This window comes from Aplidium turbinatum, chromosome 4 (assembly GCF_918807975.1).
Source record: "Aplidium turbinatum chromosome 4, kaAplTurb1.1, whole genome shotgun sequence".
Taxonomy (NCBI): Eukaryota; Metazoa; Chordata; class Ascidiacea; order Aplousobranchia; family Polyclinidae; genus Aplidium; species Aplidium turbinatum.
Genome location: NC_137475.1, coordinates 22,558,228 through 22,630,316, shown reverse-complemented (window position 1 = coordinate 22,630,316; position 72,089 = coordinate 22,558,228). Strand labels below are relative to the sequence as shown.

At 40.4% G+C, this 72,089-nt stretch overlaps 3 protein-coding genes across 3 annotated transcripts; all 3 read left to right on the top strand.

Annotated features, from left to right (window-relative positions):
- Window positions 1–8,306: 8,306 nt before the first annotated feature.
- On the top strand, window positions 8,307–11,066 carry LOC145768987 (uncharacterized). The gene is made up of 4 exons (XM_082580588.1): window positions 8,307–8,310; window positions 8,386–8,494; window positions 10,673–10,774; window positions 10,976–11,066. The coding sequence occupies exons 1-4, from the start codon at window positions 8,307–8,309 to the stop codon at window positions 11,064–11,066; spliced, it is 306 nt and encodes a 101-aa protein (XP_082436714.1).
- A 43,164-nt stretch (window positions 11,067–54,230) lies between these two features.
- On the top strand, window positions 54,231–58,814 carry LOC145768986 (uncharacterized). Its single transcript, XM_082580587.1, has one exon. The coding sequence runs from the start codon at window positions 54,231–54,233 to the stop codon at window positions 58,812–58,814; it is 4,584 nt and encodes a 1,527-aa protein (XP_082436713.1).
- A 2,242-nt stretch (window positions 58,815–61,056) lies between these two features.
- Window positions 61,057–62,756, top strand: LOC145769676 (uncharacterized). Its single transcript, XM_082581351.1, has 3 exons — window positions 61,057–61,372; window positions 61,499–61,646; window positions 61,882–62,756. Exons 1-3 carry the CDS (start codon window positions 61,260–61,262, stop codon window positions 62,194–62,196), a joined length of 576 nt encoding a protein of 191 aa, XP_082437477.1. The 5' UTR covers window positions 61,057–61,259; the 3' UTR covers window positions 62,197–62,756.
- The last annotated feature ends 9,333 nt before the right edge of the window (window positions 62,757–72,089 follow it).

The window sequence follows — 72,089 nt, the reverse complement described above, 5'->3', positions numbered from 1 at the left end:
TTTTCTTGAGTACATTTGTACCGTTTCATTTAACACCTTTTATTCCACTATGTGCTTTATTTAAATGTGTCATTCATTGTAAATCAAACGTAGAATGCATATAACTTATCAATTTAATGAAAAAAAAATTAATTATTATTTACTGATATGGTATCAATCGAGCAGGATTTAACAAAATGGGTAAACAAGCCTTGAAAAGTGTGTTTAGCAAGTTATAGACATGAGTTTTTGTTCGCCTCCAGCTTGGACTCCAGCTCGCACGATGGCAAGGCCTGTATTAAGTAAGCCATGCTACAGGCCTATGTATATTGTATGATCACATCCCACTAAGGTCAGTCGATCAGCATAGTAACTGTTGTTTTGCCGTATTTTTTTTTACTTGGCCTATCTAAATTGTTAAAATAAAAAAAATTTACTAGCTTTTTTTCCCTCTCTTTTTCTTTTAAATTTACAAGAAATTCTGTTAAGGTGTTGCGACCGTGTGGTCACAACGGAAACCTTAATATCTTCGTGGGAAAGTTGCAACATAAAATTTCCGGATCCTTTCGTCTGTATGCGATGACACCGAAAAAATACTCTTCTGAAAACGTCTTTTCACGAATTGTATTTCAATAAAAAATAGCTGCAGGCTGTCGAAAAGGGAGACGCAACGCAATACGCCACTAAAACTTGTCACCACAATACAAATTACTAGGATAAAAGACGGAAATTTCGTCTAGTTGGTAAGCACAAGCAAAACAGTTTTAATATTCGACCAACCTTTAAAACGACAATATTCTAAAATGACAAAACTGACTTGGGATATTTCAAACACACGTAACCAGCTTCTGTGACGTAACAGTGATAAACATTGTAAAGCAATTCCCACAGGTGTTGAAACGGTTTGTGCAATGTTTTACAGGTCTTACAAAAACTTGTGCAATCTCTCCTCGTTTTTTAGTAATATTCCATTACGTAAGAGACCTTAACGGTTTTATGCGACGTTTCACTTGGGGAACGATTGTCCGTAACATAACCCATAGTTATGCCAGTTTGACATGGCATAACCAACGAGATATAACACAATGAGTGGAAACTCCTCTTTTTGCTCCGTTTTACGTGTCGGCCGTCACGCTTCACTACAGACACTTGCGCAGTAGATTAAACGAACATCACAAGAGTTTTAGATGGGATGTTCCTTCGATTTTATGTGCGTTGAGCTCTATCACTGAGCTATCTCACCGCCTAAGGTGCTTGGCTAATTAGTAATATAGTTTTGTACTATGGGTAAGGTGCTATTCACATGTTAGGCTATTTTCAACCTATTATTTAACATTATGTTATTGTCAGAAGCCTAAAATTAAACTCTAGTGCAGCCCTAAAGTTAACCCAGCCAGGCTACTGTTAGCCTGTCAGCAACTTAATCAATTTTGAAGGACCTGAATTTCTAATAAGCCGTCTAGACTAGCGTCGTAAGTCTTACAATGTTTTTAAAACCTTAGGCTATAGTCTTGCACTGTTGCTAGTTGAATCGTGAAATTATAATAATAATAATAATGATAGCATTTATATCCCGCTCAGATTAATGAATGATTGATATCAGAGCGGCTCTCAATTTAATGTTTAGGTATAGAATAGTAGGTAACAAATAAAACAGTGAAAAGGCAATATTTGATAGGTAGAATCACAAGCTCAGAGATATAATGCCGATAATATGCTGTATGCCTCAATGTAGTAGCCTAATGGCACACCACGCCATCACTTGTTTAGTGTGCCTAGCAAGAATTATTGTAAAGAAAACAAGAAAGAATGGGCTGATAATCTGGAAAAGATAGTGTTGTCATATAGACAAGATGACAACATCAAGAGTTTGTTTAAAAAAGACAAAGCGAAAATCTGTGAAGAGCACTTCGAAGAAAAGTACATTTTAAACAGTAAGGATGCATTTAAATACTAGTAGGCCTAAATGTGCCACATATTACAGTTATGTAGAAGTAGGGTTGCCAAAATGTTTTCATGTGAAAAGTGAACATTGTATGATAGTATTATAATGTATATATATTTCTAATAAGTGGACATTGTGATGCGGCGACACAAGTTAACAAGAGGCAAAACTTCTCCTGTAAATTTGTCTGACACTGGTATATGAGATAAGCACATAAACAGCTATCGAGCTACAGTAACAAACTAAGCAGAAATTTTGTGAACTTGACTGCTCTTGTTTCAAATATAAGTTTTTGAAATGTTGGTCATTTCAATTGTCGGTCGGTAAAGACCAGTCTCTACATTTTACATTGGAACTTGTAAGTGAATGCATTCACTTTATGTTATGTTCTTTCAGAGGGAACTCGTAAAGAGCTAGTGATTGGTGCCCTGCCAACTTAAAGGTGCCACAGAAGTCAATTCCTAAAGCTGTAGCCAAAGTCAGACCTTCACCTAAGAAACGGCCTCTCTTAGAAAGAACTTATGCAACAAATTTGAAAGACTTAATGAAACAAGCAAACCAACACTTGCGGCAACCATGGCAGTTTGTCGCCGATGATGATGAGAAATACATTATTTTTACTTACAAGGAAGCACCCTGTGACCAAACGAAGTACACCGTTACTGTAAATGAAAATTTGGAAATAGGTGTTACATTTTTTGGGTGGGCTGTCCCCCTCACTGCCACTTCTGCACTAAGTGCCAGAAACTGTACTATTTCTCAGTTATTAAGTGCAATAGAAGCATACAAGGTATGCATTGGACGTCAAAATGCTCAGCCCAATGATAACATATTCACGCACATTATCACAAAATCTGCTGAAGCATTTACCACAGGCAAAGAAGCTGTCCCAAAAACAACCAGACTGGCACTAAGGTATTTTTAAACTAGAACCGCATCAGGATCCCCTCTACAAAATGGTGGCTGAGAAAATGCCCTAAATTTTTAACCTAAACATGCCCAGCATTGTATGGCTTCTCACTTTATATTGAGCAGTGCGAAAATGCCCAAACAATTTTGCATTTCTCTCGCCTCAGAGGGAACACTGAACCGGATGAGTTTGTAGCGGACGCTGCTTTCAGCATATCCACCCATACACAGCCATCAGTGGGATGGCAACATTCCTGGGCAAAGTCGGCAAGGAATAATAGGACACGAGGTCGATTACGCTGCTATATTGTTTACTAACTCAACTCAAAAGATCAATGCTTGCTCACAACGTAATTGTTTATAGTTTTTAATCTTCGATCCAGCAGCACAGAAAGTAAAGGAAAACACCGGAATATTAAAGCTCCACCACCAACAACCGGATACGAAATGTCGTCGCTGCTACATTAACAATAAACTGATCCAAACGTCATCCTGGCAGTGCCAAAAATAGAAAACGGTAGCAACAACGAAACTGATATATTGCTTTAGAATTACCAAGACTGATTTCTTGATACCGGTTTTAAGTTCTGACTTTTGATATTGCATTCAACTGATTTCCATATTGAAAGAACCGACTTTTCATATTGAACAAAAACTCAACAAACTATTGATTTTCACATAGCAAAAACTTAACACACTCTGATTTTTACATGTTGTAGAACTCTACAAAAGACTAAATTTTCACATAGCAAACGACTGATTGATTTAAAACCATGAGCTTAACTTCTTTAAGAAGGTACTAGTGTGAGATTGCGAGTTTTACATATGATCACACAACGCAACACGACTGCAATTCTACATAACGATGAACCAAGGTAGGAATTCGGCATAGTGACGTTGATTACAGAAGTTGAATTCCCGATTGCTGAATTGAATTCCCGAGACGTGCAGTTATGCGCTCAAGGCGGAGTCTTCTGGAAGATTCTAGTGACGTGTACGTGTGACGTCAGAGACGACAGAGCTCTCTGGCGCTACAAGTTTAAAAGAATGTTTTGTTGTTGATATAAATTTTTCTATGTTTATTGTTCATGTTTGATGTTTATTTGAGTATTCCAACAAGTTAATTTACAACGAAAACAAGCTATGTAAAATATTTAGCTAAAAGACAGTTTTCAAAATTCTTACTGCCTTAAAAGGACACCTAACTAAACATATTTTTTTTACAATATCCAATAGACAAGTTTTAAACAAATTCAACTCGTTTGAGTGAATATTACGTTCATTCTATGTACATTATACTCTGCATAGGTTTGTTGCCTGCTGTATTTTTACATGCGATCATGTAAAATGCTTAAATTGCGAGCGGGAAGATTCCAAACAAGCAGCAAAGAGCAAGAAAAAAGAGAAATACGAAGAAAACGTCAGTGCGATTCCTCTAAAACGTTTGCGAGTAGGAACAGCAGTGCCTTCGAGAATTAAAGCTACTATACAAGTTAAAGATAAACGGTAATATATGTTTACTATGGCATAATAAATAAAGAAAGAGTTATGAGCTCTAGGTGAAATCTGCCCTCAGTGGAAAGTAATTAACGTCAATAGCCATAAAAATGGCTTCCGGTGGGTTTAGCTTATATGGCCATGTGCTTACTTCTGATTATTTACTATGGTATGATGGCATAGCATGGTGCTACACCATAGTTACGGCGCCTACCTATAAGAATTATGTAGTGATACACTAGTGGTACGTGCACTAAAACACTTTCACTGTTAAGGCATTAAGTATTTTAGTGCATTTGTACTTAGTGGTGTACCTGTTAGTGTTGCATATTTCTAAGAATTTATCTGCTTCTAATCATGTAATACTTACCTGGTAATGGTATAGAATATCAGAGCTTGAAGAACAAGTGCAGGATATGTTGAGTAACACACGTAATCATGTGCATGTTGATGAAGAACTGTCCTCATATTTCACCAGTGTTATGACTAAAGGTTTGTTCATTGCTAATTGTTTTGTTATTGCTAATAATATTGATATTATTTAAACCATACCATTGCTGTGGCCTAGTGATGGAAGCTGTAGAGGTTTACAGTAATGGCTAATAAATTGAAATGTATGAAGCAGGTAATTTTAATATAATCATTTTAAAATGTGGTAATTTGAAAAGATAATCAATATTCTGAATAAAATTATTGATTATCTTTTTATTTTTGTATAGTCATTATTATTCCATAACGATTTTGTTTCATTGATGTAATAGAACCCCAGAGGTTGACATTGTATAGCTACGTATAAGTTCTACAACTGGGGATAATGTCGTTGTTAAGGTTGAAACTATTGCTATATGCTTGCTCTCTTGCGTTTGAGGCCGCCACAGATCACGTTGTTACATCCAGGCACAGCAGCCAATGGATTGTGTATTCATCGAGCATTGTTAGGTCCACATGTCTATCTTGTGGTCGGTATACAGGACATTGATAGATAATGTGGTGTGCAGTTTGAAAATCTGAGCCACATGCACAAGATGGTGAATCGGCGAGGCCCCACTGGAACATGTTGCTGCTGAAACGGCCCACTCCAGTCCGCAGGCGATTGAGCTTCACCCATTCCTTCTGGGGTAGTTCTGCTCCAGGTGGGGTGTTGGTATTGGGAAGGACTGTGAATTGGGTTGGTCTCGCAACTTCTCTCCATTCACGGTTCCAAACTTCGGAAATGTGGAAGTTCGATTTGCAGATAGCTGCAGCATGTCGGGAGAACGGGCGTCAAGATTTCAAGCGCTGGGGCTTTTGGGAGTGCGAGTTTAGGACAATCTGGTTGAGGAGGTGGTCATCCCTTGACATAGCTTGTAGGACCAGGCTATGTACGTGGTTTTCCCTACGAAGTCTACCTGGGGCGATGCCTGATAGCACCGGCAGAAAGTCAGTGGGAGTTGGAAGCAGGCAACCGGTGATTATTCTCATGGTGGTGTTGAGGGCAGTGTCAATTTTGGAAGTGTGTACGCTGCGGCACCAAATGGGGGAAGCATATTCGGAGGTGCTGTAAACAAGTGCAAGAGCACTTGTACGGAGTGTGGATGTACTAGCACCCCAGGATGTTCCAGCTAGGCATCTCAGCAAGTTGTTGCGTGCTGATAGCTTAGCATGAAGGGCTTCAGCATGGTGTTTGTAGGTTAATTATCGGTCGAGCTTCACTCCTAGGTAGGTGGGACACGGGTTGTGTGGGAGTGGGTTTTCGTTGAGAGAGACTGACAATTGGCGCGTTGATTCCATGTTGCAAAGGTGAAAAGGTGTGACGGTGGTCTTTGCCAGGCTCAGTTTCAGCATCCACAGCTTCAGGTAGTCTGCGATTTGGGCCATGTCATCTGTAAGTGCTTCCTCTACCACATGCCAGGACTTATCAGAATTGAGTAGTGCCAGATCATCAGCATAGCCGTACTGGCGTGACGTGGTCTCTGGCATGTCACTAATGTAGATGTTAAATAGTAGGGGTGATAAGCATGATCCTTGCGGAACACCGTTTTTTAAGCGACGAGGCCGGCTGCACTGCCCGTCACTCGTCTTAAGCAGAAAGGTCCGATTTGCCAGAATATTTGCGAGAAATCGCACTACCTTTTTGTCTGGGATCATGCGGAGGAGCTTTAGGGTTAGCCCTTGGTGCCACACAGCAGCAGTGAGGTCTACCAAGATTACTCCTGCTTTGTTGCCCTTCTCGAAACTTTCCTCAATATCCTCGGTCAGCTTGACTGCTTGATGAGTCGTACAGCGTCCGTGCCGAAATCCAGCTTGTTCTTTTGGTAGCTGGAGATCAACAACTGGCTCGAGTCTAGTTAGCAGGAGCCGTTCCAGGATCTTGTATGGGACGCAGAGTAGTGATATTGGGCGATAGCTCTTGGGATCATCAGCTGGCTTGTTTGGTTTAGGTACTGCCACTACAGTTGCTTTTCGCCAGATTTTAGGTATGGCCTGGAGGGTCAGGCAAGCACAGTAGAACCTTTTCAACCATGCCAGACATTTGGAGCCACAGTGCCTCAAGAATTCTGGAGGGATGTTATCGGGCCCTTGTGCTTTCCCGCTTTTAACTTGTTTGATGGCAGACGCAAGTTCTCCGGTGCTGAAGGGGGCTGACAGATGGCCATCTGCGCTTGGGGCGTTCCAGAGCCTGCTGCATTCCTGCTTCACTGCAAGGGCGTGCTTCTTGTTTGCCACTTTACATTTGCCATTGGCTAGGAGCTGTTGTGCTATGGCGTTAGCGGTTACAGGGCATCGTTTAGGATTGGAGGTACGGCCTGTAAGACGATTGAAGGTTTTCCATGTAGCTCTGCTTGAGTGGGTGAAGTCGATTCCTTGCACTGTATCTTCCCAACGCTGCTTGCGTTTTACGTTGAGGTGTTCCAACAGATCAGTGGCAGTCATGGATGTCTCTTCACTGGTTTTTGAGGCCAGGAACGCATCATAGCGTTTGTTGCATTCTTCGTCCCATGATGGTATAAATTGACGACGGAATCCACGGGGGATGGACTTCTTTGCTGCCACGAGCAAGGTTTTGCAGAAGGCTTTATAAGACTTCTCCAGTCCGTCAGAAGTTGGTTCTGGGAGGTGCCGGTTTTCTTTTCAACCAGGAGTGTGAACTTGGTCCAGTTTGCCTTGCGAAAATTCCACCTCTTCACAGGTTTGCTTGGGACTGGGTTGAATGGGTTTTCAGGGGTGATGAGCGATGGTCTATGTTGGGACTTAGGAAAGGGGCTAAGGATGGTACGGTTTGGTAAAGGTCCTTTTAGGTTGGCAATGGCCAGATCTGGATTGGTTGTTGTTTTCCATCTTCCTGATAAAAAACTGTCTGGTTGTTTTGGGTTGAACATTAATTGGATACCAGTGACAGCTGCCCATGATTCAAGCGCTATGCCGTCTGCATTTGAGTGGCGGTAGCCCCAGGTTGTGCTGTGGGAATTGAAGTCTACGGCATATATGCATGGTGGAGCAAAGGCGGGAATGGAGTTAGCTTGCAGACGTGTATTTGGTGGTTTATACACGTTGACCACAGCTGTGCCTTCGATTTCAGTGGCTGTCCATTCAACTTCACAGTCAGGGTTGGATGAAGCAATCGGTATCCACTTAGCGGAGTTCTTTACATATGTGGCTATTCCATAAATATTGCTATTGGTGCATGCTGCCAGGGTATATCCACTGATCTTTGACTTCGATACTTTGGTGGTGTGGGTTTCTTGCAGGAGTAATGCTGTCACGTTATGCTTTTGTGTGAGATGTTCCAACATGTCGCATTTGGCTTTGGTAAGGCCTTCAACGTTTAGCTGCAAGATAGTTACTCCGACTGTTGGATGAATTTCTCTCATTGGACACCGGGGCCGAGGGTTTATCCTTTTACCACCCCAGGTGCCCTGTGAGTTGCGGTCTCTGATTGTTGCCATTCGCTTCATTAATTTGAATTACCAGGACTCACCACGAGGAGGTTGGCAACATGAGTCCCCCCCCCCCAAACATATGCTTGCTTATTGCTTAAGTGTCTGTTTAATTTCCTTCTACATTATTTATATTAGCAACAAATGAAGAAAATGTGGATGATTTCCATTCAATTTTGTGGAGAGAACAATGCAAATTGCAAAAAACTCAAAAGTGTGGAGAACGTTACCATCCAGAAATTATAAGGTGATAGTTTTTATGGTTAAGGCACCGTACCAAGCCTAACATGGTTCACACAGGATGCCCTGTTCTATTCAACATTTGCTAACCTGAAATTTCAGCATGCTAAATTTGATCGACGTTTTTCACAAATTCCGAAAACTGTACAATTCCCATCTGATACATCTTAAAAAGTATGGCTTACAATTGAGAAAAAAGAATTTCAGTTCTTGTCGACTGATCCAACCCTTCCCCGTTCCCCATCGTTACGTCTCTGATTGTTGTTATGCATTACACTCGCATGACCAGTGATGGGCATTATCGGCGATAATTTATCGGCGATAATTATCGGCGATAAATTTTTATCGTTTATCGTTATCGCTTAATTATTTTTTCAGTTATCGTTTATCGTTATCGCCAAAGGCAATATTTGATCATCGCCGATAATTAATCGCCGATAAATTTTATTTCGGATCAACACACAAGTGGAAAGACAATGAAAAGTAATATTTTTACTAGCCACCTAGTTCATGAAACTAAAATTAAAACCAGTTCATCTTCAGTGCGTGAAGTGTGTGTGCACAGGTCGTTGTCATGGGAGGGGCACGCCCCCTGCAGCGACGGCCCTGACAACACAATAATTTTTAGAGTTGCAAATTGCAATGCAATGAAATGCATGCAACAAGTCTCTTGTTGTTTTGCTGCAATCGGCAATCGCGAGTGAATTTTACAATTAAAATGTAAGCTCACAGGCGGTACAGATTCCTTTGAAGCGAAGCGAAAAAAAATTGGCAAGTGGTTTATGAAAGTGTCGCAATACGAGGCCGCTTTTACATCGGAAACATGGTCTTTCGCGCCACCATCACTGAAACAAGTCATTGCAGAATATGATATTGCTTGAAGCATTTGACATGCAGACCGACATCACACTTTTTGCATCTTGTAGTAGTTTTTGCATGACAATAGGCGCATCGAGTTCGAGTTGCGTGGTAAAATTATGCTAAATACAGTATAACCTTTCTCATTTACCTATGCTGCATAGACGAGTGGTGACAGCGCTGGAACGGCAATCGAAAGGGCGCCGGTTCGACACCGCTCATGAGCATACAGTTGCGTATCGAGTTGAGTGGTAAAATTATGCTAAATACAGTATAACCTTTCTCATTTACTTATGCTGCATAGCCGAGTGGTGAGAGCGCTGGAACGGCAATCGAAAGGGCAGGACACTTAAAGGCATGCCTGAAGGTGGACATGAAGATTGGCTTCCTTGCCTTCCCGTCCACTTAATCTAAATCTTCAACCACCGGGCGTAAGCCTGAATACGACGATGATTTACCTGTGCGACATAGCCAACGCTCAATCAAATATTTTTATTCCCACCAATAATACAGTGCCTATATTGTAATTCTTATTTCAACAACTCAGCGTTCTGCCATTGCTTGATGGTGTTCACAAAGAAAACAGAAAAATTTATCTGAAATTATCAGTAAATTACGATAATTATGTTATTGTTCTTGAACAAACACGACTAATTTGACAAGTTTGATGGATTTCACAGTATGCATATTTTTACTACCAATAACGCTTAAGATTACTGATAAATTTTCAAGCATTTTGCGTTTTTTGGAATTTTTTTAATTATTGCTGACTTTGCTGTAAACAGCCCTGCAGAAAGCAAAATACAAAGTTTGAAATTTTTTATGGTAATTTCATTTGATTTAATTATTTTGCCTACTGCACGTAAGCGGCAGTGTAACCCAATTGATAAAAGCATCCAACTGGTATCTGAAGGTATAATTATAAGCACGGCGGTTACCTCAGTGGTTTGATTCTGGATCAAGAGTTTGAAGATTGATACCTACTGCCGCTTTTGCGATTCTATTCATGCATAACTTACAAAAAGTTTTGTCCCTTTACAGTATATTATGTTCGATTTTTCGTCATGTTGATGAAAACAGTTCGTGCTGCATGGGATGGGGCAGCGCCAATCGAGAAAAAAAAAATTATCGTTATCGGACATTATCGGCGATAATTTATCGTTTATCGTTATCGCTTAACTTTTTTTTGATTTATCGTTTATCGTTATCGCTTTAGGCATTTTTCGTTTATCGATTATCGTTATCGCTTAACTGAAAAATGAGTTATCGCGCCCAACACTGCGCATGACTGTGTTGCCTTGTGGTTGAACTTTCTGTTGCGTTTTAGATTTTGCCTTAGCATTGCTTGCAAAAGCAAGGCAGCATATGAAGAATTAAGGGAAAGTCGATTTTTACGCTTGCCAAGCTCAAGGACGCTGCATGATTACAGGTAATGCATACAAGATATAATTTTGTTTTTCTTTGCTGCAACAGTTAAATCACGTCTGTTTTTATTAATCATCGCAGTTAAATAGAACGTCTTGTAAGTTAATTTAGTGTCCAACAACTTCGAAGTATTGCAATAAGTTAGCAACATTTCATAGGTTTAGTCACCCAATACCAACCTGGTTAATTTGTTTTAACATGACAGGAGTGTCTACAAAACCACCCCGGGTCTTTCAAAGGAAGTGTTAACAGAAATTGCGGAGAGAGGTCTCAAGATGAAAGAGCACAAGCTTTAAAATCTTCGTTTTTTGATAGGTACGAATTTTAAAATATAGCTTGCAAATGTGGTTTACAATATATGACACAATGTCCCAGTCGTTGGTTAATAAATACAAACTGTTTATATCAATCTCCTTAAACACAGTCTGCATTGTATTACAAAAGCTGAAATGTTTTCGAAAATCCACTTCCAGCCTCAGCAAAATTTTCATCAGAGTAGGACTTGGCTTCAGTAATGTTCCGTATTCGTCGTTTTGTAGTGTGTCAATCATAGATGAACCCGCTGTGCAACTGGTGTCACTTTCTAGTTTAGACAAAATGCCTTGTTATTCATCTGTGGCACTGCGCTTCAATTTTCGTAACACGTATCCCCCAATATATTCTATTATGTGTATTTCATCAGTTGTAAGCACCGTATTAGTCGTTTGTTGTTGTTGTGAAACTTTGCTATTTTCATCTCTGAAATGTAAATTTCAAAACGTTAATGTTTGTGTATTGAACATAGATGCTGGCAAGAGTATTTAATGGTATACAAATCGTAAATTCGTGCTATTTTTTACGGTAATGTAGGCAAAGTTAAAATATGCATCTTGCCCCGTTTTATGCATCTTGAGTATGTCTCATTTACTGGCTGGTATAGACAATTGCGTTATCTATTTGGCGACTTTATATGAAGTTTTTGGATATCGACCAATAAATACAGACTGAATTAAGACAAGTTTCGTACTTGAAGATAAGACAGAGAGATTGGGATTGGCTCAGTCAACAGCAATCCCACGAGATCACTGGATAAGCATATTAATCATTGAAGGCAGTTTCTGAAATCTGGCAGAACTGTCGTTCGTCGTACCAGACATTATTGAAATAAATGTAAATCACTGTTGATAAGCTACATTGGTTAAACAAGCTATAGCATCGGTATAGAATGAAAATGCCACTATATGTTTGGTTTTTACCTCAGAAACACATCAAACAATTTTCTTGTTTGCTCCACTGCTTCCATACGTTGAAATTTTCCGTGAAATAAACCTGGGATCACTTCAATTGCATCACAGCTAAACTTGTGAAAAAGTTCGCTCCCATTTGTGGTGGATTCGAATGCACGAATGTAATATTGAAGAGCTGCATCAGTGAAGTTATCAAGTGAACCACCAATTTGTAACCACATCTTCTGTACTGTTGATTCAGACACTAAAAAAATACAAAGTGTGTAATGAATACTACATGTAGTGGCGGATGTCCCGGTAGCACCTTTTGAAAGTGTACCACAATACTTTCCTAAAAGGAAACTTGTCTACAAATTCCCAAATCAAAGACATCTTAACCAAAATAGAGGATTCAAACCAACGACCTCCAGTCTTCTGGCCCATAGCATACTCTCTACGCCATGTTGGTTGGTCGAAAACTCGATCTTAGCAACTATATTATTACTATCCTTTTCCCTAACCTTCTGATTGGTCCATTCCCTCTATACACCTATGTAATGGTACATTTTCAAAAGATGCGTCCCGGTAGCTTATGTTTCCATTATATATTGGTGTAATGACGCTATTCAGTAGAATCAGGGCTCCCGAGAGGGGGGTCAGGGGGACCAATGCCCCCTCTACAAACGAAAACGCGATGTATGATGTCTTAGTTGCAACCTGAAGGGGGTGTGGGCCTCCGTTTCAAGAAATTAGGGGCCTCGTTTTGCTATTTTGACGTCTGGAATGTGGTCTAACAATTTCCCCTTTTTACGTCGATTCGACGTAGGCAGGTGTTGAATAGATGCAATATTTGCGATATGTTTTAATTTGGCAGACTGGATATGCCTACCACAGCAATTGTTACACACAAGTGGCTGACTGCAGTCAGATTTTAACGTTGATCCGTCGTCGCCAGACGTAGAAACAATGTGTAAATGGACGATTCAGGCTATAAAGTTGTCTTGCCGGTCTACAGGCAGGTAATATGCGGAACTGTAGTACCATACCTTTTCTGGTGTTATTACATGTGTTTCCAGCGTGCTTTGACTTGACATGAAAACGCAATCCCCCGTTGGTTTTGTAAGTTTTCGGACATAAGTGACATCTGCAAAAATACCGGATAATATATCCAAACAATTTTATTCAGCTTTCAACACACAACTGCACAATTTAATTAGAGGTGCGAGGTCCTTTGAAACGCTTTCTTACCCAAATTCACGTTGCACTGTAGACGCGCTCGTTGAAATGGGAATACTTTGAAATTCTTAATCTTCGATTATTTCCACAAGATAGGCTACTCGACGGTTAAATTATCAGAACTGTTTTCCATTGTACTGTTATAAAAAGCCAAACTTCTTCTAGCCCTGTTGGTTGTTTATAGCTGGATAAGATAAACTTTGATAACCATATAGCCTACAGTCAGTCGTTTTGTATCGTATTTCGTAGACCTTTGCTACCCTATACTAATTTAATATTGTTGTTAGGAAGAGCCTATGTATTTACCCTGCTTATTGACCTGTAACATCCTAATTAACCTACTTCAAAATTTCACACAATAATCTGAAAAGACAAGCGGTAACGAAAATAAACTTTTAAACCACCTAACAATAATACTATGGTCGGAACAGTCCAATTGCTTCGTGGTATTCGCCGTCACTTTAGCCTTGCTTTAGTGCATTCTTAGCACGCCGTACACCCGTACGGTCGCAGTCTGTAGCCTTTCATGTGCAAACAGTGAACCATGAAACGAACGACGTAGAGAAACGAGAGAGATAAAAGAGAAACACTAAGAGAAGAGTGAGTTTCCACTCATTGTGTTATATCTCGTTGGCATAACTAAAAAGAATTGACGACAATCGTGAGACAATAAATGAAAGACACGCGATACACAAATTGTTTGAATTATTCACGATGTTACGGACAATTTTCACCAAATCAAACGTCATATAAAAACCGTTATGGTCTACTTAACCTAGCTGGCATCTTACGTCATGGAAATTGCTAGAAAATGAGCCAATATTATTGCACCATCGTTCGTAAGACCTGATGAAACATTGCATCACCACCTTTGAACACCTGTTTGAATTGCGTGACAATGTCTTTCATTATTGCGTCACAGTTAGGCCTGTAGAAACCCTGTCTACAGAGACTATTTGAAATGAGCACTAGCAGACTTGTATGAAAATGCAGTTTATGAATGGGAGCTAGCAAATATGTGCAACAAAGGCAAAAACTTGGTCACCCAGGTCGTACATGGCCGAGAGGCATAAAGGAAAAAAAGTACACAAACAAAGATGAAAAACAAAAGGTTCAAACCTAAGCAAATACCAAATCACCAGGTAACACCAAACAGGAATCAGAGAACAATAGCCAACAATGGCGTTTATGACAAATTAATTGTGTCTTTCAGCAGGTGATCAAAAACTGATTTAAATTTAACAATGTTCCAGTGCTGAAACCTAAAAACAATATTAAAAGATTAAAATACACATTTACTTACAGTACTCTTTCCATGGCGGACAAAAACCCAAAAACTAAATTTATTGAAATCTACAAGGCGTCAGGCGTGCCTTGCGGAAGGCGGTAGAGAGCACCAACAAAACAAAAAAGGGAGCAAAGGAAACTGGCCGCTACAAGGCCTACTGCTTACGTGAGTTTGAGATATTGAAATTTATTCTCTCATTCTTAAAATTGTTGCTTAAAAGTTAGTCGCAAATTTAACTGTTTCGCTTAGTGCTGCTAGCTGGATAAAATTTCCGTCTTTTATCTAAGTAGTTTGGATTGTAGTGAAAAGTTTTTAGTGGTGTATCGCGTTGCACCCCATTTTCGATAGCCGCGGGCTAATTTTACAGAAATACACTTTTTGAATAGACGTTTCAAAAGAGTGTTTTCTTTCGGTCATTACATACAGACGAACGGATCCGGGAATCTTATGTTACAATTTTCCCACGAAGAGATTATGGTTTACCGCTGTGACCATAAATAATAAAAGACGGTTCTCTGGCTAATGTTTGTACGGAAGCACAGGCAAGACATAAATAATAAAAGACGTTACTCTGTCTAGTGTTTGGTACTGAAGCAAATTAATAAAAGACGAAGTTGTCAGTTGGTAGGCTACAGAAGCAAAGAAATAATAAAAGAAGATCTTGTTGGTTGGTAGTCCACAGAAGCAAATGAAAATTAAAGACATTTCTTCTCAGTTGGTACTGAAGAACCAAGCTAAAAATTAAAGGCGTTGTAAGAAACGATTTTTGCGATCTCTTTCTAATTTTAATGTTTTGGTTTAATTGTCACGCTTCATTGACCTCCAGCCGCACGAGTTTTAATCTCTTTTGGTCATTTATCGGAATCGTCCTTTTGCGTTTTGACTCGAGCGGTGGACGGTCACATTTTCTAAAATTTCATACTGATGACGGTTGACTATTTGTTCGTCGATTGCAAGTAAGTGTCTTCGTGTGTAGGCTACTTGAATAAACTTTTAGTCAGCTTTAATCAGTTTGTGATAATTAGAGGCCTAACCTTGGAGCCGTTCTTGTCAGGCGAGAAGCACAGTTGTTGGATGCAAGGTCAGATATGATACCTGTTGCCATTATTGGTCAGGCTTTGTATTTAAGTTAGGCCTTACTCTGTGTGAGTAAGTTTAATCTGTAAATTTACTTGTGTCCTGGAGTAGTCTTCCTAGGTCTACCAAGGATTGTTTTGCTAGGTCTGTGCTTGCGAGCCAGCTAGCTTTGTTTCAACCGTAAATTGAGTTGTGTCCTGGGGTAGCCTTTCTAGGTCTACCAAGGATTGCTTTGCTAGGTCTGTGCTTGTTTGCCAGCTAGTTGAAAGCTTTGTTGTAATTTAAATTTACTTGTGTGCTTTGGTACGCCGCCTTACTAGGTCTGTGCTTGTATGCCGGCTAGTTGAAAGCTTTGTTTTAATTTAAATTTACTTGTGTGCTTTGGTACGCCGCCTTAGGCTACTATGTCTGCGGTTATACGCCAGCTAGCTTGTTAACTTATTTTAATTGCTTAATTAATTGTAATTAAAGTTGTGTCTTGAGATATTCCTTGCAGGTCTGTCAAGGATTTAGTTTAACTGGTAAAACTCTTTTGTCTTTTGGGTTAATACCTTGGTGCAAGGTACCATTGTTGTAGACAATCAACCAGAGGTGGGCAGTAACTAGTTACAAAAGTAACTAGTTACTGTAACTAGTTACTTTTCGAGTAACTGTAACGGTAACTTCGTTACTATTTTTCAGAAGTAACGAAACGCGGTAACTAGTTACTATTTTAGCACTTTTTCAACAGTTACAGTTACAAGTTACTTTTGTATTGAAATTTCAGTTTTTAATGCCGTTTATTTCTTTGCACGTGTTTGTGTCTTGCTTAGTGCGTGTTTGCTGCGTTTTGCGCAACAATGCATTTTTCTCGCAGATGTATCGGCGCAGCACTGCGCATGCGCGGTTCTACTTTTGTTTTGTGGTCTGGTTGAGATGGGTTGCCATATTGGCGAATTTATCGCCAAAGTCCAGAAATCTGGCGATTTTTTAATACGTTTAGCTTTATATTTATGATTTGGCTCTTTTTTGGCGATTTTTGATAACTGATTTGCCTAAATTAATTGTTTTTGACGATTAATCAATATGTACCAAAGACAGGCAAGACACAACAATACAACAGGGTTGAGCATTATAATAATATATTTTACATATTTACAAATGAGTTTAACAGTCAAACGTTTTCGGTTTAACTTAAGCCTTCATCAGGAACCTGAAAATATTTATAAGAATGCAGTAAATTTCAACTTCTTGAAGGTAATTAACTAACTGACTATAAGCATCAAGAAACACGCAGCAATTAAAAGCAATTTGTTGATGCTTATAGTCAGTTAGTTAGTTACCTTAAAGAAGTTGAAATTTATTGCATTTAGTGTAAGCTTGCAATGCCTCTAAAAAGATTGTCTGACATTAAAACCAGCAACAGCATTGCTGTTTGCTTGCCGATGGTGGACGTTCTTGTGGAAGCAATACAAACCAGATTTGGTCATTGGTTCGAGGACAGCGACTTTCAGCTTGCGACTGCATTCCACCCACAATTTAGACTTATCTGTGTTTAATGCATGACAATTAAGCGACACTGCTGAAGACCAAAATAAAACAGAACATGCTTCAAGCAATTGAAGAAGCAAACTGCTCTGCTGATGAGGGGAGTAGCAACGACACTGAAGTGGATGGTGGTAGGTAGAGCCACAGAGGAATTTTTGCACCACTTTACGCAAAAACCAAGAAAAGAAAGCAATGCGCGTTGAATCTGTTACAGGACTATTTGGAAGCGGGCCCTGAGGACAAGTTAAGCGGATCCAGATTCACAATTGGACCGATGAAAAAACTGTTTTAAAAACATAACACTCCCTTTCCGTCAAGTGCTGCAGTAGAAATATTGTTTTCATTGCAGCACTTGTTCATCACCAGACTTTATTTGTTTATCCCCGACGCCGACACACGTTCCATCGACTTGACACTACCAAGACAGGCATGGGTGCGCCTCAACCGTCTCCGTGCGGCGTAGGGCTTTTCCGCTCAACCATGCACCAATGGGAAATGGGCTCTTCCTCCTCCTGTGAATGTGGTGCCGAGGAACAGCTCGCAGACCACATCATTGATTGATTAATTAAATCTTTATCCTCGGACTGGCAAAGCTTCTTCAGAACTTAATCCTGGCAGTTTTGCATACTTGTAGACTAAAGGCTTTAAATCACTGACCAGGCCCGGTCACCGATATTGACAGAGTGAAGTTTCCGATTGTTGAAGTCTTGTTGCCGGGAAATTATTCCATCTATTAGATGCCGCTAAATGGAGAGCAGTCCTTAACGTGCGTTGTTTAAGAGCATGCCCTGAGGTTCGAACCAGTGCAGCTTGATATTGAAGCTTCTTCGTTCAAGAAGTGACGCGCTAACCAATTGAACTATCGGTACGGACATCATCAATGACTGTAACATCTTCAAGCCACCTAACGGAGTGGAAGGTCTGCGTGTCATGAATAATGTAATCAAAGACTGGCTGCTCTGTAGTAGCCTTCCAGTGTAGTCCGGGAACATTGTGAATCTGGGGCGGTAAAAGAATAGACTCTCGGCCCCAGAAGCTCACACGACGACGACGATTGGGCAAGGACATTTTAAAGCCCAAAAGGGCAGGCCTGAGTGACGAGCACTTTGAAATGCTCGTATTTCTCAAAGGAAATAAACATAAATATAAGCCACTGAATATTTTTTTTAAATAAAACCTTGTTGGTTTTGTAGGCCTACTTGTGCTGTTATGTTATAACATGGATGGCTCTAACACTATATATCACACATTGCGGTTAAACTGGACTTGCATGCAGAGTTGGCCAGGTGCAGAATTTTATGTTCAGATTTGTGATCAACTGAAAGTAACTAGTAACTGTAACTAGTAACGGTAACTAGTTACTTTTTAAAATCGGTAACTGTAACGGTAACTCAGTTACTATTTTGGCCAAGTAACTGTAACTGTAACTCAGTTACTTTTGAAAGTAACTTTGCCCACCTATGCAATCAACCATTGTGATTTTTGTCACCTTTGTTTTAAAGTTTAAGGATTAGTTTTGTTTAATCTTTGCTTCGAGGTGATTGGTTAATTTTTTGTACTGTCTTGGTTTGCGTGAGCAGCCACATAGGGTTGCATTTATCTTGTTGCAGGTTTGAAGAGCCAATATATTAAGGTCGTCTTTATTAAACCTCAACTCAAAAGAACCAAGGTAAGTAAAATTATTATTAATATTGAGTTTTTGTTGCTTTGTTAATTGAAAGCGTGTCACTCTCGAGGAGCTTATCTCTTTCTGATAAAATCATTTCCTCTGTTGAACTCCATACTTTTTCTGACGCCTCACTGAGTGGATATGATGCATGCTGTTATGTTTTGATTCGTTACTCGGATAATTGTGTCACTTGTAATTTTGCTATGGGGAAATCACGAGTAGTCCCTTTAAAACCCACTAGTGTACCAAGACTAGAACTTGTAGCTGCTGTAACAGCAGTCAAAATGAGCGCGTTTGTGGCACGCGAATTGGAGTGGGAAATTTCGAGATCTTTGTTGTGGACTGATGCTACCGTCGTTTTGCGTTATATCCACAACAGATTGTTTAGATTTCACACTTTTGTAGCCAATCGTTTGCATGTCATTCATTGTTTGTCGTCTACTGAGCAGTGGCGTTTTGTTTCCACGTCTTTAAATCTGGCCGACCTCAGTTCTCGAGGTGTGTGGCCTGAACAAATCGATGCGGCCAAGTTGTGGCTACATGGTCCAGACTTTCTCTGTGAGCACGAGACTAATTGGCCTAAGCAACCCGATTTCTTACGATGTTTGCCGGAAGACGACTCTGAAGTGAAAGACGTCAAACTTTGCAACACCCACTTAGCAACCGTCGCAGAAGACCCGTTGCAACATTTGTTTCGCCGTTTTTCAAACTTTTATGACTTGCAGCGCACCGTAGCGTGGCTACTTCGTTTTTGGCGGATTTTGAAATGCCGCGTGCGGAAAGAGTCGATTCTGAATGGGCTGTTGACTCGTGAAGACATGGATGCTGCCCGTTTTGCCATCATCAAAGCAGTACAGTGGCAAGTGTTTCCCGAAGTACTGTCGACCCTCATCAACCACAAAGATTTTGAAGAGGATGTGAACCTTCTTACTCAGCAGCAGTTGTCCAAGAATCCGATGCTTAAATGTGTCCAAGCGCTGAATCCTTACCTACTTGAGGGCTTGTTACCCAGACAGAAATGGTTTGCGACATCTCCAAGCCTAAAACCAGGAGATTTAGTACTAATCGTGGACGAGTCTGCGAAACGTAGACACTGGCCCAAAGCGATTGTGAAAGAGGTCATGCCGGACGCGAACAATCTTGTGAGACGGGTGCGAGTGGCGGTTGCTAACGGAACTGAATATATACGCGACATTAGGAAAATCTGTCTGCTAGATGGCAGCATGGACTCTTGAACAGTGACATTACGCGACGCGCGTCGACGAGACTCAAATCAGGGTTGCGGGTCATTTCGTGCTGTGCATCATTAATGTTTGTGTCTAATAAGCTAATGCTTACCTACGATTCGGTTTGTAAGTTTTGCTGTAGTTTTTATCTTTTATTTGTGTGTGGTTAATTTCTTGTGGTGACGTAATTTAAGCCACCCAGTTAGTATTCAACATTGCTGCAATTCGCATCATTGTCTCCAGTTGCTTCGATTCTTTACTGTTCCGTTTGAACAGTTTCAAGTTGTGTGATCATGGCCGTTATGTAAGTAAGTTTGCAATCAGTGTGGCTTGCCCCTGTTGGTGTTTGGGCCTGGTGCAATGTCTTTAGCTAGTGTTATTGTGTCTTTTCCATATCCACTCGAGGCTCCCCTTTTAGATTGTGTGTTTGCTACTGCGCCTGCCTTTTAGATAATGTAATATTCAGTCATCTTCGACACTGTTTGGTCATGCATGCTTTGTGATTTATTGGCATAGCCTTTCGGGCAGTTATTATTATACACTTGTCAGTGTGCTGTTTGGCAATTCTGCCTTTCTATATTTCACCAGTTACGAGCTGCTTAGCTAAGCCGTCTCGTTAGATTTCATGTGTTTCTTCTTTTTATTGTGTTTGTGTAGGGCTAAAGTTAAACATTACCGTTTTCAACTGCCTTGATTCATTTTGGGCAGACGTTTTCAGTGCCTTTGTTTTCAGTGCCTTTCATTTTATGTAGGCCCAATTAGAGTGTACTTTAGATGCTACTTGCTTCGTCAATGTGTCTTTTCATACGGCATCTTTCAGCGCATCATTGTGATAGCAGCTACTTTAGGTTTCGTTTGCCAGCGTCAGCCAGGCGTTGCTCAACGCCTCACACTTAATTTTTAGTTTATAATCTGAGGTAGCATTGCTAGGGTACTTTGCGTTCTTATTCTTGCTGTCCAGTCACTATAGTACTCTGCGTCCGTTGTGTAGTAGTCTATGCGTTGCGTACTGAGTATATGTACTAAATCGTTTCCCTTGTAGTTAGAAACCTTCGTGGGCTTGCTCCGGTTTCGGGGGCGGGCATGTAAGAAACGATTTTTGCGATCCCTTTCTAATTTTAATGTTTTGGTTTAATTGTCACGCTTCATTGACCTCCAGCCGCACGAGTTTTAATCTCTTTTGGTCATTTATCGGAATCGTCCTTTTGCGTTTTGACTCGAGCGGTGGACGGTCACATTTTCTAAAATTTCATACTGATGACGGTTGACTATTTGTTCGTCGATTGCAAGTAAGTGTCTTCGTGTGTAGGCTACTTGAATAAACTTTTAGTCAGCTTTAATCAGTTTGTGATAATTAGAGGCCTAACCTTGGAGCCGTTCTTGTCAGGCGAGAAGCACAGTTGTTGGATGCAAGGTCAGTTTATGATCTTGCAGAATTCGACTGTTACAGGCGTTTCTTTGTTGGTTCCAGTGGCTCCGAGAGGGGGGGGGGGAAGTCGGGCCAGTTTCCCCCCTAGAAAACATTGTAAAGGAAAAACGAGTAGTTTTTTGTTTTTGCACTTTTGAGGGGGGCCCAATTTTAGTACTAAAGTAAAAATGTACCAACCAAATAATCAACAAATTCTTAAATGAAGTGCGTAGTTCCAAGTATTTCTCAATCATTGTAAATGTCACTCTCGATGCTTCTCATCAAGAACAAATCATTTTCTTGTTAAGGTAGGCGATGTTGAACAGCTTCAAGACGTAAAATCTGAAGCTGAAATGATTTCTGTATCACTGAACGGTTTCGATTGTACTGATAGTTTCAATTTGAAAACTGGTGCTGTTTTAGCTAAGCGGGAACTATTTTTGCTTGACAACTGAACCTTAACTTCAAAATCTGCGTTGGCCAGGCATAGGATGTTGTATCCAACATAAGTTATCTGGAAAAGTTAAAGGTATCAGTCCAAGCACGATGAAAGAAAGTAAATCCTGTATATTTTTTGTTTATGGATCATCAGTCATCATCTCCGCCTGCAGCAGATTGCGCATCAGCATGAGTTATTTGCTTCCAAGAGTGGCGATTTTGAGCCAGCTCGGCTAGTGTCGCCAAGTTGAGTCCGGTCCATGATTGGATGTTGTCTTGCCATCGTTTTAGTTGTCTGCCACGTTTTCTTTTTCCTTCTACTTTTCCTTCTGTGCAAACTTTGCTGATTCCGAATTGTGATCTTCTATTTTAGTGTGGCCGAACAGTTTTAAAACTTTTGATTTTATTATTGCTGCAATTGGATGTAATTTTGTCATAGTTAAAAGATCTTCTGTTTTCGTGTGGTCAAGTAGCCTTTTGTTAGTCATGCTTCTCATGATGTGATTTTGGAAGGTAGTGAGTTTTTTCTTTATTTGAGTTTTTGTTTATGGATGTTGTTGCTTAGGCTAAATCTAGTTGGAATGCATAATGTTGCCTACAGACAGCGTTGTTCAAATGTTTTATCATTTTTGGAGTAATTAATTATTATCTGTAAGCTTGTGGCATCTTTAAAGTTATAGCCCAGTCAGAGGAAAAATTCTGAAAAATCTAAAGTAAGCTGTCCTATCATCTTGCAAAGAAAATTGACTTCGAGAAGGTAATCAAGGCGTGGTGCAGTCAAACCCAATGCTTTACATTACCCTTTTACAATTGAAGTTCTAAAGATCAAGTTGGAACCAACAAGAGCTTGATCGGAAGCTGAGTCAATGCTAAAGTAGCCTACAACTAGCAGTTTTAAATTTGTGACTGCTTTGCATTATGTGGATTACGGTCCTAAACAAGATTCACTGATGAATTTAATGAAATTAAAGGAAGATGTAATCTAAGTAAGAGAAAGCTGAGAAAAATAGGCTACTACTCGCAAGCTAAAGTTGCAGTGGCAATTATAAATTTCAAAGAAAATGATTTTCTTTTCCTGAGGACAGAACGCTTTTATAACTCCACTTAACTAGCTGAATCATTCGAAGCAAATGTATTCTACCGTACATTGCAAAGGATTCGATAGTTGTTGGAATTGATAAATGTATTGTCGCCTTTCCGTGTATGGATGGGTTGGGGTCACCAGCTTAGCCCTTTGCTAAGCGCCACACGGTCTACGAAGCAACTGTGATGGAAGTCGCTTCGGCGACGCGACCGTGTACCTGTATAACAATAACTGTGTAGCCTACTTATTACCGTATTCACTGTTCACTGCGTCCAGTAGTTTATTCCACGTTACTGTACATCCAAAGGTTGAGGGTTGTATCTCCAATATATAATCATTACTTTGATACAAGATCCGAAATAAATCGATTATGCATTTAAACATATATCCAGTGCTTGACTGTAATAAGCGACCGTTAAGCAGACGTCCAAAACGAACTAACTTTCTTTTTCAAGTTTCAGAAATAAAAATGGCTTCTTACAAGAGAGGAGCGCATCTCTCATAACGAAGAAACAAACACTGCGCTCTCACTAAATCTAACGTCACATTCCAGAACTGTGGAAGAGAGGACCAATTACGTGCTACTACGAGCTTGTCTCCCCAGTGATGCACAAAACACATTATTATTTGGGTTCCATGGAGGGGAGTACCGCGACATAGCTCCCCCTCTAAGTGGGTACGAAGTTATGCGAACACACGACAAGAATACAAAACGAAATGACAAAAATATTGGTAGTTCTGGGTGAATCGGCTGATGGTCGTTGTTACGGCATGAAGCAGGCGGAGAAGAATGATCGTTGTTCTTCTAGCATGACGGTCATTCCGAGTAGCAATCCGGATGTGATAAAAATCCCGCGGAACGGCCGCAGTATCGCGTGAGCGATCGACATGCAGAGTATCCCTGCTCGCGATGACATAATGTCCGTAATTGTCCAATCAGTCCTTAGATTTCTTCTGATCTTTCAAAGTTGTGTCACCCAGTCTACAGCAGTGTTGGAGGTGAATATCTACAAAGTATATACAAGGCAGTAAGAGTCCTTCATAAGGAAGGTGTCTAAAGTAAGTCAAAAATTTTGAATCACACTCATACTCAAAAGTGTTCAAGACTCACCAGAGAAACGAAGGGACACGAACACAGAATCCCTAGACTCAAGGTAAGGTAAAAAAAAAAGGAACTGTGTACAGCAGAAAGGTACGGTAAAGGCAAGGGTTCATCACTTCCGGAAACGAGTAGGTAACCTGACTTCTCTGCCGGTACGTGTCACGTAGTGTGAAGCGGTCGATGAGACTGGGAGCTCATCGGAAACCCTAGGATCATCCTGGGAACGAACGTACTGCATAGAAGAAGTCGAAGAAGTTAAGAACGTATCGTCTCGAAACGGCAGTGACGTTTCGGCATGACTTGAAAAATCCTCATCAGGGGAAGTGTCCATATAAGCAGGTTTTAATCTGTCAATGGTAACTGTATCAGTGCGACCAGCGATGTCAACGATAAAGTATTTCTCACAACGATCGATTACACGGTAAGGCCCGTCGTAAGGTGGACGTAACGGTCCCTTCACTGCATCATGTCGTATAAAAACGTGTGAGCATGTGTCAAGGTCAGCGTCCATATAAACAGAGCGTTTGCCATGACGCGGGCGTATGTAAGGAAAATTGTTGACAAAATCACGTAACTGACGCACGTAGTGGGAATTGACAGGACCTACAACGGGGTCTGCAAAAAAATCACCTGGTAAACGAAGGGTGGTGCCAAGTGTGGCTTCAGCAGAAGAAAAACCAAGATCTTCCTTTATCACTGCACGAGTGCCCAGGAGTGCCAATCCGAGGTGGGAGAACCAGTTGTTTGGGTTGGATTGAGCTCTGATGGCAGTTTTGAGTGTGCGATGCACCCTTTCAACTAATCCGTTGCAAGCAGGGTGGTAAGCAGTAGTTGTACGATGATCACACCCAAGGTATTGGCATAGCTCTTTCCACAGGAGAGAGGTGAATTGTCGACCACGGTCAGTGACCATGGTGACAGGGGCGCCAAAGCGTGATACCCAACCCCAGAGAAAGGCATCAGCACATGCACGTGCAGTAATGCTGGTCAACGGTAGGGCTTCGACCCAACGCGTGTGGCGGTCAATAACGGTGAGGAGATACGAACATCCGCTGGACTCAGGTAGTTCTCCAACGATATCAACATGGACATTCGCAAAACGTTTGTCAGGAGTAGGAAAATGAGTTAGAGGCGCCGAGACATGCCGTTGAATTTTGGCGCGTTGACAAGAGACACATGTCTTAACCCAAGCTTTAATGTCAGCCTTCATGTCAGGCCAAACGTAGCGTTGAGCAATAAGGCGTTGTGTTGATTTGATTCCTCCGTGGTTGAGGTTGTGCAGTTTGTCAAAAACTGTTTTGCGATACGTCGTCGGCAACAGGACTCTAAAGCGTCCAGTTGAGGTATCCCCCTCGATGGAGATGCCGTGTTCAGGTAGGAGTCGTTTTTCCAACGTAAGAGAGGTAGGACTCATACGAAAGTCAGCTAAGGAGGTGTCATCGTGTTGAGCAATGGCCAGGTCACAAAAGTCGAAGTTGATACCATCTTCATAAATGGCATTGACTGCAGCGCGACTGAGACAGTCTGCGACCAAGTTTTCACTACCCTTTAAGTAGCGAACATCAGTGGAGAACTCACTGACGTAGGCCAAGTAACGTAACTGTCGTGCTGTGGCTTTCGCCATCGTTGCGCTGAAAGCTGCAGCTAGCGGACGGTGATCTGTAAAGATTGTGAAATCACGTGGCTCAAGGAAGTAGGAGAAATGTCGGACGGCGAGGTACATGGCTGTAAGCTCCCTGTCAAAGACACTATACTTCTGTTGAGCTGTATTAAAGAAACGAGAAAAAAACATGAGCGGCTTGGCTTCGCCATCGATGAGTTGCTGAACAACAGCGCCAGCGGCAGTATCTGACGCGTCTGTGACTAGTTGGATGGGAGCACCATGAACGGGGTGAGAGAGTAACGTGACTTTCGCGAGGCTCTGTTTCGCAGTCTCAAAAGCATGCTTCATGATGTCAGTCCAGATCAGAGGTTTCTTTGACGACTTACCAGGCAGTAAGGAAGTGTACAGAGGTTGAAGGATTTCCGCACAGTGTGGTATGAACATGCGGTAGAAGTTGAGCATACCCAGGAAACATCGTAATTGTCTTACGGTGGTGGGTAGAGGAAAGTTCAGGATAGCTGAGACTTTGCCAGGAAGCGGCCGTATGCCGCTCGAGTCGAGCTGGTGTCCTAGGAACTTCAGTTCGGGTACCGCAAAGGAACATTTTTCCTTGTTGAGGATGAGACCGTAGTGGTCAAGACGTTTGAACACCTGAGATAGGTGGCGTTTGTGCTCCTCTAAGTCTCGAGAATGGACAAGGACGTCGTCAATGTAACAATAGACATAGGGAAGACCCCGCAGCACTTCATCCATGAAGCGCTGAAACGTCTGTGCGGCACCCGAGAGCCCCATAGCTGTACGTTTGAAGTTGTAACTCCCCATTGGAGTCACAAGGGTCGTCTTGTGACGATCCTGTTTTGCTATGGGTATCTGGTGGTAGCTCTTCACGAGATCCAGGCTGGAGAAGATAGTGGATCCAGAGAGGTGGTCTACAAAGTCGTGAAGATAGGGTATGCGGTAGGAGTCTTTCGTGGTTTGTTTGTTGAGCAAGCGAAAATCACCCGTGATTCTGTACCGCCCATTTGGCTTGGGTACAAGGTGTACTGGTATACCGTATGGAGAGTTCGCCGGTTCTATGATGTCCAAGTCAAGGAGCGTCTGCAGTTCCTTGCGGAGACCCTCCAGCTTTTCTGGAGATAGTCGTCGTGCCCGTTGGCACACAGGTGGACCATTGGTAGGAATATAGTGTTCCGTTGTGTGGCGAACTGGACGGTTAAAGTTCTCCAGCTCAAAAACAGAAGGAAACTCTTCCTCTAGGAAAGCTAGTTCAGCAGGAATCTGTGCCGTGCTCGCAGAAGGTGAACAGGCATCAGAATAGAGTTGAACTTCAGAAGCATCAGTAGGTGAAGTAGACAAATCCGTATCAGGAGCAAAGTCAGTACTCGATACACAGGGATCGGCTGGGGTCGTCTGTAGGAGACGGCCGTTAACAACGTCAGGTGTTAAACAAAAATGGCGTAAGAAATCCAGTCCAAGAATGGGAAAATCTACGTCTGCAACGCGGAACGTCCACTCAAATGTGCGGTCAAAACCAAGCGACAAAGTCAATGGTCTTTTGCCAAAAATGTTAACCGCAGTGTGATTAGCTGCGCGTAGACTGGATTGCGGTTCGGAAACGTCGGTATAACAACGCGGCAACAACGAAAAGGTCGATCCTGTATCAACACAAAAGTTAATGTCAGTAAGAGTGTCAAGAATCATGAAAAGAGCGGAATGTGTCGTAGGTCCTGCGGAGCCGAGGCTGCCCACTCGTCCATCCCTCGGCGTTATTCGTTTTTTGGCTTGCCTCTTGGGACCCAAGAGCAAGGTTTTTCACAGCGATGTGCCTTATTACCATATGTGAGGTGGTAATAGCATAAAACACGCCTTGAGTCATTGGACCTCGGTTTGGGTTTGAAGTCGGTGGAGTCCGTAATTTTCGGAGTAGAGGTACTCGGCTCCGAGCGCCTAAAATTCGCAGGCGAGCTCAGTGTAGACATCGAGGTTGTACATGAACGAGAGTCAGAAGAAGCAGTAATGGAGGTCCGCGAGTGAAGAAATGCGGTTCTCCAAGTGGAAGTTAATTTCTGGCTGTTTATTGGTATCTTGCGTGGGAGCAGAATTAGATGGCTCTCCCGCAGCAATGATGTCATCTGCTCGTTCGGCGAGCGTTTGAAGATCGTCACCCTTACAGATGGTTAAAAGTTGTCGCACTCCAGGGGGAAGACGGTCAAGAAAAACTATGCGAAGGAGAGGAAAAAAATTCTCAGGAACACGACCGTTTATAGCAACTAACTGACGTAAACGCTTTAAGAGCTCGGTCGGCTTAAGGCCTCGATCTTTGTTACCATGTAAGAACTCGTGAAGTCTCTCCGTAGAGGACTTCATATTCTCGGCAGTGATCAAAGTTTTAAAATTTTCATACGGTAAATCACAATGTACACAATTATCCAAAATTTCTGTCATATCAGCCAATTGCTTAGGATCAAATTTTTGTACGATGCAATCGAACTTATCACGTGAGCTCATGTCAGGGTGCTGCATGAACGCAGATTCACACAATGATAACCATAATTGCACATTGCTATGAGTAAACACAGGTAATTTAAGTTTTTTTGATACTGGTACGTTTGCCGACAAGTTCATAATATTTTGTGCAGCAGTGTGAAAAGCCTCTGTGGCGTTATTATTTGCCTTAATATTAATGCTACGCACTACGAAATACAGTAAGGTAGTTAAAAATGACGTCACAATAGCCAAAAGTGACACTACAATAACAATAAACTCCATGTTGGTTGAATTAGGCCAAGTTAAGTTACATAAAAAAAATGTTGCAACGTTCCAAATCCAATCACGTCGGGGTCACCAATGTCGCCTTTCCGCGTATGGATGGGTTGGGGTCACCAGCTTAGCCCTTTGCTAAGCGCCACACGGTCTACGAAGCAACTGTGATGGAAGTCGCTTCGGCGACGCGACCGTGTAACTGTATAACAATAACTGTGTAGCCTACTTATTACCGTATTCACTGTTCACTGCGTTCACTGTTCACTCAGCTTATCTCCAGAACTGGCGACTGAAACTCAGCGAAACCAAAACTGTGGCGGCAGCTTTCCACCTACACAATCGGGAAGCTGATCGTGAGCTACATGTCCACAACAACGGAAAACCTCTGTCCTTCTGCCCCGAGCCAAGGTACCTTGGGGTGACACTAGACAGATCGCTCACATACCGCCATCATTTGGTGTCACTGCGCAGGAAACTGACATCCCGCGCTGCATTACTGAAGCGCCTGGCAGGCTCTAGCTGGGGGGCGAGGGCTGACACTTTGCGAATAGCAGCCTTAGCCCTTGTCTACTCTTCAGCAGAGTACTGTGCACCTGTCTGGTGCCGCAGTGCTTACTGCCACAACATCGACACTGCCATAAACAGCGCCCTGTGCACAGTGACCGGATGCCTGCGTCCCACACCATTGGACAATCTCCCCATTCTCGCTGGCATCCAACCTGCTGAGCTTCGTCGCGAAGAAGCCACTCTGTCCCTCGGTCGACGGGCACTGAAGCCTAATCATCTTCTCCACCACAAGATCTCTGCCTTCCCAAACGGGCACCCCAGCCGACTGAAATCAAGACACCCATTCGTGCCAGCCGCTCGGCTTCTGATCAACGAAGCTGATGAACAAGACATCTCTGCGGCTACTTGGGCGGACCATAAATGGAATTCTGAATGGAGGTCAAGCACCACCAGACTCCATTCATTCATCCCCGACGCCGACACACGCCCAATCGGCCTGACACTACAGAGACAGGCGTGGGTGCGCCTCAACCGTCTCCGTATGGGCGTCGGCCTTTTCCGCTCAACCATGCACCAATGGGGAATGGCTTCTTCCTCCTCCTGTGAATGTGGTGCCGAGGAACAGACCGCAGACCACATCATCAATGACTGTACCATCTTCAAGCCCCCTAACGGAGTGGAAGGTCTGCGCATCATGGATGATGAAACTAAAGACTGGCTGCTCTCTAGCAGCCTTCCAGTGTAGTCCGGGAACATCGTGAATCTGGGGTGGTAAAAGGATAGACCCTTGGCCCCAGAAGCTCAGACGACGACGACGACTGCGTCCAGTAGTTTATTCCACGTTACTGTACATCCAAAGGTTGAGGGTTGTATCTCCAATATATAATCATTACTTTGATACAAGATCCGAAATAAATCGATTATGCATTTAAACATATATCCAGTGCTTGACTGTAATAAGCGACCGTTAAGCAGACGTCCAAAACGAACTAACTTTCTTTTTCAAGTTTCAGAAATAAAAATGGCTTCTTACAAGAGAGGAGCGCATCTCTCATAACGAAGAAACAAACACTGCGCTCTCACTAAATCTAACGTCACATTCCAGAACTGTGGAAGAGAGGACCAATTACGTGCTACTACGAGCTTGTCTCCCCAGTGATGCACAAAACACATTATTATTTGGGTTCCATGGAGGGGAGTACCGCGACAGTATCAACAAACTCAAACATATCGTCGATGAGTTTGAAGTTCCATGAAAATTTCATCGTATGTCTGTTGTGCAGTTGCGGGCATGTGGGACAAATTTAAACTATTTGTAGGCTACAACAATGACATTTTTCAAGACATGTTGGATGAGTTGGTACTTTTGACAGAAAACCACACAGCAAACTTCAGCTGCAAACCAGAACGAACCGGTAGGCAATTTTACATTACCCACTGGTCGAAGAGGTACGCAATCATGCGTGACATGTTCAATCAATATTTGTGTTTTAGTCACAATTTCGACTTGTTAAAGTGGCTACCATTAAGATCCTTCTTGCACTCAGTTCAGTTGCAGAAGAAAAAATAGTATTAGCAGAGGGTGGGAATCGAACCCACGAAATCGAAATCACTATACTCCTCTGCCCTAACCATTAGGCAACGGTGGCTGTGGTGAAGCATTCAGTTAAATTTCTTTGTATCAAAATTTTTCGATCAGAATATCACGTGTTGAGTCACATGACTGAAATCAGCTGAATCGCGAGTGAACATGTCACGCATGATTGCGTAGCTCTTCGACAGTGGGTAATGTTAAAGTGCCTACCGAACGAACCACGCCATAATCTCTACACAAGGAATCATTGATTGCAACTTTCGAAAGGTTTTTCCAAATAATTTTGTTATGATTTGTTTTTTGTGTTCCGGTAGCTACCTCCAACGGTTGCGCTTTGAGAACGTGGTTTTAGCAATTACTGAAATTTGTAAAGAATTGTTTGCGCTCCAGTAGGCCTATGACTCAAAACCGATTGAAAAGCCTAACTATACATGTTGTGCATCAATTCAGACGTCGCAAAATTTTATCATTTGATGCTGTGATCCGTAACTTTGCATTGCAAAAAGTCCAAAAAGGGTTGAATTAAATCAGGGATGTCCAAAGTCCGGCCCGCGGGCCAACTCCGGCCCACGAGACGTTTTTGTATGGCCCGCGCCTGTTGTTGTACAATGTGTTATTTTTGGCCTGCAGACACACAAAAATCATATAAATTCAACTTGCAGTTTTCAGAAAAATTATTGTGGCTGTTGGCTCGCGAACTCTTATTATCAAATCTGGCTCGCGTGGGAAAGAGTTTGGACACTCCTGAATTAAATGCTTGGTTGAACTATTTTCGTTGCCTGTAGGCCTATAGTGTGTTTACAAAGCTTTCTAGACAAAATAGTTTGCCTCAATGGCATTTTTGCTGCAAGTGTAATCCAGTTTGATGATTTTTACATTGAACGAAGGTCTTTTCATGCTGAGGAAAGTAGGCTAATTTCAGCTTAACACGAACATGCAACGCAAGATACAAATTAGTTGTACATTTGCTAAAAAATATTATGGGGCCCATTTTTCGTATTGTTTCCCGACCAGTGCTGATTTCTCTCGGAGGCCCTGGTTGGTTCTGAAGGAAAACAACTTTGATATTCATTGGCAGGAAAGAAGATTAAAGACAATCCATCTGTGCTTGAAGATTCAAGTGGACGAATCCAAGCAAGTTTTGTGGAACTTTAGGACTTCATATACCCGTACAACCAGAGTCACTATTATACATAGTCTGGAAAGTCAATGGCAAATCTGCCTGAGCTTGTTGTTTACAGCGCCACCTAGGAAAGCCATGGTTAAATCACAGAATCTGCTTGGAAGGTATGCAAATACAGGCATATTGTCTACTATCAACGGTGAAACTGTGCATGATATTGTGGTTGCAGACTTGTTTTTAACTAATGTAGAATGTTTAGGATGTTAGTTACAGTTATTATCTAGAAAAATTTGTTTGATCTACTTTTCTGAGGCTTAGGTTAGCATGACTACAAGTAGTTAAAAGATGATGTGAGTTTTCAAATTACTAAGGAATTGATTAGTTTATAGTTTGAAGTAGTGGTCTTTAAAGTTCATAAGTTTCAATGTGCCAAGTTTATACATCAGCTTACTAATTGAAGGGATTAATTAATAAATATTTGTGGAAGCTTTAAGCTGAAGTAGGCTTGAAATTAGTACCGTAATTGGCAGATGCTACTTAGCCAGCATCATTTCCAAAAACATTAATTGATCGATTAATTCAGTTGACAGTTATTTTAAAAAGGTCTATAAAGTTGTTTTATTTAGTGGTACAACAAAACGGTGATAGGTTTCAATCTGTAATACTCAAAATAGCCGCTCCCAAAAATAATTCATAAACAAAGAGCATTAGCAAGACAAATTTGAGTGTAAGTATGTTGTACGGTATGTACCGGTAGGTTCAGTAACTTAAAGCAACAATGTCACAAAGTCCTGAGATTTAACTTAAAACTAGTTAGGCTGAAGGAAGATACAGCAGAATCAGATACCTACCGTAACTTGTTCCATATTTGGGGAACCTGGTTTGCGACATAGCATCTTAATTGGTTATGTACAGACTGAAAATTTGATTGAATGGACCAGTTAAGGCACTTATGCTGACAAAGGTTATGTTTTGTTTATTTCCTTTGTGTTGCAATTTCCTATATTTTATTAGCATGCCGTTTTTTTTTTAGGTCTATCAGTCTACTTTGAGACTACTAGCAAACACTGGTTTAATGCAGTAACCGGTTAACTACTAGCCTACTTTGCTTTGTATCATCTTCTTTTTCACATCACAGAAAACATAAGCTTATGACTGCTTGAGGTTTCAGTGGCATGGCTGAAGTTTTTCTTGAAGTGGCTACCATTACTAATTGCTTGTGATCTGCTTGACATATGTTACAAACTACGTATAAGCTATCATAACTTGTCAAAATCAACAACTTGACAGTTCATTTTAAATATGTGAATTAGTTAAGAAATTGGGATGCAACCTAATTCGTACCATGAACAATTCGTACCATCAATTCATACCTTGAAAAGAACGAGAGAAAAATTTAAAAAGCCGAAGTTGCTGATCGGAGTTTCCGCAAACAAACAAAAACTCTTAGGATCATTACCAGAAATTTTACAATGTTTGCGGAAACTCCGATCAACCCTAATCCTTTTAAAATGTTTGCGGAAACTGCTATCAGCAACTTCGGCAAATTCTTAGGATCATTACAGGAAATTTTAAAATGTTTGCGGAAACTGCATTTAGCGACTTCGGCTTTGTTCTATGTTTTTCTCTCGGTCTTTTCAGTTTGTTTGTTTGCAGAAACTCTGATCAGAACCTAACCCTAAACTCGAACTAACCATAACCCTTTTAAATTTTTTGCAAAAACTGCGATCAGCAAGTTCGGCAAACTCATTAGGGTACCGGTAACTTTTGAAATTTTGAAATTTGAATGCAAACAACTAGCTTCATAGAAAAGGAAATACAGCAGTTCTATATTTCGGATATGTTACATTTTAGCATGTTACTTGTGACCCTGTCACTCCTGATATAGAAAACAATTTATATAGGCTATATGCTTAATATAAATAGAGAATGTTCATAAATACAGTATATATTATATATATAAAACAATGAAAACTATTAATACTACAAAAAGTGCTCAATGCTAAGCAAAAAGGCAAAGCAGAGCAAATTAAATCAAATATAGTTATTACTATCTGAAGCCTTCTATTACTATTTACTTATTATTATATTAGTATTTACTATATTGTATTCTTATTACTATCTGAAGCCTTCAGATAGTAATAACTATATTTGATGTATTATATATATATTTATTACAATGCAGCAATAAGTGTACAAAAAGGTTTACAATTATACAATTTTTAAAAGTCATTAAAATGTTGTCACAATGCTTGGAAGCTCTTCAAGACATGAGTGAAGAAGATCTTATACTTTTCGATGAGGTATGTTGAGCTTGACTTGTTTACATGCAAAATACTATTCAATCAAATATAATTATTACTATCTAAACCTAAAGCTTACTTTTTAACAATTCTCCGCAACAGCATTATCTGTTAACCGGGTTATTGTGATTTTTCTTGTATTTTTTTTTTGTCTTTTTGCATGTGTGGTAATTAATATGGACTTATTGGTGTGATGCAAATACATAAATTGTAATAATAATATTATCAATATGAAATTTGGAAATCTAGCCAATGAAATACTTAACTGCTTCAGTACTTAGTTGCTTCAGGGCCTTCAGGTTGAAAAAGTTAGCTTTCAAAAGCATAATTTACACGATTATGATGGTGCTACTTTAGAAGTGCATTAATTCAATAATTCAGTAGCTAGATTTACATTTTGAGGTACCAGTAATGAACGTTCTTTTTTGGATGCCATTTTTTGCATACTATATATAGCAATTGAATGTGACTTATTTTACACATTTACATTACTGGTATGCTAAAGAACAATGGTATCACGTGGTCACCTTAATTCGTAGAGATTAATGGCACTTGAAGAAGATGGTGCATTACTGAATTTATTTGTATTTTACAGTTGAATGAAGATTTGGATGGTGGAAATTCGCCTATGAAGGGGAAATTCTCTTCGAAAAGTGGGGTATTACACCGACATATTGCTCAATGAAATCAACAACCTTAATCTGCCTAATGCATATCAATCATGACTATTGTAAAGAAAGCTTATTGCCGGACTTGGACTGTGCAGGGTATACAGCAATCCATTAACTGGAAACCCTGTACGAAGGGCGAAGGCGCTTTTGAAGAACTTTTCTAGACCCTTGCTATGTTGACATGTATTGTTTTCGCTGTGATGGTCAGAAATAAAAAAAACTGAACTTATAAAAAAAAGTGCTGTATGCGTCTGAGGAGCTAACAATCGCATAAGCCGAACAGTGCACTATGTAGCACTCCGAAAAGTTTAAACAATTCTAAAAGCAAACATTGAGGGAGAATTCCTGTTGTATTTTGTTATCCATTTTTCATTTGTACAATAAACATTGTAGCATGCTTTCAAGCTGATTTCATAGTGCATTACTTTAATAAAGAATAAAATAGGCTTTCTATTAATACCGTAACTTAAATACTGTAAAAAGTACACAGAAGGGTGCCAATGCGGCAATGATGTAGTTGCAGTGAAAGTACAGTAAACCACTCTTATAACCCCCATTCATTCGAATGAACTAAAAAGTATAAGAAACCATGCGGATTAAAATTCTCGTTTATGTACTCATACTGTATGTTATATGTGAGGTTTACTGTACCGGAAATTAGCATACAGTGTGCATTGTGGATACGGAGTTCCTTCAATGTAGGTAGCCTACAGATTCTCAAAGTGCCAATTTCAATCACTGTTTTATGCAGTCTTGAGTAAAGCGCAGTATGCTGGAGTGGTTAGTCTAATGTTCACTTTCAACATTAGATCCCTTCACTGCAGAGTGCTTTACAATATCTAAAGTTTTAGCGGTACTGCTAAACATTCGAACTGTAGGCACGGTATCACATGCAACTCTTTGATGCTGTCGACCGAAGTAGTGTTCAAGAGGATCCTGCTTTACTCTTGCTGGTACGGTACATAATCTGCGCCAGCAGCAGACGTTTCTCGAATTATTGCTGGTAAGGACGATACGAGAAGAGCATCTGAAGCTTTACTTAGTAGTACCTTTTCTCTATTGACATCCCAACTAAATCTGAAAATCAATGACCTATCATAAATAACATTTAGCAATGTATGTTACAATTAGCACACGTGTTCATCACTAATTAACTATACACAGGGATGCTAGATTAGTGAATCTTCTCAATATACGAGTAGGCTACTGTACAGTAGCAGTGAGCACCAATGCTTATTGCTTAAATTAAAGAAAAAAAACATAATTATGTGTGACACATTACGTGATTCACTAGGCATAAGCTCTTAATTTTTACTAATGTCAACCATCATGACATATATACAGCATAAAATTATACTATTTTATTGTGTTGATCTTACCTGATGAAACTGTTTTGCCCACTGTGCTGTTAAAACAGAAAACCTTTTCTTTTAACCACTTGGAACTTTGTACAAGTAACAAAATCCCATATTTGTACTGCTGTTACACTGTGGTAAACAGCAGTTTATTCCACCACATTTACGCTTAACTTGGGACATTATCAAACTAAATAATCATAACTAAGATAATTCACAACCCTAAATAAAGTACAGTATTTCATTATGAACTGTAATGCTAATAACAACAAAAGATAATTGCTAACAAAGGTAGTGGTTAACCAGTTAATGCATTAGTGTCTGCTGGTAGACCAATTGATCTTCAAAGAACGGCATGCTTAAGATAAGAATAGGAAATTGCAACACAAAGGAAAGAAACATAACCTTTGTCAGCATAAGTGCCTTAACTGGTCCATTCAATCAAATTTCCAGTCTGTACATAATCAATTAAGATGCTATATATGTCGCAAACTAGGTTCCCCAAATATGGAACATGCTACGGTATCTGATTCTGCTGTATCTTCCAAATTATTTTTGGGAGTGGCTATTTTGAGTGCCACAGATTGAAACCTAACAACTTTTTGTTGTATCTTTATACATTATTTTTAAATAACTGTCAACTGAATTAGTTGATCAATTAATGTTTTTGGAAATGATGCTGGCTAAGTAGCATCTGCCAATTACGGTACTAATTTCAAGCCTACTTCAGCTTTAAAGCTTCCACAAATATTTATTAATTAAACCCTTCAATTAGTAAGCTGATGTATATACTTGGTACATTGAAACTTATGAACTTTAAAGACCACTACTTCAAACTATAAACTAATCAATTCCTTAGTAATTTAAAAACTCACATCACATTTTAACTACTTGTATAGTCATGCTAGATATTAACTGTAACTAACATCCTAAACATTCTGCATGAGTTAAAAACAGTCTGCAACCACAATATCATGCAGTTTCACCGTTGATAGTTGGCAATATGCCTGTATTTGCATAGCCTACCTTCCAAGCAGATTCTGTGATTTGACCACAATCCCTATATTAAAAACTTAAGACTAACTTAGTAGGATAATCTGGTAATAAAAAAAATTAGCCTAGGCCTATTTTGCGGTAATCTGCAAATAAGAATTTAGCCTACTTAAAGTTAAAACAACCTGCAGTTGACATTACTCGGCTAACCCTGCCTAGACTTTTGGCTACGAATTGCAAAGTACCTGCGTACCACTTGAGGCGCTGTCTCAAATGCGAGGACACTGCCTTGCATAGCAACGCCATTGAGCTTCCAGACTAGTAATATCATAGATATCTTACATATAGATATGCAACTCAGCAATCGTGGAATTATCGTCACGCTCGACTGACTTTATGGACACAATCAACAATCAAGGTTGCTAGCTTGGCTAGCGTATCAGTTCAGTTCAGTTCAGTTCAGTTGTTTTTTTTATTTCTGACCATCATATCAACACAATACACATCAACATAGCAAAGGTCAAGAAAAAGGTAGAAGCGACAAAACGCGAACGTTAAAACGTGCTTGTGATCGAAGTAAGTTATTGAGTTGAAAAAAATTTGGCACGGTCGCAACACCTTCAGAAAAATTTAAGATATAAAGGGAAAATTAAAAAAATAAAAAATGTTACAAAACAAATAAACATATAGCCTATAGGCTATAACTTTATTAGCCTACATAACTTTAGCTGATATATTGAAGATTTGTATGGACAGTTGCTATGAAGATCGGCCATGGTGCGTTATCAAGAGTGCTGATGGTCGTAAGGGGAACACGTCTTGATGCGTTTAGCTCATAGCAAAGAGCAAGGCAGGCAAAGAAAACCCCACAAAGAAATCCTACCACGGGCAAAGCCATTTCAAGCGCAACGCACCAGGCCTTGCACGACTCACAAAATAGATAGGCTATAACTTGACGACATGAAACAATGACAAAAAAACAAACTAGCAAAAAACAACATCATCATCTTGCGGAAATTCAATTATACCCAGGGAAGTTATGTCTTAAAGATATCAAGCGTGCTTTGATAAAAGTTGCGTTGATAAAGCGATAATTTTAGACCCCAGTCAGCTAAACTCGCCACTTCCACACCGATCCAACGTTAGCTAACGTTGTATTAATGCAAAAATGACAGGCATCGCCAGCTGGGATGTAGTAGTGGTATGTCCCAGTAATATGATAAATTTGGGTTACCGTATGTTTTACACGTTAAACCATATTAAAGTGACAAAAAATATCCAATTTGGCATATTACGTTAAAAAAAAAAAAAAATAGATAAACAATCAGACAATAGCATGACGATCCAGTCCAAGATATTGAAATAAAACAACTGGCCACCGCTTCACCGAAAGATGGAGATTGGTCAAAAAGGATGGAAAAACTTCTGCAGACTCTGTAGAACTTCTGTGGACAAAAAAAACACAAGAACCAGAAGGCCAGTAGGAGTACTTACAATCTTACTATTTTGCTAATAAATCTACACACATTGGCTTATCATTGCTGGGCAAAAAAAAAAAAAAAAATATATATATATGTATATATATATATCTTTTAAATCAAAAATATATTTATATATATCTATATATATATATATTTTTATATATCTTTTATATATTAGTATGTTTGGTGCATGATGTAATACTTAGATGGGATTATTTCAAGGAAGATTTAGCTTGTTTATTTTTGATTTAAAGCCTTTTACAGTTTTACATTCATTTCTTATAGTAGGGGGAAGCTTGTTCCAAACTATTGGCCCCATGTACCGTATTGATTGTTTGCAAGTGTTAATTCGGCAATATATCGGAATATAAGGAGAATTACTTCTTGTTGTTAGGCTACTTGATTGTTTACACATAAGTATATCATTGAATGTTGTGGGAAGCAGCTTTTTTGAATATTTAAACATAAAAGTTGCAATCTCGTTGCAATCTTCAGTTGTTTTTTTATTTCTGACCATCATATCAAAACAATACACATCAACATAGCAAAGGTCAAGAAAAAGGTAGAAGCGACAAAACGCGAACGTTAAAACGTGCTTGTGATCGAAGTAAGTTATTGAGTTGAAAAAAATTTGGCACGGTCGCAACACCTTCAGAAAAATTTAAGATATAAAGGGAAAAAAAAAATAAAAAATGTTACAAAACAAATAAACATATATAGGCTACAACTTTATTAGCCTACATAACTTTAGCTGATATATTGAAGATTTGTATGGACAGTTGCTATGAAGATCGGCCATGGTGCGTTATCAAGAGTGCTGATGGTCGTAAGGGGAACACGTCTTGATGCGTTTAGCTCATAGCAAAGAGCAAGGCAGGCAAAGAAAAGGTCGGCAACCTTTAGCATTAAAAGAGCCAATGTTCCCAAGTTTCTTCAAATTAAGACATATTCGGAGCCATAACATGTAACTGTCGAGTTGGCCACTAAAACCAAAGGTAATTATAGCCTACACTTCATGTAGAATTTCTTTCAATTTTTACTTTGTACTAGCGAATATTCTAGAATTTCGACAAACAAAGCTTGACTATTAAACACAGTAGTGTAGCCAGGAATTTTTGAAGGGGGAATTTAAAATTACTTTGAATTTGGTGCATTCTGAGAGCTTTTTCAACAAAAATGTGGGTACGAATATTCCTGTAAAATGGTGCTGTCCTGTAGCATAGCAAAAGGATAAGATCATGTTTTCTTCGGCGTTTTTCGGAAATAAAGCTAAGTCTCTGTCTTTTCTTGTTGCTAATTCCTGGCTGAGATGTTTGGTATTGGCAAAACTCGCTCTTTTAATGCAATTTTGTTTAAAATTAGGCAATTTTTTTTAGACTGAAAGCATCATTCTCTATATCGTGACGTCACGCGCGTGCCAAAGGGGAGGTTGTAACCCCCAACCCCCCCCCCCCTGGCTACGCCACTGATTAAACACAACACTTTTTAGTAGGCTACCTAAGGGCACAGTATTGGGTAAAAACATACATTTTCAAATAATCATTTATTTCACCCAGCTAATGCGATATTTTCACCCAGCTAATGCGATTCTATCTATGGTAGGCTATTATTGTACGGTTTGGGCTTGGCGAGTGGTGGCTTTTGAGCTCCTTTGGAATATTTTGTTTGGCGTATATTTCAAGTTTTCACAGAATAGCCTACTATGAAAAATCAAGACAATAATCTTTCTTCACGTAGGTTATGCAACTTCTGTTTCATGATCGTTGGAACTATCATTTAAGCTTATTTCTAGTGACTCATTAAAGCTTGTTGTAGGCAGTTTACAAACCTGAAAAAAGTACACCTTACACACTTGAAAAAAGCGCGGGAAAGCAGTTAGCAGCAAAGATTTTGCTCTCCAGGTCTAAATATATAAATTGGACTAAAGAAAAACTTAGGCCTGGAGAATAGCTAGATTTTGACAAATTAAGAAAGAAATTTAATTGCGGTCATTTCAGTCCAAAAATTTTCAAAATTGATTAAAAACTCGCAGAGACAGAACAATTCGAAGAAATCTTGATTTAGGCCAGCTAGAAGCTTATCATTGAATTTGGCAGCCATTTTGCAATTTGCATTTCTCAGTTGGATCGCTCATAGATAATTGAATTTTGAAGACAAAGTGAAGAAAAGTCACAAGATATCTTTTTGGACTTCTTTATATTCCACCTAACCGTAATTAACCTTCATTTCCACCCCGAACAAGATAAAACCCTGTCCAGGCTTGGTACAGTAACCATTGACTCAGAAAAAGGTTCTTATGACTATTAAATCAAATTTCTAAAGAAGGATTGAATTTGGACTGTTTATAGTACTGTATGTTACAACTCCGCTTTTGATTTAATTTTCTTTTGTTGGCCAATTGTTTGTAGTTCTGCACTAACTTTTTGTTGTAAATTTCTACTTAAAAAAAAAATTAACTTCATGCGTACGGTGCAAGGCTAATCTTCAACTTTCTTATAAAACATTTTTATTATGACGTAATAATAGTGCTTTTATTTCCAGGTTTTGCTCACACCACTTCGACTTGATTTGTTATATGTTTTATTTAGTCTTAATTAATTACAAGTTCTTCCGTTGAATTGTTTCTGTTGTCATCCATAAGTAATTTCTCAGTTCTGTTATTTTGACTATAAGATATAAATGCACGTGTTGGTGGTTTATTTACTTATTTGTTTAGTAGTAAAATCCTTGCTAAATTAAATATTTTATAACCCAATAATAGTGTTTATTTTTCAAAGTTTTTCGTCTATCAACTGAAAGTCACTCCGTAGCCTAACCAGTCATATTGTAATTATTCATTGCACATGTATATGTCAGTCATTTTTATTGTGTTTGTTGTAATGTCCACTACTAGCATCAATTTCGATTCCAAAAACTACCTCTCTACATCAGATACTAAAAAATTCTTTCAAGAAAGTAAAAATACAAAGCTCTCCTTGTTCCACTTCAATACCCGCAGTCTAAGCAAAAACAAAGACAAACTCGAAGAATTTTTGGTCGAAATTAATCACCAACCAGATATTATTGCAATTTCTGAAACTAAAATAAAACCCAATTGTGTTGATAACTTTAACCTCATCGAATACAAATTTTTACACAAAAGCTCTCCTACAAATGCTGGTGGCGTTGCACTTTACATTAAAAATAATATTGCATATTCTATACGTAATGATATTAGCTTAAATGTACCAAATTGTGAAGACCTCTGGATCGAGATAAAAAGTAATTCTCAAGACAGCGCAGTCGTGGGTGTCATCTACAGGCATCCTGGACCAAACATTGATAGTTTTCAAAACAGGATAATATCAACTATTGCGGAAATTGAGAAGACGAAATCACAATATATCATTTGCGGAGACATCAACATCAACCTTATGCATGAAAATAAAACCCCTAAAGTAAAAGAATATTTGGACTCACTTGTGGCCATAGGTTGTAATTCCGTGATAAGCCATCCAACTAGATTTTCTAAAATTAGTGAACCATCTTTATTGGACCATATTTACACAAACATTGAAAAACAACACAAAACCAGCGGTATCTGTTTATATGATGTTTCTGATCATTTACCAGTGTTCTTGAGCGTAACTAATTTGAATTTCCTTAAAACCAAAGTTCCGAAATTGACACGATGTATGCGGCATTTTGACAATGAAAACTTTTTATCTGAAATGCATGTTGCTATGAACTCCCTTGATTTCACAAAAAACAACGTCAACACACAATTCTGTGAATTCATAGATGCGTTCCAAAAAACACTCAATAAACACGCACCTGTAAGGAAATTATCCCGTAAAGAAGTTAAATTGCAAAACAAACCCTGGATCACAAAAGGAATTCTTAAATCCATAAAGACAAAAAATAGACTATATCGAGCGTGCTATAAGCACAAAGATGACATGAAAATAAAGAAATATAAAGCTTACAATAATCGCTTGGTGCATATAAAAAGAATATCTAAAAGACAACACTACACTTATTTATTTGAAGCAAACAAAGCTGATGCATCGAAAACATGGAAAGTAATTAACGAATTGATCACTAGCAAATCCAAGTCAATGTCATCGCTTCCCACCAATATGGAAATAAATAACATTTTACACAAAACTGAATCAACCCACTTTGCAAACCTATTGAATGAGCACTTCACCAATATTGGTACTAATATGGCAAGTAAAATTAAACCAACTGGCGTATCCTCTTCAGATTTTTTAACAACAACATGCCAATCCAGTTTTTTACTTGAAGACATCAATCCCAGTGAGGTTTCAAACATCATAATGACATTGAAAACAAAAACTTCTCCTGGAATACACGATATCCCGACAAAATTCATCAAACTTGCAAACTGTATTATTTCACCCATTCTTGCTCGATTATACAACAACTGCTTTGCTCAAGAGACCTATCCAGATCCACTGAAGCTGTCTAAAATCATCCCAATACCAAAGGTATCCAATCCCACCGCTTTAACCGATCTCAGGCCAATATCTCTTTTGCCCACTTTCTCTAAAATTCTTGAAAAGCTTTTGTACGAACGAATGATTAAATTTCTGGATAAAAATAATATATTAACTCCCAGTCAACATGGTTTTAGGACAAACGATTCGACAGAACTCAGTATAACTCACATATATGATCATTTACTCAAAAACTTAAATAACAATAACTATACGTGCTCCATTTTTCTTGACCTGAGTAAAGCATTTGACACTGTTGATCATGGAATTTTATTGAACAAATTATATTGTTATGGTTTACGTGGAAAAATATGGAACTTGATGAAGTCTTATTTAACCAACAGACAACAATACACCAAACTTAACTCATTATCATCAAACTTTTCGACGGTCAAATGCGGCATCCCCCAAGGGTCAGTCCTTGGTCCTTTGTTATTTTTATTATATGTGAACGATCTACCTACTGCGTCCTCTTTCATGACCACTCTTTTTGCGGATGACACCAGCCTAAACATGACACACCACAGTTTGACTTGCCTAGAACAACAAGCCAATGAAGAAATAAAAAAGATTGATGTATGGATGAGAACCAATAAATTATCGATTAATTACACTAAAACTAATTTTATGATCATTTGTAGAAATCTTCCTGTTGCAAAATCGTTCTCTCTCACCTTAAACGGCCAAAGCATTAACAAAACTGATCAAGTAAAATATCTTGGAGTAACGATGGACCACAGATTGAACTGGAACGCCCATATCTCTGACCTTTGCACAAAATTGAGTAAAGTATGTGGCATTGCTTACAAAATCAGATACTATGTCCCATTATCCACATTACGATTAATTTACTTTTCATTATTTAAATCAAATCTTCAATATTCGATAATTAATTGGGGTAGGGCCAACAAAACGTTAGTACACAAGGTGGAAGTGATTCAGAACAAATTTATTAGAGCGTGTTTGTTTGGTGACAGGAAAACTTCGACGACCTACATGTACAGCAAATTTCAGGTATTAAAAGTGAGTGACCTTGCAAAGCTGGCATATGCACAGTTCATGTTCAAGTACGAAAATAATTTTTTGCCAGCATGTTTCTCTGGCTACTTTGTTAAATTAGACGACATACATCAACATGATACAAGACATAAGGCTAAAACCAGATTTTTTCTTCCCAGGTTTGAAACAAACTTTGGCAAAAAAACACTCCATTTCTTGTGTGTGCAAGTGTGGAGTGAAATTTCACACGATGTAAAAGATTTACCGTTCCATTGCTTTAAAAAAAATCTCAAAAACCAACTGTTACATGAATATACATGCGTACCTTAAGTGCTCAATACAAAGGATAACTTACCTTTACAGTAGGCCTATATCATCATATCGTAAGTTACTTATTAATATTTGTTCTCTACAGTTATTAGTATCAAATTGCCCTGTTTTTGTATGCTTCACATAAAAATTGTTGCAATTCGGTGGTGGTATCCACGTTTTTCCTCGTTATTTCAGGAAAACTTTCGCAAGTGCTGTAGCCTATTATAGCACACAATCACTAATTATTGGTGGTTGGTCAATTCTTGGTCGTTGCTCGTTGGTTTGAATCTTCATCCTCGGCTTACTCAGTCTGAGAATGCAGATTCAAACCAACAGTAGTTGTTTTTCAATCTCAGTGGCGAACTCTTTTTATTCAATGAAGTAGTGTGCCTGCCTCTGCACACTAGTGTGTATGAATGTGTAGTTAGATTTACTGTGATGGGGTGGTGGCTGACTAGATGACTGCTTATGGTCTTTCGCTACCATCCTGATTGCGCCATAATCTAACCAACAGTTGTACAATGCATTGTTTTGACAATTACATTTTACTCTGATTATTTGTTAATATATGGCGCTGTTAAAACAAAATAAATTGACTTGACTTGACTTGACTTGAGATAGAGGAGCGCCGGCACAATTTTAGAACGAGAGTTTTAGGATGAGATATAGCGATAATGCTGGGCAACTCGTTCGTTTTCCCGCTATTAGCCATGAAAGTCGAAATGGGAGACAGATGAATAATTGCAATAGCTTGAAGAAGAAACGAAAGGTAAATTTCACATTCATAGCATCACAATCTGCTGCAAAGTATAAAATGTGTCCACGGGATAATTTGTGTGGGCCTACTGTACGCTATAGGCCCTATAATTTGGCTAAAAGCGAATAGCAGAAGTTGTTAGCCTATATTGCAAAATTTGCAGTAGCTTACATGACCTTAAAAAGGCACCATTGCCCCCCATCAAAAGAAAATTTGAGGGCAGGGGGCATCCTCCCCCCTGCTGAGACAGCTTCATTAGCATCACGGATCCAACCGCCAAACCAAGACAATTTTAATGTTTGGTACACACCATAACTAGGCTAACAAATGCTATGGCACAGCTTTCGGTATAGCCAGCAGTAACTTTCATTTTGGTAACACTCAGTAGATTAATTGAATAAAACTTCAGCTTGTCCTGGAACTACAGCTCCAAAAAAGGTCTTTACCTACTTATCAATGGTTGACAGACTTGTTGTTAGGCATTGTCGGAACTTTTCAAACATTTTCAGTGGTTGTCAGGCATTGTAGAGTAGCTACTTTCAGGCATTGTCTAGGATTTCCAGGCATTGTCGATCATTATCAGTGGTTGACGGGTTTGTTAGGCATTATAGAACATTTTCAGGCATTGCCAAACATTTTCAGGGGTTGTCGAGGATTTTCAGGGGTTGTCAGGCATTGTAGAGTAGCTACTTTCAGGCATTGTTGGGAATTTCAAGGCATTGTCGATCAATATCAGTGTTTGACAAGTTTGGTAGTCATTATGGAACATTTTCAGGCATTGTCGAACATTTTCAGAGATTGTCGAACATTTTCAGGGGTTGTCGAGCATTTTCAGGGGTTGTCGGTAATTTCAAGGCATTGTCTAGGATTTCCAGGCATTGTCGATGCTAGACAACCCCTGAAAATGTTCGACAATGCCTGACAAACCCGTCAACCACTAATAATGATCAACAATGCTTGGAAATCCTAGACAATGCCTGAAAATTCCCAACAATGCCTGAAAGTAGCTACTCTACAATGCCTGACAACCCCTGAAAATGCTCGACAATGCCTGAAAATGTTCCATAATGACTACCAAACCTGTCAAACACTGATATTGATCGACAATGCCTGGAAATCCTAGACAATGCCTGGAAAGTCCCAACAATGCCTGAAAGTAGCTACTCTACAATGCCTGACAACCCCTGAAAATGCTCGACAATCCCTGAAAATGCTCCATAATGACTACCAAACCTGTCAAACACTGATATTGATCGACAATGCCTGGAAATCCTAGACAATGTCTGGAAATTCCCAACAAATGTCTGAAAGTAGCTACTCTACAATGCCTGACAACCCCGGAAAATGCTCGACAATCCCTGAAAATGTTCGACAATCCCTGAAAATGTTCCATAATGACTACCAAACCTGTCAAACACTGATATTGATTGACAATGCCAGGAAATCCTAGATAATGCCTAGAAATTTCCAACAATGCCTGAAAGTAGCTACTCTACATTGCCTGACAACCCCTGAAAATGCTCGACAATCCCTGAAAATGTTCGACAATGCCTGAAAATGTTCCATAATGACTACCAAACCTGTCAAACACTGATATTGATCGACAATGCCTGGAAATCCTGGACAATGCCTGGAAATTCCCAACAATGCCTGAAAGTAGCTACCTACTCTACAATGCCTGACAACCCCTGAATATGTTCGACAACCCCTGAATATGTTCGATAATGCCTGAAAATGTTCGACAATGCCTCACAAGCCTGTCAACCACTGATAATGATCGACAATGCCTGGAAATCCTACACAATGCCTAGAAATTCCCAACAATGCCTGAAAGTAGTTAGCGCCTACGCTACAATACCTGAAACCCCTGAATATGTTCGACAACCCCTGAAAATGCTCCACAACCCCCCAAAAAGCCGACAATGCCTGACAACGGGTATTTAGAGGTACCCTCTGTGACTGTGATTTGTTTTCAATCGCCAGAATCTCCATAAAGCAGTCCATGCGGAACGAGAATGTGACGTCATCACAAGCAATCCATACGTCAACTTGAAAACGAAGAAAGTTTTATTTAAACAAAAACCAAAAAAATATATTAAAAATAAAGTTGTTTTGCTGTGCCAAGTTTGAAGCCAATGCATACAGCCATAGCTACGCTGTTAGCTTTCAAACATTGTTACGCACCACTGAGTTGCATATCTATATGTAAGATATCTATGGTAATATAGAGACTGTGCTCTAACCCTCACTGATCGCAGTTTCCGCATGCATTTTTCCGCAGTTTCCGCTAACCGCAGTTTCCGCTTACCCTAACTCTAACCATCGAGTAATCTATGCTCACTAACCCTAACCCTCGCTGATCGCAATTTCCGCAAATATTTGTCCGCAGTTTCCGCTAACCGCGGTTTCCGCTAAACTCCGATTTGCGACTTCGGCTTTGTGCTATTAAACTGCGATCAGCGACTTCCGCTTTCTATAATTTTTTTTCTCGATCTTTTCAGGGTACGAACTGAGGGTACGAACTGTTCAGGGTACGAACTAGGTTGCACCCTACAAGTATGCCATGGGAAACTACAAGAATTAACCTTTCAAAAAGTCAAGTCAAGTCAAGTCAATTTATTTTGTTTTAACAGCGCCATATATTAACAAATAATCAGAGTAAAATGTAATTGTCAAAACAATGCGCCACGGCATGCTGGTTACAAAGTAGCCCACTGGGCTATAATCAGGGCTGGATTTCAGCCGGAGCGGTCCGGAGCGCCGCTCCGGAAGCTCGATCAGAAAGTTGACTTGTCCGGAACGGCGTTCTGGAAGCTCATATATTTTATGCTCTTACTATTTTATGCTTTTATTATGCTTGGCCCTGTTCAGAGTAGCGTTAAGATGGTGTTTTCAATTTGTATCATTCATTTGATCTGTTATTGTGCAACCTTGAGGCAGCTTCACTGTCCCAGCGTCACACACTGACGTTTACACTACGATATTTTATTGAGCCACCTTGTTACATCAAAATTGGTTTTTCCTATATTTTTCCACTTTTATTACTGACTGTTTCCCGCTGCTTAGCACCACTCTTAGTATGCCTTGCCCTATTCAGACTAGCCTTGTATGTCTGAGCAGTCGTGGTAGGCTACCAACTGGAAAGAGTAGCAATAAAAACAGTCTTAATCCGCGACCTATTGGTCGATCCCCACAGAAGTACACCGTGGAAGTTCAGTGCCGTCAAAGTCTTGAACCTTAGAACATAGTTAATAAATATAACCTACCTATGTTATCTTATTTATTAACTATGCTATAACTAACTATTAACTATGCTGGTATATTTATTAACTATGCTTGGAATAAAGTCTTTGAGCCAAGTCCAGTGTCGAAAGTTTTACGACTTGGCTTCGGCTTCTTATAAAACTTTCAATGCTGGACGGCTAAGTGTTAGTCGACGAGTTTTATTACTACAGTGGTTATCAACCGGGGGTCCGCAAGCCTCAAGGGGTGCGGGTTCGTGAAAGTTTTCGAGTTTGCAGGATGATTGGTTATTGCGACATTTAAAAATCGGTTGTGTTTAATGCATGTATTACAGTGATTCTCAAACTGTAGGTCGCAACGAACTGGTGCGTTGTTTGAAAATTCAAAGGACATTATATAAAGGTTTGGTGTCCTAACTAAAAAAATATCATATAAATGAATTAATTTTTTTAATAAGGCTATGTTCAACTTAATTCTTTTGAGCCAGCAGATTGTTGATCAATGCAAATGCAAACGTTAGTCAGCAGTATCATCACTCACAGTTTTGCAACAACCGTGATTTTTACGAATTAATATTGATTACAAATGAAAAAAGGGAGAAATTCTTTGTAACGGTTGCAAAGATTCTATTTATTTTTTATAAAATTTATAGAAAAACATCATACAGATTACTGATTTTTGATCCTGTGTGCCAATATATAGCTCATAGCATAATTTCGCCAATGTCATCAATCATCATGCCTCGCGAGTTCAGCTAATTCTTCTAAGTGTGTCGCTTCGAAACTTATGAAACATTTGACTCCATTAGGTCATTATAAGGCGCGATATAGGCTACCAAATCTTCAGTAAAGTCCAAAAGAGGTCCGCCAAGACAAAAAGGTTTAGAACCACTGTAGCCTACTTGTAGGCTACGTCGACTAACTTCCTTTCTATCCAATTTCCATTCCAATTTCATCGAGCGAGTGTGAGCGCGGATTTTCACAAATGAACCTCATACATCTAAGGTAAGACTGACTGTGCTTCTCTACGCGCTGTAACTGTTTCAAGTTTACTCTTTAACGAATGGTCCGTCCTTCACTGAGAAAGTTTTCATCAGCGAAGTAGGGTATGTTGGATCCTGGTTTCGCCAGGGACGTTACAAACTCGGCAATTGAGACCCGAAGTCGTTAAAGGTCTTAGCCTAACCTTATGGTTTTGATTACGATGAACCGAATGTCTTGAAACATTGTGGAACTTGCAGTTGATTGAGTTTCGCTTTTAGCAGCATGATCGTTGCTTACATTAGGCTACAATGTAGGTTTTAACGACTTGTTTTAGCCTGATGCTGCGAGTTCGCTGTGGTAATAGCGAATTGCATTAGCTTTCGGAACACAGTTTCCTAGTCATGTGCTAGTTCCCGCTACACTGTTCCCACTAGCACATGACTAGGGAACTGTATTCCAAAAGCTAGTAGTCTAAGCGTAAAATGCGAAAATATAGGGCCGCCTGGAATAAATTGCGACCTTAACAAATTTAGTATCGTTGGAAAGCTTAATTCCTCTAGTTTAAGATTATCACTCTCCTCCAACCTAGGACTCTTGGCAAAAAAGTTGTGGCCGTTTTTTAAGCAACACCTTGCGCCGCTAGTGGCGCAGTTAATCTAGCTATGTTTTCAGCAGAAACAGCAAGCCGTGTAAAATTCTGGCAGACTGGCAGTCGAAGTTGCTCCGGTGACCAGCTTATTAGCCATGTAGTGGTATCCATCTTGACCTCTGGGCGTTGCGCAAAAAGAAAAAAAAATAGCCATGAGGTTTGTAAGTAACTAGGCAGTACTGCGTAGGTTTGGGACAGCAAAGATTCTTGATCTACCACTCTGCAGTACTAGCCTAAATATCACAGAACTGAGTACCGTACCAGGCAAGCCTACCGTAGTTTAATTTGTTTTGGGAACTGTTTGCAAGAACATCATTATCGGTACCGTAAGTTATGTCAGGTTATTCATTTAATTTGGTTTGCAACAGAAGTCAAAACGTTAGATACGGTACCGGGCAGCAGGCGATACACAGGTGCACTAGGCCTATAACAGTGTACAGTACGGTATGCTGGGCTATGATGAAAGTTGAAGGAAACAGGTCTAAATGTTCTTTACGTGCAGCATGTCTTATCATCTCTAGTGTTACGTCGTATTTGTCCGCCTCCTTTTCTACGTGTAACAACTAAATTCGGATTCCCTAAGTAGCACCTGGCAACCCCTGCTGTCTTACCTCGAGGTGTGATGGTTACATCATAATTGCATTTGCGCCTTTGCGTTCGTTACTACGTTTCTTTGTGCTTTGAGTTTTGTTAAGTGGCAGTAGGCTACATGTAAAGATCAGCTTAACCTTTACAGCAACTATAGTTAGCGACTGGTAGTTAATTCGAGCTATTAACGGTGCTGCTGTTTTTTAGTTGAATAAGAGTTAGCCTACTGCGTTAATGTACTGTGTGGTTGAAGCATAGTTGAACTCTGTGCAGCAATTTCATCTGTCGTTGCCGTTGGCCTATGTGGCCAAATCAGTGATTATCACGGTTCACGGTAAGCTTAACATCCTACTGCAACCTTTGTGATAGGCTAGGCCAATGTGAATTTTAGTGTCAATGGTTAAGTGTAATAAGTACCTCGTCTTATTTCCCGATGTTTAAATCAAGTACGGGACTCACCTATGATGTGAAATTTATAGCATAATATTTTACTGTTTACCGTTTATATGTTCAGTTTCGATCTACAACGGTAGAATTTTCAATTGTTGGGTTTCTCCCTGTGCTGTTCCGTGCGCCACAAAATAGTCGGTAAGAATTCATTAGGCCTATAATTCGTCATCTGTAATTCCGCATTAGGCCTAATTCGTAAGTTTTGTTTGCTAATCGTTGTTTTTCTGTGTTGTCACAGAAACCTTCTTCTTCACTTCACCGTCGCTTGTTCGTTGTCGTAGCTGTCGTTGTCGTCGACAGCTGAATACATTTACCGTCACTCTGTGTGCGTGTTCGTACGTTACATAGAAGCGTTTCGACTATTGTGGACAGTCCTCGGAGTTGCAGTACTCAAGTCCCGAAGGTTTGCCGTAGGCATAATTGTTTCTACATTTGTTATTTATGGTGAGCGTCCAAAGCAGTAGTCCACTCGAGGATGCGTCTGCAGCCAAGCAAGCTGAGTTCGATGGGGCCGCAAAAATTTTGCAGCAGTCCTATCTGCATGGAGAGCGGCTAATGATTCATCCTAGTACTAAGTTGGAGGCATTCCGGTCCTACTGCTCCGAAGTGGACCGAAAATATCAGGAAGTTGTCCATCTGATTGGAGATGATAGGGAAACCGAACGCTCCCTAATAAAAGAAAATAAGGTCGAGTTTGACACTCGTTGCAAGGAGTGGTTGGAAAGAACAGCCAACTTGCCGGCGCCATCTACGTCTTACAAGAAGTATAGTTCCTCACATCGTTCCGTGAGCCTACGCTCTGGAAGCACCACCTCGCGAGCAAGCTCCAAGCAACGTGAGGTACTGATCCAACTGAAACTGGCTCAGCCGTAAAAGCTTCATATTCAAGAAGAAGCTCGGATAGAAGCTGAGAGGAAGAAAGAAGAAGCTGAGAGGAAGAAAGAAGAAGCTCGGATAGAAGCTGAGAGGAAGAAAGAAGAAGCTGAGAGGAAGAAAGAAGAAGCTCGGATAGAAGCTGAAAGGAAGAAAGAAGAAGCTCGGATAGAAGCTGAGAGGAAGAGCAGGCAAGCTGACCACAAAATTGAAATGTTACAATTGGAATTGCAATCTCGGGCAGAGGCGATGAGTGACGCTGATTCATCTTACGTTACTGTCGATAAAACTGGATTCACGTCACCTGGTCTGCCAAACAGCAAGGAGAATGTTTCCTCCCGTTTGACAAAGAGACCTTCTGTGCAATTTCAAGAGACATCTTCTCCTGTCCTTTCATCTCCTTATGCTACTCATGAGGCTAAAGCTAACAAGCCTAATTCTACGTTCCCTGCAGCACGCTCGACTCCTCAAGTAAATATTAGTTCGCCAAATTTGTCTTGGCAACCGAAAACAATTAAACGTGACTCGTATGGACCAGAATACCAACCTGAGTCCCATGTCGGTGAACAACCAGGGTGCTCCTATCAGCAGCCCCAACTACCAAGTAGACATTTCTCGTATAGTGACGAACGTTTCTTACCACGACCAGAAATACTTTCATTTAAGGGTGACCCCTTAACTTACCAAAATTTTGTGCGGACGTTTGACGCACAGATCGTCCCGCTGGTACATAACGATCAAAGGAAGTTGGTCTATTTGCTACAGCATTGTCATAGTGACGTAAAGCGTTCAATAGAACATCTTGTGAAGAAACCCGATGGCTATGAGCTGGCAAGGAAGAAGTTGTACCTGGAGTATGGCCAACCTCATATGAAGGGCTTAGAAGCAGACTGGTCTAAACCACAAAAACATTATTTTGAGTAAATCGCAATTGAAGTATTTTGAGTACCAAAAAATCGACAAACAATACACACAACGATGCTTGCAAGTTTATTAGATATTGTGACAAGCCTCATCTGTTATCCACTGAATGTTTCAAAAAATCGCAATAACTACTAAACAAAATACAAAAATACGGTTAGACCATTGTGGCACACATTGTAACATAACAATACAAACTACAAAAATGCTGTTAGACCATTGTAGCATACATTGTAAGTTACAATTTTGGGAGTTCTATCTACAGTTGGATCTTTTAAGGGCTGAAGAATATTTAGGTTTAGCAGAAAAACTTTACCAAAAGAAAGTGTCAATGCATTTAAGGAATAAAAGCAGTTCTATTGTGAAAAACTTTTGGGATATCATTAACTCACACAACTTTCCTCTAATCATTTTCGTTTTCATGATCTGCTTCGTCTGGTAGCATCTCATCAAGATCCTGATCCGCAGAACTACGCAAGTTCTTATAGAAATCGTTATAGACAGGAGGAACATAATCCAACAAATCGTTGATATCTTTTAGTTTTAACGGGTTAATCAGCACAGGCTGATCATGAAGACGATTGAGAACTGCCACACCATTGGCTGTTCGACCACGACTTTGACGCTTTGCCAAATCCAATACATTCCATTCAGTAATATCAGTCAAGTTGTACTTGAAATACATTAAACTTGGTGATTCACTGACAAGTCTGATCCATTGAATTTTTAACCACTCCACCTTTCTGCCACCAGTATCCCTTTTTCTGATCACCAGTTCTTTTTTGTAATCACTCACACCAATAAAGTCTTCTGAAGACATGGGAATAACGTTGAAAGGTTTTTTCCTGTTTGCCTCTGCAATAATGTCCATCCACTGCTGCGGAATGTAAACATTCTCATGACGCTTTTTCGCGGTTTCTACTTTTGCAAAGTCACTATCGTTGGGAAGATAACTACCGTATGGCCAGAAACCATGAATTTGTGATTGACTTCTTCAATACCAAGTCTAGCTACTCCATAACTCCACAAGAGAACAATATTAATATTTCTGTTTAAAGTTGCCAAAATTGCATCATACAGATTTATACACAACATAACATTGAAATGATATTAAAAATAGCCAAATTTGCAAATAATGACAACTGACAACCCTGGAGCATTTGCACAGCAGCTGCTTTGGCTCAAGCGCAGGGGAAAAATTGTAGCTTAGACCGCTTTGGCTCAAGCGCAGGGAAAAAATTATGGCTTAGACCACTTTGGCTTTAGCAAATATGAAAAAAACCGAAGAGCTTAAAATTAGTCTGCTCATTTCGCCTTCACATACACGTGATAACGGTTAGACCGTTATAGCATAAACAGATAATATCGATATCTGTTGAATGGCATCTTTAAATCAAATTTGACATTTTTGGGGTTAGACCGGTTTGCCTCTAAGCCCTTCATATCATCGCAAATGCAGCAGAGCAAAAACTGAAGAGGATGCCAAAGGTTGGGCATAACGATCCTCAAGGTTAAAAGGATCTAGCCAATGCCATGGATGTGTGTCTCTCAACCCTGGATGACATTAATGAGTTTGCTGGACTGAACTCTCTGGACACAATGATGGTAAGGATTGAGAAGTTGCCATTCCGTATGCAAGAGGCATGGGCAGAGAGATCGGTTATGGTTCTGCACAACACAAGTCGTGAAGCAAGATTCAGAGATCTTGCAGAATTTGTTGGCATGCGAGCAGAGATCCAGAACTCCCTCTATGGAAGTAGGATTCATAAGGCGAAGGAAACTCACCAGACCCTGGCAAAGAAACCCAGTCGGAAGGATCGAGTTTCAGCATTTAACACGGACGTTCCTCCGCTCAAAGGTGTGTCAAAGCCATCTTTCAGTAATGTTTGTCTATGTTGTAAACGCAAGTCGCACAAGCTTGTTGATTGCGACGAGTTTAAAAACATGATGTACAAACAGCGTAGACAACTGGTTTACGATGCACACTTATGTTATAAGTGCCTGACTAGCACAAAGCATCAAACTTGCGACTGTAAAGTTGACAGCACATGTCCCATTGAAGGGTGCAAGGGACGTTTCCATCATACCTTGCTCCACAACCCTAATCCACTTAATTCATCTCATCCACGCAGTGATGAAGAACAAAGGGGAGTTCTTTCTTGTTCAGTGACGGAACCGCGGCCGCCAGATAAAGACGCGAGTGTCTGCAAGGCCTACCTGTGCATTGTGCCAGTAAAGGTTAGATACAATAGAAATGAAGTTTTGACTTACGCGTTCCTCGATCAAGGTTCTACAGCAACCTTTTGCGCTAACAGATTGATAGACGTTTTGAATATCACTGGGGATAAAAGAGAGATCTCACTACAGACTCTTTCTAACACGTCTAAAATATATGATGGAATATCTGTAAGCTTGTCTGTGTCCTCCCTAGATGACAGACGAAAGTTTGAGCTGTCTGGAGTCCTGTCAATTGATGAAATTCCGACTACTCCAAATGCCATTCCGAGTCAAGAGGAACTGTCTGGACTACCCCACCTAGATGATCTGGAATTTCCTTGTGTGAAGGGTGGAAGTGTGACACTGTTGATCGGTGTTGACAACCCAGAAGTGTTTTGCATTCAACGTTCACGGAAGGGATCACGTGATCAGCCGATCGCTATAAAAACCCCGTTGGGTTGGTCCTTGTTGGGCCCATCTCTGTCACCAACTTCCTCTTCTTCTTATCAAGTTAACTTTGCTCAATCAAGAGACATTGCCATCGAGCAACAAATCGAGTGTTTATGGAAAACGGATTTTGGCGATGAAAAATCAGTACTTGACATGCCCAACTCACGTGAAGATAGAATGGCATATGACATGATGACAAAATCAGTCAAGCAGGTTGATGGAAAATATCAACTCCCGTTACCTTGGAGACCCTGTTCCTTGACTCTACCAGATAACCGCCAGATGGCTCATCGTCGTTTACTTAGCCTGCGAAGACGTTTGACAAGAGACGAGCAGCTGTGTAAAAAATATGTTGACGTAATAGAAACTTATCTTTCGAAGGGGTATGCGCGAGAGATTCCAACAGAGGAAATCCAAACAGTAAATACCACATGGTATCTGCCGCACCACCCGGTTTTACACCCTCGGAAGCCTGACAAGTTACGAGTGGTGTTCGACTGCGCTGCAAAACATCATGGCATTTCACTCAATGACGCCTTAATGCAAGGTCCTGACCTGGTAAACAATCTTGTGGGTGTGTTAGTGCGTTTTCGGAAGGAAAGAATCGCCTTGGTTGCTGATATCGAGGCCATGTTCCATCAAATTAAGGTGGAGCCTCGAGACAGCGATGCACTACGATTCCTCTGGTGGCCTGGAGGAGATATGGACAAACAACCGGTCCCACACCAAATGTTAGTTCACCTGTTCGGAGCAACATCCTCCCCCAGCTGTGCTGGATTCTGCTTGACACAGGCGGCGCAGGACTTTGGTAGCCTTCTTTGTCCAGGCATTCCAGACATCGTCAAAAATAACTTTTATGTTGATGACTGCTTAGTGTCTGTGAGCTCTCGGGAAGAAGGAATACGAGTGATGTCACAACTCACTCAGCTGTTGAGCAAAGGTGGCTTTCACTTAACCAAGTGGCTGTCGAACGACAAAGGCGTTTTGGAATCGATACCCGAGAATGAACGTTCCAAGTGTTTAAGAAACCACACCTTTAATGAGGATTGTATCAACGAACACATACTGGGTGTCTATTGGACCGTGTTCACAGATGAGTTTGGGTTTAACGTTTCTCTTCCCGAGAGGCCCCTGACCCGCAGAGGTATTTTGTCTGCGACGAGCTCGCTATATGACCCCCTGGGGTTTGTTGCTCCAGTAACCTTGAAACCAAAGTTGTTGTTGCAAGACTTGTGCAAGCAAGGTCTCGGCTGGGATGACCCAATTTCGGCGTCTGAAGTAGACACTTGGAATGAATGGATAAATCAGCTACACCAACTTCACGACATACGTCTGCCTCGTTGTTTCAAACCTCCCCACTTTGGCGTGGTAACGGAACATGAACTTCACTATTTTGCCGACACTTCGTCTGTGGCATATGGAGCTGTGTCCTACCTCCGTTTTGTTGATGATGAAGGAAGGATTCACTGTGCATTTCTGATGGGAAAGTCCCGCTTAGCCCCACTGAAAACAGTTTCCATTTCAAGGCTGGAACTCACTGCTGCTGTTATGGCCGTGAGGTTAGATAAAATAGTGAGAAAAGAATTGAACCTACCCAATTGCACATCAAGATTTTGGAGAGACTCGAGCGCTGTCTTACAAAGTATTTGTAGTGCAAGGAAAAGATTCCCTACATTTGTTGCCAATCGATTGTCCACGATTGAACAAAATACAGACTTTTCGAAATGGAGACATGTGCCTTCAAAGTTAAACCCTGCCGATTGTGCGTCCCGTGGGATGAATGCGAGTACGCTGATTAGCTCCAGTTTCTGGTTGTCTGGCCCAACGTTTTTGTGGGAAGCCGAAGAAAGATGGCCTGAGTCTCCAATAAAACTACCTGATCTTCCAGCAGAGTTTGCGCCCGTCAAGAAACAACGAGTTTACGTGAGTGCCGCTTCAGAAGCTTCTTGTTCAACTGACCGATTGATTCAACGATATTCCCAGCTGATACGCTTGAAGAAAGCAACAGCGTGGTTGATGCGTTACAAAGAGTTCCTCATGATGAAGACTCGACCCTCGCTTTGCCAAGCTCCACTTAATCGAACTCCCATCACAGTCCGCGAATTGAAGGTTGCTGAAGTGGAACTGATTAAATATGTGCAAAGAAGTCGCTTTGGACAGGTGCTAAACGTATTATCTGGAGGTGCCATGCTAACTAAAAGGACATGCTCACGATCCATGGTTAAATTGAACCCTATATTGGTTGATGGGGTCATTCGGGTTGGCGGCCGTTTGGAGCGAGCACCAATCGAAGAAGACGCCAAGCACCCGATCGTGTTACCTTTTGACTCTCACCTTACAGATCTTGTGATTACAAGTCACCATGCTCAAGTGGGCCATTCTGGCATGACCCATACATGGGCATCTCTTCGACAAACATACTGGATTCTGAAGGGAGGCGTCGCCGTTAGACGTGTCCTCGGGAAGTGCTTGCTCTGTAAAAAAAGGAATGCACAAGTTGGCAAACAATTTATGGCTGATTTGCCATCTGGAAGACTCCAACCCGATAAGCCTCCGTTTTCTCATGTCGGTGTCGACTATTTTGGACCCTTTATGGTGAAGCAAGGCCGCAGTTCACTCAAACGTTATGGCTGCGTATTCACGTGCATGTCAATTAGAGCTATCCACATTGAAATTACCCACACCATGTCTACTGACTCGTTTATTGATGCCCTTCGACGATTCACTGGTCGTCGAGGTCTCCCAACCGACATTTATAGTGACAACGGATCGAATTTTGTCGGTGCTGAAAGAATATTGCGTGAGTCCTTACAACTGTGGAACCAACAGAAGATTAATGAATATCTGTGCCAACAAAATGTGACCTGGCATTGGAATCCGCCTACCGGCTCCCACTTCGGTGGAGCATGGGAGCGCATGATCCGTTCCATTCGAAGAATTTTAACTGCTCTAATGAAGGAGCAAACCGTTTCAGATGAAGCTTTCATTACTCTGATAGTCGAAGTGGAGTCAATCATAAATTCGCGACCCATCGTCCCTATCACCTTTGACCCACAAGATGATGTACCGTTGTCTCCCAATCACCTATTGCTGTTGAGAGAAGCACCAAACCTGCCCACTGGACTGTTTGATAGAAAGGACTGTTATGTTCGACGCCGCTGGGCCCAGGTGCAATACCTAGCCAATCAATTTTGGTTGCGCTGGACCCGTGAGTTCCTCCCATTCATCATTCAGAGACAGAAGTGGTTTCAAAGAGAGAAGAACTTTGAAAAAGATGATGTTGTCCTCCTCGTCGACGATTCCCAACCTCGTTCGAAGTGGCTGATGGGGCGAGTGGTTGACACATACCCGGACAATAAAGGGACTGTACGCACAGTTTCGGTGAAAACTCGATACAATGTGGTCAAGAGACCAATTTCGAAACTGTGCTTGATTTTGGAAACTGCTTAATGCAGAACAAATTGGACTGTTTACTGTCGCCGGGTAAAGGCATTGATCAATGTGTAATTGTGTATTATGAACTATTGAACGAATTTCTGTTGGCTAATACAGCCAACAACGAACATTTCTGGTTGAGAATAGTGAAAACACACTACCTGCTTCAAAATGTGCCTTTTAATTGTAAATATGTAACTGCATTTTTTTATCCCTTGTTCGTAAAGGCTTTCTTAGAGGCCGATTGGATTGTGAAGTATATCGTTCCAAACACGACTTAGTTTGGATTGTAAAAAAAATGTTCACTCAGTTCTCATTTTTGTGTGGGGGTGTTACGTCGTATTTGTCCGCCTCCTTTTCTACGTGTAACAACTAAATTCGGATTCCCTAAGTAGCACCTGGCAACCCCTGCTGTCTTACCTCGAGGTGTGATCGTTACATCATAATTGCATTTGCGCCTTTGCGTTTGTTACTACGTTTCTTTGTGCTTTGAGTTTTGTTAAGTGGCAGTAGGCTACATGTAAAGATCAGCTTAACCTTTACAGCAACTATAGTTAGCGACTGGTAGTTAATTCGAGCTATTAACGGTGCTGCTGTTTTTTAGTTGATTAAGAGTTAGCCTACTGCGTTAATGTACTGTGTGGTTGAAGCATAGTTGAACTCTGCAGCAATTTCATCTGTCGTTGCCGTTGGCCTATGTGGCCAAATCAGTGATTATCACGGTTCACGGTAAGCTTAACATCCTACTGCAACCTTTGTGATAGGCTAGGCCAATGTGAATTTTAGTGTCAATGGTTAAGTGTAATAAGTACCTCGTCTTATTTCCCGATGTTTAAATCAAGTACGGGACTCACCTATGATGTGAAATTTATAGCATAATATTTTACTGTTTACCGTTTATATGTTCAGTTTCGATCTACAACGGTAGAATTTTCAATTGTTGGGTTTCTCCCTGTGCTGTTCCGTGCGCCACAAAATAGTCGGTAAGAATTCATTAGGCCTATAATTCGTCATCTGTAATTCCGCATTAGGCCTAATTCGTAAGTTTTGTTTGCTAATCGTTGTTTTTCTGTGTTGTCACAGAAACCTTCTTCTTCACTTCACCGTCGCTTGTTCGTTGTCGTAGCTGTCGTTGTCGTCGACAGCTGAATACATTTACCGTCACTCTGTGTGCGTGTTCGTACGTTACATCTAGCGTATGTTAAATTTTTGAGTTTTCTGTTGTTCTTTTAGTTGAGTTCTCTTTCTTCTTCTTCTTCGTTTGAACCTTGTTCTTCGCCACTTCAAAGGTCGAGGGGCTCTGCCTTTTACCACCCTTGGGCAGTGGCGGCGACGCGGTCTAGATGTTTGGGCAGGTGTCGAGCAGCCATTGAATTGATTCGTCATCCAATTCACGCAGACCACGCATACCATTTGGCGCATGGTAGATGGCGCAGTTACAGACGGTGTGGTCTACGGTTTGTTCCTCCATGCCACACTGGTGCACAAACTGACAAAGGAAGGGTGTTTATTGAGACCTGGTAGCTTCTAGTGATATCCATGCAACAATACGTTTTCTGGTAATTGCACACACTATCAGTTAAATAAGGAGGCCAGCCTACCAGTAGGAGCTATGGTTCTTGTTACTTCTGAGACCACCTGTAAAGGCTATATATAACATATTCAGATATAGATTAAGTTTGAAAAAGAAAATGTTCTGTGTGGCCATTTTTTTCCCAGGTCTGATGTTAGTTTTCTCTCTTTACAGCTTTAAAGATTTTTATGAAATACCGGTAATGATTTCTAAGTTGTATAGCTTAGTTTATTAAACAGTTAGAATTGATAGACTAGTTTTCAGATGTTATGGAGATAATTGAATAATGGAAAATCAGAATCAAGCTTTTTATAATGAAAGTTTATGCATCAAATGCCAATCTCATAATTTATCGAAGCTACAAGAAGTGAAACGAGGTGGACTGAAGACATTAATCAGCTATGCACAAAACATTGGTGACAGTCATGTTTATCAATATCTAAAAGAAAAAGAAGAGAGCAAAAGTAGTTGTAAGGTGCATGAGGTGTGTCAAAAATTACTTGCTGTTTGCTCATGCTTGGAGTGGATGTGATACAACTTCTGCAATATATATATCAACAAGGTACCAATATAATTAATCAGCTTTGGTAGCAGTACATTTTAATCTTGCTTTCAGTGTTTTATATACCGGTATAGTGTTTGTTACAGTGTTTTATATATTTCCGAACTGCTTACCATGCTTGTCTGAAAGTACATTTTTACCATTTTCTGATCAGCTTTTAAAAGATATGCAACAATTCAGATGGCAGTCATTACCAAATCCACTCAATATTATTCTAATATTGTAATACTTTTATTTTGAATGCCAATGTATGGAGTGTATGCACACATTATTTGGTGACAATGATTAATTATGTCATCTGTCTTGTTGCTTAGGAAAGCTAAAGATGTTCAATTACCTGAAGAAGGAAGAATTTCAACAATCTGCTGATGTATTTGGGAGATTAGATTCTACACGTGAGCAAATAGCTGATGCTGGAAGAGATTTGTTATTGAAAAGGTTAGTCACTGGGACTGTATTGGTGCACAGTTAATTAAATAAGAAGAAATGAAAATGTTGCCGAGTAGCCTACCAGTCTGAATGAGATTCACCGATAGTAATGCTATATTTTGTTGATCCATCAAGCTTTAGTGCAAAACCTGCCGATTCACTTGGCCAACTACGGTACGTCAAGTACATGCAGATGGTTGCAACAGCTTCCACTGTTCATCCTGAAAGATTGCCACCCATCGAAGCTGCAATTCGTTTTCATTCCTTCAGAGTACATTTGCAGGTGAAATAATAGTGCGTAGCCTAATGGTATATTTTTCAAGAATTGTTTATTGTCGGTAACTTCAAAATATTACAGCAAATTGCGCTATTAAACTACTGTAAGGAAAATATGCAAGTTATAGCAAAACAACTTGCGTTATAATATGATTAGCATAAACATGTGGTGTACTACAAATCAAAAATTTTATGGCAGCAAGACTTGATTTATCTAAGTTGATATAAAACTGTTGCTTCAGGTATGTCAGTGGAAGCATCTTGACACTGAAATCTTGGATCTCGCACAAATGGGATGGAAAGCTGACGCATCAGGTGCAGTTATGCCAGTAAAGGCCAATTTAGATTCGGCACCAGAATGGCTATTGAACGTTGTACGATGCAAATGCAAAGAAGGAACAAAAAATCAATGTGGTACAATGTCTTGCAGCTGCAGAAAACATGGCTTAAAGAGCGTAACAGCATGTGGAGAGTGTCGTGGGGAAACTTGTTGCAATCTCAGTTATGTACAAGAAGACTGCCCTAAGGATTGCGATATTTTGATCATGTTTCAATAAATGATCTATTCTGCCAACAAATTAAAATCAAAATTTTACAAGTGCTCCAGTGATATTAAAAATGTTCTATTCCATTCATATTGTACTCCAATGTATGCATATCATCTGTGGGAAAATTATCATCAACGTAACATTAATCGCCTTCGCGTTGCCTTCAATAATGCATTTAGAATTATACACAATTTGCCTAAACATTATAGCGTACGTGAACATCAAGTCTTGTGCAACATTATAACATTTGATGCATTACTGCGGAAATATGTTTTTTCTTTTGTTGGAAGATGCGAAGTATCGTCTAACTCTATTGTTGCCTCCCTGATGAGGTATATCAAATTATCGTCTTCATTATAATAATTCTATGTATGCTGATATCTAGCTTTGATGGCTGCCATGTCATCTGATTGTTTTTATCGTTCTGAATACTTTCAGTTCTTCTAACTTGCAACACTACCGTACCATTGTCTGTAAACTTGTAACATTAGATAGCCTATTTAGTGAGATTTTGTGCGTTTGCAGTTTGTGTATTATTTCGTTGTTGTTGTTGTTCGTTATTTTTGCATTTGCAGTTTGTGTATTCTTTGTTTTGTATATTGACAGCTTTGTCTGATGCAAATAAATAGTATTATTTGTGTAGCCTATTGCCCAAATTTGGGCTACCCGAAAGATTCCACTGGATAGTTGAGCTGTACTCCTCAGACATGGCATATCCACTAGCAGTGTGAGTCGAATTTTCACCGTCGACAAGAACAATAGTTACACGCCTTGGGCACTGGCAGCAGTGGCCGAGTGGTTAGCGCGTTTCTCGCAGTCGAGAGCCTGCATGTTCGACTCCAGCCACCCGCACTTGCTGTTGTTTCTCTGGGCAAGAAACTTTACGATAATTGCCTCTACCCAGTGATCGATTTCGAGTAATGGGTACTGGGTAGTACCAAATTTAAGTCATAAGTAGAGTAGACAACCGGAAACAGACCTTGCAGTCGGCTGCAGCGCGGGTCAGGTGTACGTCGGAAGGAGTACACCGATGCATAGCCCTCAAGTCCGCAATGCAGTATAAAGATAATAAAACACTCCACGGCATAATTATTGAAGTAAAGTTTTAAAAATTTTTGTATAATGCCCATAATATACTCTCGCCACTTGTAGCGCTTAGTTTCGTCATTAAACCGGGCCTGGGGTCAAAATGCCCCCTTGAATCATTATATGAAGCTCCGTTATGTCTAAAAACGATCTTTTAGAACAAATGTATTGGATCTGCAATTATCAATGGGCTGAGAGTAATAAGTAAGCAATTTTAATTTGATGACGTCAGAGTGACGTCATTTAAATATAAATAATATTTTATCAAATGTGAGTTGTCTCTTTCTTATACACATAGCGTAAAAAGTTAAAAATGAGTCTAAAAACTTGTGCAAAAGGAAAAATACAGTTTCGCCACTAGCAGCGCAAGGTGCTGCTTCAAAAACGGCCATAACTTTTTTTGCCAAGGGTCTCTGATTGGAGGAGAGTGAAAATCTTAATCTAGAGGAGTTAAGCTTTCCAACGATACCTAATTTGAGGTCGCAATTTATTCCAGGTCAATACGTTTTACGCTCAGACTTTCGTTATTACCACAGCCAACTCGCAGCATCGGGCTAAAACAGGTCGTTAAAATCTACATTGTGGAACTTGTAATTTTTTGTGTTATTATTTCACTAAACTGCGAATATTTGCATTGAACAACATTATATCATCTATAGACTATGATACTTAGTTTAGCAACGTTTTAAACACGTACATCAAGTGTGTTATTTCAAAATCTTAAAAGGGCATATTACTGAATCTCTTATACTACACCTAGCGGATTTAGAAAGTAAAAAACTAGCGCTCCGGAAGCTAATCTTCTGGAAATCCATCACTGGCTATAATGATGTTTCTGAAGAAAAGAATTTGAAAACCATTTTTTTGTAGTTGGTGCATATAGGGCCTAGGCTTTATGTGCCGCACTCGCATTCTGATGGAGGAACCAGGCCCCACTTGGGCATGTCCAAACGAAAGTGGCCGACGCCAGTTCGCAGGCGGTTAAGCCTGACCCACGCGAGGGACATCCTCGGTGGACGGGGATCGGCGTCGGGTATGAAGTCACGGAGCGTGGAGGTATGGTTTTGCCACTCCGTGTTCCACATGTGGTTCGTCCAGTGTTCCCCACTTACCCCAAGTTCTTCTTCGTTCTTAAGTAGTTGTTGTGCAGGCATTGTTGTGCAGACGCAGGCATCCAGTCGCAGTACGCAGCGCATCGTTGATGGCGGTATTAATATGGTGGGTGTAAGAACTACGGCACCAGACTGGTGCGCACTACTCAGCAGTGGAATGAACAAGGGCTAGGGTAGTTGTACGAAGAGTTTTGGCACCAGCTCCCCAGCCGGAACCCGCCAATCGCCTCAAAAGTGCGACGTGTGTAGATATTTTTTGCGCAGTGACTCCAAGTGTCGGCCGTACGTAAGTGACCTGTCCTTGCCGAGATATGTAGGGGAGACCGGGGATAGCTCGGACGATTTTTTGAAAACAGCCCATATTTTTTTTAAATTACACAGCAAGTTCGTAAATGTTATTTTGTTGTAAACCTTAAAGCTTTGCCAAAAAAGGGTAGGAGTATCGTTTGTTTCAGAAAACCGGAAATGCTTATAAAAAGCATAATTTCTACGGTCCTCAAATGTCCGAAGTCACCCCGGTACCGGGGTAATTTCGGACATGCCTGGGGTCATCTCGGACAGTAATTTTATGCAGACGTTTTGAGTTGATTTGACAGTTAATACAGAATATTTGTTTTTCTTTTATATGTCCGAACCATTATGTCTTTAAAATCCAATAAATTATTCAAAAGATCTGAAACTAAGATTTTGTTTAAGTTTGATTTTTTCCACGGGGATACGTCGGCCATTATGTCCGAAGTATTCCCGACCACGTGCCTACAGGTAAATGAAGAAAATATGGCTACCTGATTAACTGCTGGTCAAAATCATCACTTGCTTACACTTACACGTACAATTTTAAAATCTTGATATCACTGATAAAATTACTTTTTCGGCCTCAACTTTCTAAGAAAACCAGACATACTTGCAAACTTTATCCTGATTTGTAATGGAGCCACAAAGCTTTGGTAAACGTGATTTAACAATACTCTACTGTGACGTCAAATGCCTTATCCGAGGTATCCCCGCGTCCGAACTATCCCCGCGTCCGAACTATCCCCGGTCTCCCCTAGGTTCTGAAAGTATAGGGAAGGCGTTCCCCGTCAATGTTGATGTTTATCTCGCGCTATGCTTCTCGGTTGTTCAGGTGGAAGGCCGCCGACACTGTCTTAGCCTTGCTGAGCTGTAGCTTCCATTTCTGGAGGTATGGTGATAGTGTTTGCATGTCTTGGCTGAGGTTCCTCTCCACTGACTGCCAATTTTCCGCTGAGTGCAGGAGTGCCAGGTCGTCTGCGTAAGCATATTTCGTGGAGATGGTGGGGGCATGTCGTAGGTGTAGGCTATGTGTTGAACAGAACAGGAGCCAAGACTGAGCCGGACGTCGATTTTGAGTTGACATAGTCTGCTTAGCGCCTTAGACGACCGCTACCGGTTGTGAGGGTAAAACTGCGGTTTTGCACAAGTTCCATTATCATATGAACCATGCGTTTGTCAGGGAACAGATGGAGTAACTTGCAAGTAAGGCCACTATGCCATACGGCAGGGATGGCGAACCACTGACCCGCGGGTTACGAAGTGACCCATCACAGATTTTCAGTGACCCACTTGTCTTTTTTTAAATAATGAAATTTAAACAAATATTTCAGCAAAGAATAAATGTTTCACTAAATATTTGTAATAAGGCCCCACCCTATTTTAATCTAGTACCGTACCTAATTGCCATATAGCAGTCTGACACCACTAAAGCTAATTAAAGCGAATTGTTGGAAGAAGTAGGCTACAACTTTTTTTAGCTGAAAAAAATTAAAAATATCCAGAGTTAAGCGAAAGTACGTGGTTGAATGATTTACATTTTTTCGCTGATTTCACAATGCATTACAATAAGTTAAATACTAAATTGCAAAGCTGTGGAAATATTGTATTATCCATGTTTGGGCACATTAAAGCATTTGAGAAGAAACTCGCTATTTTTTATGTAGACCTTGAACAAGGTCAGCTGAAATATTTTCCTCAGTTGTTGAAGCAGTTTACCAGCACCAATTTAACTTATGAACAAAAGCAAACTGCACTCAACAAGTATGTTTTACTAACAAAAGAGGCCAAAAATGTAATGTCAGAAAGGTTTACGCAGTTCCGAAAGCTAGATACTACATTGCAGTTTATTCTTTTCCCGCATGCATCAATTTGAAAATCTTGAATTATCAAACTTCGAATGGCTTCGTCTTTACAACTTGGAAATGGAAATGATAGACTTTCAAGAAAGTGCAGTTTGGAAAACAAAATTTGTAGACTTAAATCATCTCCTACAAAAAATTGAAATGAAAACGGATATGGATGGCTGTGACTTTCCTGCTGTTGAAAACCATGCTGAAAATATAATTCTTACAGAGTGGAACTCCCTGCCAAATTCGTTTGAAACTATGAAAAGATTTGCGGTAGCTCTGTTAACGTTGTTTGGTTCTTCATATTCATGCGAATCTTTATTTTCGCACATGAATTTTATACAATTGAATCAAGCACACAGAATCGTCTCAGCTCAGATATGAGTGCTGCATGTGTGAAGCTAAAAACTACGGATTACCAACTAAGGATAATTTAATAAGACTTGCAGAGAAGATGCAGCAGCAAGATTCGCATTAACATGTAGTTTCGCATTAACATGTAATTAAATGTATGACCCACTTTTGCTTTTTCAAGGATTAAGGTCTCTTTTGTGACCCATGCATTAAAAAAGGTTCGCCATCCCTGCCATACGGTATCATAGGCATTAGGCAGCCGTGAGATCGACAAACACGGCGCCAGCTTTCTTCTTAGCCGAGAAGCAGTCCTCAATGTCTTGGGTCATAAGTGTGACCTGATCTACGGTTGATCATCCGTGTCGGAAGCCAGCTTGTTCACGGGGGAGCTGCGGATCTAATTGATTCGACACGGGCGTAGATGAGTCTCTCGAGAATCTTGAAGGGGATGCAGAGCAGTGACATTGGGCGGTAGCTCTTCGGGTACACTGGGGGCTTCATTGGCTTAGGAACTGCAACCACAAAGGCTTTTCTCCAGATCCTGGGAATTCTCAGGTGCCGCAAGCAACAGGAAAAGAAGTCTTTTAACCAGGACTTTAAGGAGGCAGCAGCATGGAGTATCAACTCCAGGCATAGGTGGTCAGGGTCCGGGGCTTTACCTGGCTTTATGTGCTGGAGGGCGGCGGAAAATTCGTCCGTGGTGAACTCACCCGAGATGTTGTTCCCGTCTGGGGTTGTTACCCTCCAGAGGTCCGTCATTTCTTGTAAGACGAATCTGTCTGATTCACGGTCTCTCGGTTTGTATTTCCCGTTCTCCACAAGTTGTGAGGTGACGGAATTTGCTGAAACGGGACGTTGTTGACGAGAGACACGTGATCTGCCAGTTAGGTTGTTCAATGTACTCCATGCTATGCGACTGGAGTGATCAACGGCTTCTGTTCAGCGCTCCTTCCTCTTTGAGTCCAGCTTTGCCAACAGGGTTGTGACTGAACTGTTGGTGTCATTGCCCTGAGGGGCGTGGAGGAAGTCGGAGTAGAGGCTTTCGCACTTCTTGTCCCAGCACGGCATGTATAGTTCTTTCGTCGGCCGCGGGGATAGAGTGTTTTGCCGCTGATGTTATTGCATCACAAAAGTCCTAGTAAGCTTCTTCCACGTTCTTGGTGTGTGAGGATGGAGGATACTGCGTGGCTTTGTTGGTGAGGAGGCTATAGTACTCCCAGTTAGCCATTCTGAAGTTCCATCGCTTAACAGGCTTGCTCGGGACAGGCATTGTGAGCGTTGGAGCCGTGATAAGCGAGGGTCGGTGTTGGGACTTGGGGAACTTCTCTAGCACACGTTTGTCCGGTTAGCCATTATCGGGGTCTTCAGCACTCACGAAGCCAGGTCGAGGTGTGTACCAGTGGTCCAGCGCCCGAAGAAGAAGCTCGCTGCACCCTTGGGATCGTGCAGTAGGGTGAGGTTATTGTTGGCTGACCATGCGGCCAGGCTTTCTCCGTCTGTGTTGGTGGTGTTGTAGCCCCAGTGAACGTGGTGGCAATTAAAATCGCAAGCATAGAGGCTGGGTTGGAGGAACTTTGTTTAATTCTCAATTGATTGATTTTAATGCATTGCCATAGGCTACTTCATTATTACATCGTTATAGGCCTACCGTAAATCGTCGAAGATGAGCTGCCATGGGCTACTGTATTTTCTGGTTATAGGCTATGATAGAAGTTGACTTTTCTCACCCTGTGGTATTTCACCCCCATCCAAAATAGGACTTGAGTATTAGACCGAGAGCCTACGACAGAAGATTTCACCCCATAAGGTACAAAAGGTTTGAGCCCTTGAAGTTACTGGGGTCAACCATGTCACTCACAAAAAGTATGGAAGATTGACCGCACCGGGTGGATCTGGACCCTAGAGCCCCCTAAAAAGCCCAAAAAGGGGGTTAATTTCACCCCATAAGGTACATGGACCAAACTTGGTGAAAACGAAGTTCTATGTCAGGACATCACAAAAATATCAAATCTAACAATATTTTCGAGTGGAAAGGTGATGTAAGACTCCCCCCAAAGTGACCCCCCAGGGGGTTAATTTCACCCCATAAGGTACATGGACCAAAGTTGGTCAAAACGAAGTCTTATGTCAGGACATCACAAAAATATCAAATCTAACAATATTTTCGGGTGGAAAGGTGATGTAAGATGCCTTCAAAGTGACTTCCCTTAATGTGACCCCCTCGGAAGGTTTATTCCACCCCATAAGGTACATGGACCAAACTTGGTCAAAATGAAGTCTTATGTCAGGACATCACAAAAATATCAAATCTAACAATATTTTCGGGTGGAAAGGTGATGTAAGATGCCTTCAAAGTGACTTCCCTTAATGTGACCCCCTCGGAAGGTTTATTCCACCCCATAAGGTACATGGACCAAACTTGGTCAAAATGAAGTCTTATGTCAGGACATCACAAAAATATCAAATCTAACAATATTTTCGGGTGGAAAGGTGGTGTAAGATGACTTCAAAGTGACTTTCCTTAATGTGACCCCCTCGGAAGGTGTATTTCACCCCGTAAAGTACATGGACCAAACTTGGTCAAAACGAAGTCTTATGTCAGGACATCACAAAAATATCAAATCTAACAATATTTTCGGGTGGAAAGGTGATGTAAGATGTCATCAAAGTGACCCCCAGAGGGTTTATTTCACCATAGAGTACATGGACCAAACGTGGTCAAAACGAAGTCTTCTAGGGCACCACAAAATATCAAATCTAACAATACTCTCAGTTGGAAAGGTGATAAAAGACCTACCCAAAAGTGAATCTCCTCCTATAGTTTAATTTACTTCATCCCTTTCTCGAACCAACCTTGGTGTAACGAAAGTGCTATGCCAGGACAGTACGAATGGATTAAATTTAAAAATATTTTTATATAGGTTTTGATGAAATACATTCACAAGCTGTCCCATGATGCATGAAATGGAACTATAGCCTACTTTACAAAAAGTTTTTGTATAAATCATATTAAGTCAATCGAAAAAAGGCAACAGGACATGACAATACATGGCTTTGTAACACCAAAAACAGAAAGTACGTAAGAAGCATATAGGCTACAGTAGCCAGAAAATTGATCCAAGATCTTGATACCACCACTAAATGTGGACTTAATCGAACAACTGACTATCCAAATCAAAACGTTTCGAAATGAATCATTTGGAACGTTAATTTAGGCAGTAATGAACATTTTCCAGCTGCTACAATAAATAACCCAATAAACCCAATGTAGTAAATTTTTGTTTAATGCCATTTGCTTCATCTCTCCAATCAGTTATTGTAACTGTTCATTCATAAACAGAGATTGTTTGTGTAAATGTAAACGGTAACTCAATTGGTTAGCGCGTCACTTCTGGAACGAAGAAGCTTCAAGATCAATAGCGGCGCTGGTTCGACTCTCGGGGTGTGCGCTTGAGCAACGCACGTTAAGGGCTGCTCTCCATTCAGCGGCATCTAATGGATGGAATAATTCCCCGACAACAAGCCTTCAACAATCGGAAACTTCACTCTGTCAATCTCGGTGACCGGGCCTGCGCCAGTGATTCAAAGCCTCTACAAGTATGCGAAACTGCCAGGATTAAGCTCTGCAAGAAGCTTTCCCAGTCCGAGGATAAAGATTCAATCAATCAATCAATCACTGGTGTCGCTTTTACTTTCTTCGTCTTATTCTTCAGATTCATACAATTCTCCTGTTATATACAGAGAAATAAAGACTGTACGAAACAATTGCTATTATGCACTACAGATATGCGTAACATACAATAGTAATTTTATTATCTTTTACAGACGTCTATTTTTCTTCGAATAATGCAACATTGCAACTTACTATTAACTGGAAAAAGTTCAACATTTATTTGTTATTTAGTGCACCCAGGCATTTTTCTCAAGATTGCAGAAACTATTGGTTATAGGTTCCTAAAACGAAACTTTACAGCCAGTTATTGGCTAATGTTTACAGTAAGAAAGTAAACGACTGATAGACCAGGAGAAAGTTTTATATTTATAAAGGGTAACCCAAGCGACATCCAATGCTGTTTACCTTCTTCTTGACTTTCCTGGATGAGATCAGATTCCACGCAGAGACATCTAAAGATGCTTTATACCTTTACCTTCAAACCACACCACTTTATAAGAACCTCCTTCTTCTTTCCAGCCATACTCTAGCAGCAACGTTGCTGCTTGTTCACTTCTAGTTGAAGATAACCACCATCTTGTGATGAGATGTGTGCGCCTTGTCTTCTGGAGAAGTACTCGTAAACAAAGTGGTAGAGTACTACTATCTACAGTAGCTTCTGGTATGCATGATATCCTTTCATTTTCTTTTTTGGGTTTGTAGCCGTCTAAAAACATTTGTAAACGGACTTCGTTGACATAATTAATTTTCTTGTTTTTGTACATGTTACACACAAAGTTCTCTATGGCGATGATAGTGTCTTCACTAATTTCTTTGTCGTGTCCGAGTTGGCTAAAAGCTGCCTGCGCTTCGTGGTTTCCTTGGAGTAATTTCAGCGGCCGCACTTTCCCTTTCCTGCTAAATGACGAGGTGTAATCAGAATCTGTAAAGGCATGATATGCAGGTAAACACTTGCAAATCGTCACTCCAAGTGCGGTAGGCCTATGCAGCTGGTTGATGTTGATGTACCGCTGCGTGTTATTGCTTTGCAAGCCAGCTTCTATCCATATCTTTAATGAAGGATCAAAAGTTCCATAGCAACCTAAGCCAATTACAAGACAGTCAGTGTCAGACGTGCGGATAACCACATTGCTTGGGGCTGGTACATCGCAGACAGCTTGCTTTATCTCTGTATATAACAGGAGAATTGTATGAATCTGAAGAATAAGATGAAGAAAGTGAAAGCGACAGCAGTGACAATGAAGAATAAAGAAACGACCGTTTACATTTACACGAACAATCTCTGTTTATGAATGAACAGTTACGATAACTGATTGGAGACATGAAGCAAATGGCATTAAATAAAAATTTACTGCATTGGGTTTATTAGGTTATTTATTGTAGCAGCTGGAAAATGTTCATTACTGCCTAAATTAACGTTCCAAATGATTCATTTCGAAACGTTTTGATTTGGATAGTCAGTTGTTCGATTAAGTCCACATTTAGTGGTGGTATCAAGATCTTGGATCAATTTTCTGGCTACTGTAGCCTATATGC

Bases quoted from the DNA above. Each gene is read 5' to 3' on its own strand.
- LOC145769676 (XM_082581351.1), top strand. From the start codon at position 61,260: ATGTTCAATTACCTGAAGAAGGAAGAATTTCAACAATCTGCTGATGTA. The intron at 61,373-61,498 runs GTTAGTCACTGG...TGATCCATCAAG, and splicing joins AGAGATTTGTTATTGAAAAG to CTTTAGTGCAAAACCTGCCG. The intron at 61,647-61,881 runs GTGAAATAATAG...CTGTTGCTTCAG, and splicing joins CCTTCAGAGTACATTTGCAG to GTATGTCAGTGGAAGCATCT.
- LOC145768986 (XM_082580587.1), top strand. From the start codon at position 54,231: ATGGATGTGTGTCTCTCAACCCTGGATGACATTAATGAGTTTGCTGGA.
- LOC145768987 (XM_082580588.1), top strand. The intron at 8,495-10,672 runs GTGATAGTTTTT...GTTGCGTTTTAG, and splicing joins TACCATCCAGAAATTATAAG to ATTTTGCCTTAGCATTGCTT. The intron at 10,775-10,975 runs GTAATGCATACA...TTAACATGACAG, and splicing joins AGGACGCTGCATGATTACAG to GAGTGTCTACAAAACCACCC.